Raw genomic sequence first — 70825 nt, forward strand, 5'->3', positions numbered from 1 at the left:
CCTCCAAGTTGATTCCAAAGGGAAAGAATCCCTATGCTGCTTTCCTTGCATACATCCATCACACACCACTGACATTTGCTCCAAATGGGGTAGTCCATGAACCATCCCTTGATTCTCAAGCAGCTTCATACTCCTTTCATTTAAGTGCCCAAGTCTCTTATGCCATATCTGCAAGCAATGTGTAACACTTGCTTTTAGAACCAACTCACTGGCAGGCATCATTGTCAATGGAAAGCATCTGTTGTTTGTCATTTGCACCTCCACAATCAGATTTTCCATTGACTGATCATCATAAATTCTCACCATATTCTCTCCAAACACAAGATGGTAGCCATGTGCCATCATTTGCCCAACACTGAGCAAATTTTCTTCAAGACCAGGTACAAGCATTACTTCATGAATGTGCTTCTTACCAACCTTGGTTTTTATCACCAAAGTTCCTTTTCCAGTAACTGAAACTACTTCTCCAGTCCCCATCTTCACCTTATAAGTCAAATCCCTTTGAACATTTACTAAAAGTCCCTCATCTCCTGTCATGTGATTACTACACCCACTGTCTATGTACCAAGAGTGATTAACCTTTACATATGTTGCAGCATTACAGACATAGAATAGTGTACCAATTTCTTCCATCTCATTTGCATAATTCACCCTATGTGCATTCCTATTTCCATTGCAATCTCGGACCATATGTCCAAATTTTCCACATCCATGACATTTAGGCTTGCCTTCATACCAGCACTTGCCATAATGTAACTTGTCACAATGCTTACAAGCTGCTATGTTACCATCATTAGGCTTCCAATGTTTTTGAAAGCTTTGATTTCCAGGAGCACTTTTCTGAAAACTCTGATTTTCAGAAAGACTCTCATTCTTAGGCTTCTTTTCTTCTACATTCAGACTAGCAAAGGCTCTTTCTGAAGAATTCTCAGTGTGCCTATCCAATCTGAGCTCAAAGCTCTTCAAGGAAGCAACCACTTCTTGAACTTCCAGAGTTTCAAGATCCTTTGAGTGCTCTATCACAGAGCATATAGAATCATAGGACTTAGGCAGACTAAACAATAGCTTCTGCACAATTCTCTCCCTAGATAACTCCTCACCATAACTCTTCATTTGATTCATCATATTAAACAATCTAACCAGATAGACAGATAGAGATTCACTATCCTTCATGCGAGCATATTCAAATTCCCTACGCAACCCTTGCAATTTAACATTTCGTACCTGTTTATCTCCTCTGAATTCCAGTTTCAATATATCCCAAGCTCCCTTCGAGGTCTCCTCATTCACAATCCTTGGGAATAGCTGATCTGAAACTGCGCTTTGGATTAATCCAAGTGCACGAGCATCCTTCATCAGAATCTGAGCCACCATGGACTTCTCAGTTTCTGCAGCCTCTTCTTTTTCTTTCTTCATGCCTGAGTCATCTAGCCCATTCTCGACCAGATCCCACAAACCGTGCGATTTCAAAATAGTTTTCATTCGAATACTCCAGAATTCGTAGTTTTCTCCATTAAAAACTGGTGTTCGAAGCTCAGCTGCTCCAGATCCTGCCATATGAGACATCTTGATGCAAGAATTCGCTACTTCGATCTCCAAATCAGCTCAACGATAGCTCAGATCGAGCTCGATTTACTGTTCACAGATCACGCCCAGCTCAATCAATCGAACCTGGCTCTGAGGCCATGATAGAATTCATAGATTTTGGATGTGTTTGGGAGAGAAATGAGAGAACGTTGCTCTCTGTGTAAGAACAGAAAAGAAATTGAAGTAAAAATGAAGTCAGCTGTTTTTCATTGTATACCAAAAAAAGGAGATATATCCGTTGAGGAGAGAGAAGTGAGATTCTTCTCTAACTGCCTCAATACAAAACTCAATCCTAGCCATTGAACTATCATCCTATAAGATGATTACACTTGTCTCAATCTAAACCCTCACTTAAAGAGCCACTTGGATTCTAATCCAAGGGTCCTTATTACTAGCAGCAGAAACTAAAGTTTTTTTAAAAGAAAATCTAAACAACAGAAACATTTAAGTGAACTGGAAATAGGCGGCAAAGAGGATTTTTGGCTCAGCTCAAAGGGTTACACATCAACAATTTTGGCCCTGCAGATTTTTGTGTGGGGTGCTGCTGGGTGGGAAAAACAGAGAAGCAAATTGAAAGGGATGAAATAATGATCAAAACCAATATTCTTGATGCAGTTAACTGAAGAGCTGGAGTCAAACTTATGAGCAATGAAAAGGAACCATTTTGCAGTCTAGGTACACTAAGTTTAATTCTTCAAAAAAAGGACCCTCACATTTTTCCTCTCAACCTGATTTGATGTCTCCAATATGTCAATATGAAATAGAAATAACAATCACTATGCAACGAAGATCTATTTCCAGATCAGAAAGCAAAATTTCGTTGAGGCCACTGACAAGTGAGAACATATTTTTGAAGCTTCTTATAATCTATACATAAACAATATTAAAAAATACCATGTTCTGCATGTTTTTGCTTCATTATTGACAGCAATTGTTGGTACTAAGCAATGAATCCCATCCTTTATTTACAATTAAGAATCATACAAGACATCAACTATACATTCAAAACCATATAGAAAAGATGAAATTTTTGACGATCATTCGTGTTCAGCTCAACACATGACCTCTATCAAATACAAGGGCATTATCAATTCTCACAAAAACAAGGACATTCTTCATGCTGTTCTCTGAGTTGTAAGTGACATGTTGCAGGATATTCATTGGAGAAGTGCAGCAGAGAAGGATTCGATCAACTGATATGTTGTATGGCACATTCGAATCATGATCCACTGGGGAAACAACAGGCGACTGCTGGAAATGATTACTGTTTAGATGATCATTTCCTTCATTCTCATTGCCTGGAAAGGGCTGTGGTTGTATTTCAGTGCTCATGTCATTTATGTTGACAGGGAAGCTTGTATTGCAGCCAGCACCAAGCAGGGTGTCTTGCTCTAGTGAAATGTTGCATTGTGCTGTGATATAATCAATCAATTGTTGGTCTTCTAACCCACAAGGGGCCTAAGCCTCTCAGTCAGATTTTGCATAATGATGGCATATCTACAGAGAATTTATTTAATAATGGATATTTCTTTAAAGAACAATCTTTCTAATCTCATAATATGCAGAGATAATAATCTTCCAAAAGCCACAAGAGACCTCAATTTCTGAAATTCTTGTTACAATAATTCCTCAAAAGCTCCTTCACCCAGCCAAGTTTCGACCCCGCATTCATAACATTGTAGCAAATTCACAATCAGACCATTCAAACCAACAGGAAGTGAAACTAAAAATAAAATCATTCCAATTATGGTAGCAAAACTCACAAGACAGAAAATAATCCCCAAGTTACTGATCCTCTACAAATGAATGGTGTTATCAAACTCCGACAGATACTGATTGAATGCATCTGGATTTCCAGTTTCTATTAAATCCATTCCCATCCTGTCCAAAGCCTCAATAGATTTGTGTACAGAAAAGAGAGTGAATTGTTAGGAAGAGCTAACCTTTACGTTGTTGATAAACGTGAGTCGCTAAAACCCCAGCTTCATGTATTTGCAGACACGCCAGACCAGCCAGGAAACAAGAAATCAAAATTTTAAAAACGCCATTCAAGTTTTCCAAAAATGGGCTGCCTAGGTGGGCTAGGCGGGTCCCTTTTTGTTTTCCTTTTTTTTTTTTAAGTACGGCCGGGCGGCTATACCTGTTCGGCGAAACAGCCGCAAGTCGCCAGCGGTGGCCTTTTTTAAAATTATAAGTAGTATAGCCGCGCGGCTATACTCACTTGAGTTTTAAAATAAAAATAGTATAGCCGTTCGGCTACTTTGATTTTTTTTGACACGTGGTCTTCTTTAGATTATAAATAGTATAGCCGCTCGGCTATACTCAGCGTTGTTTTAAAAAAAAATTAGTATAGCCGCTCGGCTATACGTTTATTTTTTGGCACGTCGCGAAACAGGCACTAGAAGCCAGCGGTGGTCTTTTTAAAATTATAAATAGTATAGCCGTGCGGCTATACTCGAATTTCCCGAATTTTTTATTATAAAAATAGTATAGCCGCGGCGGCCACTATTCAATTGAATAGTGACAAACCTTGCCTTTGCCTTGCCCTTACCCTTTGGGTTGGAGGTTCTCTAAGCCCAAAAACTTTTATATAAGCTGGCCATTACAAATTCATCCCAAAGAAATGAAGAAATCCTAGAAATGTCCCACTAGCCTTAACCAGAAGAAATAGATAAACAAAAAGGCAAAGGCCAGTATACACTTGGGCTGGACTTTAGACAAGTCCAATTTCAAGTACTATAGCTTTTCTTCTTTTCCTTTTTTCTTTTTGTTAAGTGATTTTGAAGAGTAATTCTGGCTACCTTCCTCTTCTTCCATTTCCATTCATTTTGTGCCATGTGTAATCCACTAACAAAAAAGTTTATGTATTTAATATGTTAAAAAAAAATTATTCACTTTACAAGGAAAAATACATACATTTATTTGTGAGTGGAATACATGTGGCACAAAATTAATGAAAAAGGTAAGAGGGAAGGTATCTAGCATTCCACTTAATTGAATGAAAAAAACTAAAAAAGAAACAAATAATGAATTATACAAAATCATTATCGCTATAAGAAATTAGTTTATTTTTTGATTTTGTTTAGCTAATGTTTTTAGCTTTCTTTGACAAACATGTAATCTTATATGTAATCAATCAAGTTCAAAAATTTTAGGCTAGTCCATGTCAGTACCAAAATAACTACTATGACTGAGATCAAGATTCTAATGGCTCGATGAGATCAACATTCTAATGGCTCGATGCAATCAAAGCTCACTTAAGGTAAATCTTTCATTACTACATTGCATGCATTATAGGCATAGGGAAGAGATGGGGGTGCTTGGAGTGGAGAGCGCGGTGCGAGGACTTGGGAATTTGTTTAATTAACTTTTATTTTGGAATAAGTTTTCTTATTTATTTTAATTATCTATAAACAAATAAACTCATTTTTCCTCTTTTCCACGTTGCACAAATTTGGCATCCACGTCAGTGAAAGCATTAGATAGTTCGGGTCTAGCATTGAAACTTTTAAAGTATGAATTTTTTTTTAAAAAAAATTTTGAGAAGGAGAATTCATTCATAAAATCATTGACATACAAAGAGCGACATGATACAATGGCCTTGTTAAAACTTTCATAGGATAACCTCATGGAACAAACCCCATGAAAGGAAAGAGTACCACACATGTCATGGACTAACAAGAGAGTCCAATTCAAGTATGTCATGAACTAACAAGAGAGTCCAATTCAAGTCACTTTGGACCATTACAACAAAAGAACAAGTAAAATATGAAAACTTACACAAGGACCTCCGACAAGATCCGCAACTAGAGACCAACACAATAAACCCACATGAAAAGACCGCAGAAACCCCAAATAGTAAACCCACAAGAGAATACCGCAGAATATACCAACTGTCAAAAGAAGCCTTCTATGAGCAAAATCATAGTCCTTTGACACCCACACAAATTGTAAGACATACCATAGCAAAAACTAGGAGAGAACACGGAGAAGGAACACAGAAAAAATAATAAAAAGACCTCTTAGAAGCACTCCACTTCAACTCAGAACCTGACAAAGAAAACCTCCTATGACCAAGCATAGTTCTTCGGTCAGCGCAGAGTAGAGAAGAGCACCACATCTTAACAACTACCACAAGCCTCGTTGTTTCCGCCGCCGTTAAAACAGAGACAAAACATCAGCCACCAAGTATCACAATTCTTCCAATGAGACACACAATCCAGCGTCACTACTGTCGCCGCCGCTGAGACAAAGACAACACCAATCACCTAGAACACTGCAAAAACAACAAAACAAAACAAATAGACAAACAGACCTAGATCCAAACAGATCTAGACTATCTGGGGAGGGGAAGGGGATGAGAAGAGTGGATAAGAGGAAGGGAAAAGATGGGAGAAAAAGAATGGGAGATGAGGAGAGGAAAGGGAAGATAGGTGGAGGGGAGAAGGGGCAGTGGTCACCTCCCCCCTTAACTTCCTTGCGGTTGGTTGACAGCAAGAAGAAAGAGACCAGGGTGCGGCTAGGGTCTTTGAAGTATGAACTGTTAAACTGACACAAAATGCCTACTGGGTGGGGAAAAACTATAATCAACCTATTTTTACAAACATCGACAGCAGTCATTAGGGAATACATAATTTACTCAAATTTCTTTTTTTAAAGAAACAGAATTTTATTGAAAATGAAATTAACGACCATTACAATTCTCGGATCAAAAGATCCTAAATTAAAGTCGGCAGAATTTCCAACCACACAAGGCATCATGAGTAAGACCTAAAGTAAAACGTGCAAATGGATGAGTTATGCCATTACAAGTACGGGGCACATTATTAACATTTGACCAAATTTCATAAGGTACAAATTGTAATTCACCCTTCAATTTTTAAAAATCTGTAATAATAATGAGTCCTCTCATGATACTCCCAAGACCCTAATTTTTGTTCCACTGATGGCAGACACCCTGAACGCCATACAAGCAAGGTCCGTTTTCAACAATAGTCCAAAAGCATTTGCTACAATCGTCCCTACCGTTCTTGTAAACATCGAAATGATGAAACTCATTCCCCCACTGAAAGCTGCAGAAGAACAATGAGGTTCCCATAACATTTGTTTTGAAACGGAACTCATAGCTCTCCGTTGGACGAACTATCTGCTCCCCTAGGTCATGCGCACCGGATTTACAGTGGACCTTCATGTCCACTTTACTTGCCAACGAGTTGGTGATTCTGAGTCTTTTGGTCCTAGGAATTTGAACGTCGGCCTCAGTACTTGTAATTAAAAGCACAACTAGCAGTGCCATAACAACATTTCTGATAGGAGGGCTCATTTTTGTTTCCTGCAGGAAAACGGTTCTTTTTTTCTTTTGGAATTCTTTTGATTGAAGCAGGACAAAGTTCAAGAGGACCTTGTCGTTCATTTTATAGTACAAAATGATGGGTTTCCCTCGTTAGTAGAGGAGAGAAAAAGAAGGAAAATAAATATTAAAATAAAATGAAAGAAAGGACTAGAAAATTTGAAGAAAACGAATGGAAGAGAAAATGAGAAAAACTCTCCCTCATGCCAGGCCACCAATTAGTTAGGAATGTTGGCTATAAAAGCAGTTGTTTTTCTTTCAGTTCAATGCATCCCGTAGAAAACCAAAACTTAGACAGTTTGAGAGATAAGAAAGCCTCACTTGTGTGAGAGAGAAAATCCTCTTGAGAGAAAAACCAACAGATAGTTTAGCCACCGGTGTTTGGTGACATTATTATTGTATTCCCATTATTTTTCTTAGTGGAAGATAGAGTGTTAATTTTTGCCCATTTTATTTACACAAGGCTGGAAGAAGTCAGATCCTTAAAGTGTCATATTTATTTAGTGGCTCTTTGTTTTTTTGTCATCTTTCCCAACACAAAATTTACTCTGTGTGTGTATATTAGATAAGGCTTATCCATGCAGGAATCAATAAGCCATTTCCTAATTCTCCTGGAAATCTAAAGGCTATCCGTTTTCTTATATAAAATTAAAGGTGTAATTAGATTCCAATCATTGAGAACCTAATATTTGGATTAATAAGAGTTTGTGTCTATTCCTATTATAGTTTTAGTCTTTAATTTTTGGCCGCCAGCAATTTATTCCCAAAAAAAATTTATGGATGCACAAATGAGAAATGATATCGTGTAAGCCTTTCCAAACTTGGAGACAAATTCTTTAGTACTCAAACTCTCCTTGTTATATAGGGAGGAAACCTGCGTTCAAGATTGAAGATGACCACTTTTTATGGGACAAAATCGAAATGTTATTAGCCATTTTTGTGCTCTTCATATTTGGTGACTAGGATTGGATTGTGTTAGATTTATATTGGATTCGCAATGATGACATTGTTTGGTGAGTATGATAAGTAGTAGGATTGGATTTGCTAAATCCAATGCCATGTTTGGTGCTAAAAAATGAATGTGGATAGAACACAAGATAATCCCACCATATTCCCATAACTGAACAACAATTATGTTTTCTCAATGAGTAATGCTATTTAGACACACAACATTGACCACCTTAATTGATCATCTTATGTAGTAACTGATGTGTCTTGTCATGTCAATTAATGAATGTTGTCATGAGGCCACTCACTAGGAATGCTAAGGTTTTTTAATTTGTTTTTTAATTGACATGGCATGACACATCAGTTGCCACATAAAGTGGTCAATTAAAGTGGTCAATGTTGTGTGTCCAAATAACATTACTCTTACATAAAACTTGATTTTGGGCTGAAATTTATTATACATTTCATTTTGACGATAGTAAATGAATTCCTTGTGATCTCTCAACGACGTCGTGTCGACGACGATCTCCCTCTCTCCCACTCCCAGTCGTGCCTGCGGAAACGCTATCAGTCCTTCTAGGGTTTTTTCTTTTGACAGAAAGAGCTCGGAACCTGAGAGCTGTAATGGTGCGGTGGGTTCCGTAAAGAGCACCATAACAACGATAAATGGAAAACTCTGACTCTGACTAGCCAAAGAAGAAGAGGCCTCATTTAAACTCACTTTCGCCCACCATGGCTCGTAGCTCCACCACTTCTCCACCCAATAACCATAGCGTAATACCTCTCTCTCTCTCTCTCTCTCTCTCTCTCTCTCTCTCTCTCTCTCTCTATTTACAGTCTGCTTGGTTACTGACGGAAAAATGCTTTTGATCAAATTTTTTGGTTTAAGAAAAAAAGGTGTTTTATTTTTTAAAAAAAATTACTGTGATTGATGGGTGATTGGAGTTTGGGCAATTTCTGCTTTGGATGTGCTTTTGAGAATGTGAAAAATTGTGCTCTGCTCTGTTTGGTTGTTGAGGAAGTGTAAGAAAAGGGATATAAGTTACAGAATTGGAATTTTTGGAGTATAGGGTGTAGGTTAGAGGGTTTCTGTTTATTAATTGTGTAATTGGGGCAGTGAAGCATCATTACTCTCTAAGTTGATGAAGTCACTTCTGAAGTTAGTATGCTTTTTCATAAAAAAGCATGCATTTAGATGAGTGCACATTGATAGTTCAATGCATTTCAAGTACACTTCAATTTTGATTTGAGATAGGAAGTAGATTGAAATGTATTAGTATTTTGTGTACGTACTATACGTGCCCAGGTCGATCTCCAGTACCAGAACCAGAGACTTCTTCAGCAAATAGCAGTTCTCCAGCGGCAGTTCTCCAGCGGAGGAGATGTTTCTTTGTAGACTCCTACAAAGAGATTCTATAGAAGCTAATGGCAATGATGAAATTGCTAAATATGTTGAAGAAGCTCTCACTTTGCGTCATACGTCTACTAGGGAGTTGTTAAAACTCTAGGAACATACCATTTATTCTCATAGGGCAAAAACAGAGAGCATAGTCCACACTTTGGATGGAAAGATATCTTCTGAAGGTCTGAGGTTCAATTGTAAATTCATTGTTGTACAACTAATTTCGTACAATAACTTTTTCATTTTTTAACACTTACTTTTTAAGGTGTAAGTGCGTGAGGAATTATGTACTGATTATAGGTTCTTTGTTTTTCTTGTGATTCTTAGATGATATCATCCAGTTAGCTAAGATTGATGACTGAGAGGGAGGTTAAAAATCTGCGGGAAGCGATTCATATTCTTCACGTGAAGCAGAAAGAGTATGCTGATGTAATTCGGACTTGCCTTAGCAGCCAGTCAACAGATCAGTCTGAAATTAGCCGCATTACGGGTTTCTGAGATGGTTATAGTCACAAGCCTTGGTTTTTTATTTGCATATTTAGTAGGAATGTTTAATCCTACACTTGATTACTGACGGCGCATATGTAATTTTGGTTTTTGTTTTTCATATTTTCGCATTACAAGAAAATCTGAACCTAGGATCTATACTTCAGCCCATCCAACCCATGTCACTTGAGCTAAGGCTCGTGGCAGTACATGTAAAGATTCAGCATCATATTTAAGACCTATAGAACTTTGCTCAATTTCTGACAGAGAGTAAGTCTCAAAGTTTACCACTGTTTGGTGATGCTACCTTTTGATTTTTTGTTGAATATGTAAATTTTCTGTTATGGGTGACAGGTGAGCTGGATGACAGCATGACTCAACTAGAAGACAGTAGGAGGAAAAAAAAAAAAAAGGGATTTGCCAACATTTTGTGGATCAAAGAATGTCTGTATAGTAATTACTTTCTAAATTGTATCCATCGTAATTATGAAACTAAACCTAATTATAGCCTTTTTTCCTATTGCACTTGACAACCTTGCTCTTTTACTACGAGATATATCAGTCCGCGCGGCTATACTTTTAAGAAATTCAAATGTGTTTAAAGGGTATAGTCGTGCGGCTATACTGTTAAAATATTGGATAATTTTGCTTTTAGCAATTCTGAATGTACCTTGGAAACATCATTCACAGTATGAGAGCATACAATTGCCATGTTTGCCATTCGGATACTCTGTCAGAGCATTTTCAGAGAGTGTCCGAATTTTACTCAAATTCTAGTTAAAATAACTAACCACTTAAAAGGTGGTTCCTCCAGCAACGCTCTCTATTTTATCTAACCTCAAATATTTATTATTTTAAATTCACTAAAAAATTTAAAAGAAAGAACTCAAAATGAAAAGTAGCCCACCACCGAACCTTTCTTTTTCTTTTCTCTCTCTCTCTTCCCTCCCCCCTCCCCCCCGCGTAGCTTCCAGCTTTCTCTTCTCTCTCTCTCTCTCTTTCCCTCTCCCTCTCTTGTGTAGCTTTCAAATTTGGTGAGCCTTGAATTTCTCTCTCCTTCTTGCTAGATATAGTGAGCCAACATGGCGAGATCGGTAGCGAAGCTGCTGGAGTCATAAGGCACTCTCTATATGCGGAGATATAATGTCTATGATGAAGGAAAATGCTAGATCATTATTCATTATCATATAAAAAAGGTACAACAAGCACCATATATGTATCTCTTCAATATGATTGATATATTTGCCAATGATCCTCGTACAACTTCTTGTATAAGAATTGAAGAAATATTATTACATAACATTCTATACTACTATTAGCTACTATATTTTCACATCAGAAAAATACTAAGATGCAAATTCAAAAAATCATTGGTCTTATCATCGACCTCGAGGGTCTTGCCATCTGTTGGTACTAAGCAATGAATCCCATCCTTTATCTACAATTAAGAATCATACAAGACATCAACTATACATGCAAAACCATATAGAAAAGATGAAATTTTTTACGGTCATTCATGTTCAGCTCAACACATGACCTCTATCAAATACAAGGGCATTATCAATTCTCACAAGAACAAGGACATTCTTCATGCTGTTCTCTGAGTTGTAAGTGACATGTTGCAGGATATGCATCGGAGAAGTGCAGCAGAGAAGGATTCGATCAACTGATATGTCGTATGGCACATTCGAATCATGATCCACTGGGGAAACAACAGGCGACTGCTGGAAATGATTACTGTTTAGATGATCATTTCCTTCATTCTCATTGCCTGGAAAGGGCTGTGGTTGTATTTCAGTGCTCATGTCATTTATGTTGACAGGGAAGCTTGTATTGCAGCCAGCACCAAGCAGGGTGTCTTGCTCCAGTGAAATGTTGCATTGTGCTGTGATATAATCAATCAATTGTTGGTCTTCAAACCCACAAGGGGCCTAAGCCTCTCAGTTAGATTTTGCATAATGATGGCATATCTACAGAGAATTTATTCAATAATGGATATTTCTTTAAAGAACAATCTATCGAATCTCATAATATGAAGAGATAATAATATTCCAAAAGCCACAAGAGACCTCAATTTCTGAAATTCTTGTTACAGTAATTCCTCAAAAGCTCCTTCACCCAGCCAGTCATGGCCAAAACCAAAAGTTCCAGCCATCTGTAGAAACAGAAACCAAAAGGCATAAAAGTAAGACAATTTGTAACAGTTATAAGTGAAAACAATAACCGATTACAGCTAGCCAACGTGCTAATCTAATGATTCCAGAGTAAAAAGTAGAATCCAACCACTTAATTAAACTACCCACATGCAAAACAAGAAGAAAAACATATTCGGATCAAACACTTTCCTCAAATTACACCAACCAGTAGTGACACAAAAAAATAACAGATTATAATGCAACTGCAAGCCCATTCCCAGATCTTTAATATGGACTGATATGAAATCCACAATAACTGAGTCAAAATGGTACTCCTTAACGATATGGCATGAAAATTAGAAAATACTATCAAGTAAATGAGCCAAGTTTCGACCCCGCATTCATAACATTGTAGCAAATTCACAATCAGACCATTCAAACCAACAGGAAGAGAAACTAAACAGAAAATAATTCCAATTATGGTAGCAAAACTCACAAGACAGAAAATAATCCCCAAGTCAGCAAATTCTGTATTTAGGGTTCCCCTGACTTGTGCTTGCTTTGGCTTCCAAATCTCAATCTCAAGCTCAAATTTGCAGGTAAACTTTTTCAATTTCGGGTTTCAGACTTTCACTCAATCGCAGTGTTAAAAAAATGGGGCTAGGCGGGCGCTAGGCGGCTAGGAGGGCGCTAGGCGGCTAGGCGGGCGCTAGGCGGCTGGGCGGGCCTCCTAGGTGGGTTGGGTCATTTTTTGGTGCCGAACAAGGAGGACGAAGCAGCCGAAACTTGACTGCGTCTGCAAGCTCCGTCGGCTATACCCTTACAATAATTCCTCAAAAACTCCTTCACCCAGCCAAGTTTCGACCCCGCATTCATAACATTGCAGCAAATTCACAATCAGACCATTCAAACCTGTTAACAGTATAAGGAAGAAGAATTGAGGCTGAAGGAAGAAGATGAATATTGAAGAAGAACTCAAGAAATAAGCAAGCACAGAGCCATCAAGATATCCAAAGAGGTCGTAGCCCTGTAACACCGACTCAACCCTCCGAAGTGTTATAAGTGGAACGAAAAGCTTGGTGCATGAGAGAGGCTGTATTACTACACATTGTTATGTTTATGTAGCCCTTGTTCACACTGAATAAAATTAATCCGTTCATCTAATGTTCTGATTCTTGCTTTACTCATATGTGTGATCCATTCACTCTGATCCAGCTTTGAAGCATCTCCATTTTTCTCCTAACAAGCATTTAGAAATTTGACGTCGGCAGATTGTTCATATGAAGCATTGATTTGCAAAGTACTCTTATTTTGTGTCTACTTTTTCCTTTATCTACATGGTTCACTGAAATCTTTGATTTTATCTTGAAATCAAATCTTCACGTAAAACGAAAAAAAAAAAATAGCATTTATAGTTTAAAATGTAAATATAAAAAAATGTTCCATAGTGGGTATTAAATTTAAAAGCCCATGTGGTAGGTTTTAAGTAAGCCCATGTGGCCCATATTTTATTGGTGGATTAAGGTTTCCAAGTTAGCTAACCATATAGATACACCATCTTCTCACTAACTTTCTATAGTATGCTTCCATATTTGGAAAGAGAGAACTCTTTCTTTTGTTTGGGTAGAGGTCACTATCTGGAACCATTTGAGAGAGCCAGAAATATGTAAGGTGAAGGAATTGTGACTCACATCATTTTGTATGTGAATAAATCTTCTCTTTTTGTTATGGATGTGAGTTTGTTTGTTGTAGCATTTGGGAGATAATATATCCTCAACATTTAACTACTTCAAATTTGGTATTCTTCTCTCTTCTATGTCATGTTTGGTTTGTGGAAAAGATTTGATGAGAAATAATTTCTCATGTACCCAAGGGAGGGAGGAGGGTTACATTTCCCTCCCTATTTTCCCATGTACCATGCAACAATTTCCCATGCATGTGGAATTCCGGTCTATGATGTTAAATTTCATAGAGATGGGACAGTGTCCCACTATGAGTAACACCGATATTGTCCCAAACTTAACCACCTACAAAGCTTAGTTGGTGTGGGGTTTTATCACAAAATGACTCGATGCTATTACGAGTGGAACCACTTGTTATAAGTTGTAATTTATTTAGTCAAGTTTCCAGTATGGAACTTTATATTCTTCAACATATGAGATTCAGACACTCTTCTATGATCTCTTTTTGTTATTAGTGAAATTTCCTCACTATCCTTGACCTGAACGCAGAAGCTTATGTAGTTTTCCTGAAAATTTGGAGTCATGACAAGTATACTGAACATAGAAGTTTATGTAGCTTTCCTGAAAATTTGGAGTCATGCCTAAGTTGTTGATCATGTGACTTGGATGAGACCAACCACTCATGATGGATCCAAACTCTTTATTTTTATTTGTAATTACTTTCCATTTCTTTTGTTAGCATGTATTTGACAACTTTATTTTTTGTGTATTTACATAAGCATACATTATTTTTTGTGTACGTACCCCTATAAAATTCCTCCAGGTATATAGAAAACAACCATATATGAAAACAAAATTAGCGTTCGTTTGCTATAAAAGCATAAAGCTAGAAGCCTAGAATGTCCATACTGGGAGCATGAAACAAATGGAGGGAAAAGCAATGCGGCAGTGGTACTATTTTCTTGTGCTCTTCTTGGCTTTGGCATTTGGCCCAAATATCTGCTCTGGTCTTCCCGTCATGACAAAGCGCTTTGTGCGCATTGTTAACTTGCTCGACAACAAGCAACTTGTCTACCATTGCCATTCAAAAGATGATGATCTTGGTCAACGTACTCTTGCTCCCCAGCAGGAGTGGGAATTTAAATTTCATCTCGACTTCGAGACCATTTTTACCTGTAATTTTTGGCACTCAAATAACCACCATGCTCATTTCGATGTGTTTCATCCCAGTAACAAGTTTGTTCACAGGTGTGGCGGGGCCCATTGCATATGGAGAGCAGAAGAGATTGGACTCTCCTTGTATCACATCAAGACTGGTCTCTGGGAAAAATCTTATGATTGGGAAATATGTGGAAAAACATTATGAGTAAAATCTAAGTACTGTATAAACTGGGATCCTAGGTTGTACGACCACAGTAAATTATAATAAAAGGGATATATATGTTCTTGTTTTTTTTGTGTCATCTTCATTTTGCATTCTCATAGGTCGAAATTTCAAGTTTAACACTTTTTTTTTTTTTAGAAAGAGAATTTATTTATAGAATCAAAGAGGTATGAAGAGCGACATGATACAGTAACCTCGTTATAACCTTCCTAGGACAATCTCATAGGATAAATCTCAGGGAAAGAAAGAGTATCACGCATGTCATTGACTAACATAAAAGTCTAACACTTGAACAGCACATATTAGGTGATGTGGAGTACGTGTAACTCTGATACTATGAAAGAAGTTGAAGCTCCACCTCAAAAACCAATTGACAATCGGAGTTGTAGCTTAACTCTTCCTTGCAAGGTTTCTCAATTTTTCAATGTGGGACATCTTCACATCCTTACAATTATTCCCATTTAGTGAATAGATTAATCATATAATTAATATTTTGTTAAGTGACCCCTAAGTACTAAGGTACAAAGAAAAAGAAAAGAAAATGGGCTATTTTAGGAATGAAAGGGGTAGAAAAGATGATAGAGAGAGAGATCCAAATCCGGGAGGTTTACCTAAGAATGTCTAACTATACCGATTTATTCTTTCTTTGACATATCTATTGTATTTGCCACAAATCTGAGTTGGCTTTGATTGTGACTCATCTTGGGGTTTGTAGTTGAGGGGAGCAAATCCACTGTACCCAAACTCATGTCCCCTCTGTGTCCCTTGCTTAATTGAATGACATATGTTCGTTTACTTAACCAACCATACATTAACATTGTTAACTCTGTGAAAACATAATTAAAAGTAAAAGGAAAAATAACATTCCAAGCCCATTTGCACCACCTCCTTGCACCATCGCTCCTTCAGCGCACACAAATTATATCCTCCAGGTTAACATTGTTACCTCCATCACCATCATCACTTAAATCGCTCTCAACTCACCTAGACTATTAAGAAAGTATTTCCCATAAAGAACTAACACAAACATTCCTAATTCATTTGGGGCTTTTTCGGTATGAGATTCTCACCACGAGTAGTGTAGAGGCCATGATTGGATTGATCAGAAAAAAAACAAAACAAAACAAAAAAGCCAAAAAAACAAAACCCCACAATGTAAAGCTAGTGAATTTGACATGAGTTCAACGATATTGAAGACTATAATGAAATTCTCTAAACAAATTTTGGGTAATTATATGTCTCATGTGGTGTTACTTGAATCAGGGCAATCGAAAAAGTTTGCAGCACATATTACCAATGGAGCAAGCTTGAGTCGCGCTATATTCCAAGGGCATATCAAATCATCTCCTTTCAATTCCAAAATCAATTGATTTTCAAAATTTAAGAAGGTGGTATTTTCTTTAAAATAATGATATAAAATGTTTCAAAATAGGTTTTTTTTTTCAATGTTTCAACATAGTTAACGTTGTTAATACTTTGCTAAGTGGAAGTATAGATTTCAACAACAAAAAATGTGGAAGTACAAATGTCACTCAATTAAGCAAGGGACACGGGGAAAGACATTTGGGTTTGGGCCAAAAAAGCGATTCCAACAATAGAGGCTTGCCCGGGTAACAGGTGGATCCTAACAGATTGGGCTAGCCTTCGGGGGAGGCTGGCCTGACTTGGAGCCCGAGTTTTGGATGATGTCAGCGCGCTACAGTGCCACCCATAGCCAGCAGCCACGTGGCGTCGTTTGGGATCTCCGATTGGATTTTTTTTCCTCCAATCCAACGGCAGCGAATTTTTGTGCAATAAAATAATAAAATATTTTTTTTTTTTATAAAAAACCCAAAAATTAATGAACTTTTTTCTATAAATACGAACCCAATACTCTTCACTTTTAACACCAAATCCTCATACATTTTCGTCTCTTTCAACTATTATTCACTTTCTATTTAATATTTTTTTCACTTTCAAGTTTTATTTTTCCAAAATCTTATCCGAAATTTTTTTTCCAAACATGAGATATAAATTTAATAATAAAGATTGACATGTAGGAATCAGAAAATATTATCTGAATTAATTGTTTAGGTAAAAAAATATGTGAAAAAAACAAAAAAATGAATAGTATTTGCCATTGCAAAGGCAACTGTTGAAACACACATTGTTTTTTGCAAGGGCAGCTACTATTCATGTGAATAGTAGTTGCCCTAGCCCTCCCCCCCCCCCCCCCCTCCCCCCCCGGGTGCCATGGCAAGGGGCAAACTGCTGGAAGTGCTCTTAGGTGCTGCGGATGTGTCTCATACTAATGATGACGAGAATGGTAAGAGAGAATTATTATTATTTTCTTATATATATTTGGTGGCCGATGGGAAAATAAATATGAGGTGGAAATAGTAGCACTCTTTTTTAGTATTTTAAAATGGGGGAATGCTAGTAACATTTTCTCTAACCTTCTTTTTTAGACCTTCTCCCCTTAACTCATGACATGTGTCACTTTCTTTATACTCAAAACAAAGTCATTAATGTATCACAAAAACTTTTTTTTTTTCCCAAATTTTTCCTTATTAAATATATTGAATTTTTTTCCAAGAAATTAGTCTTTTTAAAACATTATTTCTTATCACCTTTTTTACCTTAAACGTCAGTTTTTGTTTAATGTCCTTTTTTTTTTCTTCTAGAAAATCGATGTTGCTAATAAACTAGTTTCTTTTACTGATATGTTTATTGATATTACTATTTATGTTTTATTGTTATGTTTCTTTTTCTTCTTATAACTACCTAAAAATAATATCTTTAAAACATCTTTTTCGTCAAATGACTATTCAGGGAAGTGATATCATTTTTGTTGTGGAAAAAAAAAAGTTATCTTCAAAAAAAAAATTAAGAAGAAACTTTTAAAAATAAATAAATAAATTTGTTTTTTTTCTTATTATTTATATATATTTTAATAAGGTGGTAATAAAGTTGTGAAAAAACCAATACATTAAATAAGGATAAATTTGGGAAACAAAAATTAGCTTGTGTGATGCATTAATTACATTGTTTAAGTGTAAGGATAATGACACATGTCATGAGGAAATGCGAGAAGGTCTAAAGGAGAAGGTTAGAGAGAAGGTTGTTAACATTCCCCGAGGAATGACAAAATATCCATTCAAATTAAGAAATAATTAGCACTAATATTGTTTCTAAACGTGCCAAATTGTTAATCGGAAGCATGAATTTCACGATGGTCGACTTTTTTGTGTCGTCAGATTGCCATTAGTTGTCATTCTGAATCAATCCTTTATGCAGTTTTCCATAAAAACATGCATGTATATATGACAATTTTCATTTATGTCCGGTGTATGCATTACTCAAAATATGACAAGATTATAACCAAATATGAAAACCAAATAATATAATTTTGCTATAAAAGCATATGCAGGCAGCAGATTGCAAATGCAAGAAGCAAATGAAGGGAAAAGCAATGAGGCAGTTGTTCTATTTTGTGCTCTTCCTTTCTTTGGCATTTGGCCCAAGAAGCTGCTTTGGCTTCTGGCCTGGGAAAAAGCACTTTGTGAGAATTAAGAACGAGCTGAGCACCCAACAACTAAACTACCATTGTGAATCCGATATGGACGATCTTGGCGATCGCATTCTTGCTCCCCATCAGGAGTGGGAATTTAAATTTCGAGCTAGCTTTGACACATATTTTCAATGCTCAATGTGGTACGCGAATTTCATCGTTACGTTTGATGTATTTTATCCAAGTGATGCGTTTATGGACAGGTGTGGGGGAGTTCATTGCATATGGAGAACGCAAGAGAGTGGAATCTACTTATTTCACATCAAGACTGGAGAGTGGGAGAAAATGTATGACTGGGGAACAAGAACATGAAGATGAAGAAGAAGACGATGATGATGATGATGGGAAAATATTATTTACTCAGTAGGGTTGTTGTCTGCTGAAACCCCTAGACAACATGCTTTCATTCTGTTGTACCTCAAAAAATTATAATAAAGGGGAAATGTGTTTTCCTTTTTCTCATCATGTTTACTTTTTTTTCTTGATCTTCTTTTCCAATTAGGTTTTTCTTGAACGCAAATCCTCATGGAAGCAAAACAATAAATTTGATATAGAAACATAAAAACGGATGCATTCATTAGGAATAATCCAGGCGTTTTTTAGGGTCAATTTAGGCCAATTAACGGGATCGTTTTACTTTTTTTAATGCCCATTTACCCTGCCAAGAGAAACGGGAAGCAACAAAAAGTAAGAGGTAATATCAAAAAAAAAACCTTAATTCCTTTTTTTTATTTACCTTATCTATAGGAGTGATTTATGTTTCTTCTTTTTTTGACTTCCAATGTTGTAGATTTTTTTTATTTTTTATTTTTAATATTAGATATGGATTCGGTTTTTGAAGATTTTTAACCTATATGTTGGGATTAGACATATTAAATTGGACAACAATACGACATATTGTGTCATATACGTCCAATCTAGAGGGGTGAGACTCGACTCATAAGGACTCACTTGAACTCACCTCCAATCCAATTCAAATCGAGCCACCAAATGAGGCCTTAAGGAATAAAGAATATGTAATATAGAACCGTTTGGCCAAAAGTATTGCTAAATCTCAAGACACCCAAATCATCAATATCATGTAACAAAATGGGTAAAACAGCGCGAGCGCCACATACTGCTTTAAGCAGGCATACATATTGGAAGAAAACTAGCTAACTACTTCATTATTTCTAGGAAAAACTTTATTTGCATGCATGTGGTCCTAAACAAAACCAAACAAGTCCACAGTGCAATTTGCCGTGCTGATTTTCAGTGAGGCCATGTAAACTGCAACTCCAACCTCTTATGCGCCTCGATGAAGAGATACAAGCCATCCTGCTTCACACGCCAAGCGCAGAAATTTCTGGAACACCTAGTTGAATCTCTTTTAGCATCAAAGATGTCGAAATGCCCATTTACATTTCCCCAACCCCAACTCATGTCACAAGACAACACAGTGCTAGGGTTGACGTTCCAGGTAAAGTCATGTAAAAATAGAATCGAATGCTGGCTTGGATCCACGCCGGCGGCTTGGCACTGAACATTCAGATTGGTGTTTTTGGCCAAGTCGTTAAAAAGGGTCACTCGAAAATCAGCCATTGAGCTGCATATGGACAGGGGCAGTAGAAGGAGAAGCAGAAAACTTAGTGTGTTCATTTTTGTCCTGTTTCAGAACCTTGGAGAAGATGCTTGATCAAATGGTTATTGAAGGGCCCACATGATAACCATTTCAATTTTAGTTTTTAGTTTTTAGTTTTCATCATGTTATAGAGGAGAATGAGAGTGATAATGGGAGTGAGGATGAGATTGAGAGAGAGGATGAGAGGGAAGGATGGGAGGGAGGAGTAACAAAAGTAAAAACAATTTCAAATAGATTTCATGTTTTAATGTTTGTTTTCACTTTTGTTACTCCTTCCTCCCATCCTTCTTATCTTCTCTATAAATCTCATCTTCACTCTCATTCTCACTTCTCCCTCTTTTAACTCTATACTCTAGCACACAAAAATAAAAACTAAAAACTAAATTTGAAATGGTTATCAAACGGAAATGTTCTGCTTCTTTAGCTTCCTTTAAATAGAAAAGCAGTTGTGAAATTTGAAACCAGCAACTTAAGTTTATTGACCAAAAAATACACTAATATGGTAACTGATAATTTAATGGCTACCCCTATACCTTTACTATTTCATTGGTGTGACAATCGCCTGAATTAAATTCATTTTATATATGGTTTTCATGTACTTCAGGGGGTAAATCGATAGTTAACCCTTTTCTAAAAGATAAGCTTCGTGAAATTTGAAACCAAAATGATAAAGAAGAAAAAAGGCAACCAATATGGTAGAGGTTGCAATGGAAACCTAATTTGAAGGCCATGGATCAAATTGATATTTATATTTCTAATAACAATATATACAAAAAGCATTTTTCAGAACATGTAAACCAGCTCAGTAACTCACCTGTTAAGCATTGGAACACAACTTTCCAGGACTGAACAGAAATTTGCAGCCTAATCAGTACCAGCCAGGCCAATTAGTTGAGCAACTTCATCTTCAAGGCGAGAAAAGTTAGACAAGAACTTTTTATGAAGTTCATCCGAGCCGGATTGAATTTGCTGCCACTGAGAAATACCATCAACAATGACCTTCATACCACTCTCTACCAATTCCATTCCCTTCCTAATTCCATCCGGAAGTTTCCTTTTCTTATTGGTTTGCTTTCCACCATTAATCTCCCCCGTTTGCTTTTTGCAGTCGATTTCCATGTTTTCACATTCCGTAGTCTCTGGAATGACATTTGATTTCTTTTGAAACATTTTTTTCAGAGTTAGGCCCTCCCTCACAAGCAGACCAAGCTGGTCAGAGCTAGGCGTCATTGCAAGAAGCGCTGTTTCCTTCTCAAGAAATATCTTAAACTGAGACATGAATCTCTCCACGCTTGCCTCATTTGCAGATACTAAATCGTATGAAAGCGCTGCATCTTGCGGAACAAATCTCCAAAGTTCATTGCAACATGTCCGAGCAGAAAAATATCCAAATGCTGCAATGGCCAAATGAATAAATGCCCAATGCCGTTCTCTCAACAACATGTGATACAACTCCCACAGAGCAGAGGTCTTGGCACTTTGATTAGTTTCATTGATTTCCATATGAGCAAGGCCTGCCATGAAAAGAGCCAGATTTGGTTTGCATTCATACAATTGGGTATCAGAAGCTGCAGGTCCTGAGATAAACAGGTTTTCGAGCTCAAAGATTACTTTCTCCATTTCGTCAGAAGCATATAAATGGTTCATTTTTGAGATGATCCCCAATGTTTCACTCAAAAGTTTGGAGTAGTGCTCCTTCATTAATTTATCTGAGGAAACTCTGTAGTTATGAATGATAGCAACTAAAAACTTCAGGGTCTTCACATCGATATCAGATATGCTGATCGGGCTTCAAGAGAGAAAAACACACTTCATTAAATATAGTGGTTAATAGATTCCATGATGAAAGGTGGAGAAGAAAGTGCAAGAAAAAGATTTAACAGTGGTTTTGGAAATGGATGAAGAGGAATTTATGGCATCATGAAAAGAATACAGAAGAAAGTAATTATGAATAGAGTACTGTTAAACTGAAATTCCTCAAGAAACAATGGATAGGCTAAAGAATATTATATCACAATGAAATAATACTGGTTGTGCAGCATATTGTTTGTGAAGTTTGTTTAACCCTAGTAAGTCACAGTTCTCAAAAAAATATTAAATAAATAAACTTGTATGGTTGAATGATCATTTAGACTATAACAGTTTACTACCAAGTAACATGCATAAAGGTTTCTAGTTACTTACAGAGACTGCAAAGAAGCAGACAAAGCAAAGACTGGGACCCCAAAAGCACCGGAATGGAAAGATCTCATCGACTTGTCATCAAAATTTTCTACGAAGACATAGTAATCAGTAATGATTCTATGAGTTGCTATACTTTTCATCTTGTCTGAGAGTAAATTTAATGGAAAGCCTTCCATGAACAAGGCCAAACGCATAACTGACGATAATTGAGCTCCATCATCACTAACAATGGACTTGTAAACCTGGTCTACCATAGCTTGTGCACCAAAAGTAAGAAGCATGCTGATTGATCTTGCCAATTTTCTCAGAGCAGAACCAGGTACAAGAACTGATTCAGCAGATGCCACAAACTTTAATAATGAGCAGAGTTTACCAATAATGCCACTCGCCATCCCTGGCTCAGCATAACGCAGCATAAAGCACCAAAGTTCCATCACAATTTCCCAGCAAAGAAAGTGAGGATGAAATATATTCTCAAGAAGGAAAGACTCCAACTCACTCCAAGCAGGACTAGGAGAGACCACAAGCATGAAGATTTCCAATGCATTCAAAAGAAAAGAAAACATAGGCTGCCAGACAACTTCCACAGTTTCTCCAGACCCGTATAACCCAGGAACTTGCAAAAGCAAAATGGAAGCATATACATCTTCATCAATTAATATATCCAAGAACCAACCAAGTTTTCTGGTAATACCAAGTTTTACATCTTCTTCAAGATCAACAGAAAATTTCAAAAAACCAAGAAACAATGAAACACGACCAAGCAACAAGGCTTTTTCTCCAGGAAATGCTTCCCCACATAAAGAAAAGATTTCATCCAATGAACTTATCTTGTTAAATTTACTCAGATCTTCAGAAACAGTATCTCTGTAGCTTCCTTTACTGAACAGAGAGTCTAGAATCTCACCCTTGAACTCCTGCTTCATTTGAGATGAATTCAGTAAAGAAATGAGTAAATCCAAGGATGCTTTCTCCAAGAGTTCGGTGAAGACATCAGCGGCAGTTTTTAAGAGCTTTTCATTGCTCAATAAAATTTTAAAGGTTGAGATCATTAGGATGCAATTTGTTATCTCCCCTTGTACCAGATATGCTTGACATGGATACAGGGAAGATATTTTTATTGCATTAATCAGATAAAACTTGACTGGAAGAAATGTCTTTCTAGCTTCTGTCACAGAAATGGTTTCCTTCAGAGACGATGACCAAGCCTCAGCTGCACATCTTAACGATTCATTGACCAATGAGATCAGATTTGAAATTATATCTGCTACATTCACCTTTGTTGCAAGTACCCCCTCACCAAGCTGAAGCAAAGTAACTACACCTTTCCACGAAAAATTAAGAACCTTTACCAGACTGCCCCCATTCTTAGCAGCAACAATGCCTATCTCACACAATTTTTCTATTGTATACTTCGTTACATTAATAACATGATTCATATTACTGAAACCTTCAACACCCATTCCAGTTTTGTCCCCTGCAAGTTTTTCATCCCAGGACTCCCAATTTACAGCTCGTGCGTATGCTCCACATAGTCTTATTACAGCATCAATGACCCCCAGTGTGACCTTTACTACTGATTCAAAGCACTGAATTCTCTGCATTTAGGTTGTGCCGTCTCATGTGAGATGTGATCGGTATTCTAAATATATAATAATTAGTGTTCACAAATGGCAAATTGACCAATTGATCAACAAGTGTTCATTTAAATAAAACGGAATATTTTAAAGTTCAATAAAAACATAAATATATACTGGACCATCATGTAACACATATCTCAAAAGTGGCCTATGTATATTTATTTATGCAATCCATCACAGGTATATTTTAGCCTAACTCGTAAGAAATAAGATTTAAATCAACACTCAAGCTTGGCTCATTCAAATAAACAAGAGTCTCAATACCCAATCAAAATCCCCTGGCATTTCATTGGAACCTTAATGTTAATGTAAGTTTTTTCCTTTGTTAAACATCAGAAATTCATAAGCCCTGACTCACCAAGTATTTAGCAGTACTAGATTTAGCAAAGCATTTCTTAAACTATTACTAAAATGCATTTCGAAAAGAAAATATTTGATAAGTAATATCTATTTCAAAAATATAGAAAAGAAAAAAGTGAAGACATTCTTTTCATTAACAGTTCAGTGGCGTCCCAAAGTTTGTGACCTCTTTCAATATGAATTACTACATAACATATAAGATCCAGAAGATAACCAAAGTACTTTTATTAGAATAAATGATCCATAAATAATATCACAGGAAACACAATGCAATAAGTACCTTAATCCCTGATATTGAATCTTTGATCAAGTTTAACTGTTCCACGAAGAATTTCTCAACAATATCCAATGACAGCTTGTCAACAGAAACAGGGAATCTTTCCAAAAATGAAAAACTAGCACCAGAAAAGCTCAGCAGATTCAGAAGCAGCTGCAAAATGAAGTACATAGTGTCAATGAAAACTGTATTCTACAAGACAGCTAGTTCACGATGCAGCAGACAGATGATGGAAGCAGCTCATGCATATGCTACTTTTTTTATTGAGTATGTATTAACATCTGGCATGGAATGTTATCCAAAATACCAGCAACTAAAGGACTGAAACGTTACAAATGTCCTACATGTCAAAGGACTTCAGAAGAAAATCCCTCAAAGAAATAAACAGCAAGCAGACCCTCCAATAGAAGGTATAACTTGGTTCAAGAACAAAATACAAGCTGACGGGAACAACATTTAATAGATCTACTTGCACACTTTCCAAAAAAAAACAATTCAATCATTTTAAACTGGAGAATCTCCAAGTTAAGAAATCTGTCGTGTTAGCATTCAGGTTAAGACAAAGGATGCTTTATATAAAAGCAACATTTCTTTCTGTAAGCAAATAAGAAGACTGACAGTGTGCACTAACATCTACCTCAAAGAACACGTTGGCATGCTCTTCTTCTTGAGACTCCTCAGTCGACATAAGAGTCATTTTTAGGTGTTTACCACACCATATGCTGGCCTGACGGGTAAATCATGCTCAAGATATTAGACACCACAGGTTCCAATGAAGACTAAAAACTTAGTATACTTGCTCTTAATCCAAGCACCCTGCCAGAAAAGACATATTACCTTGGTCCCAAGGGCAAGGAAATGTGCTAGACAGTTGGATATATCAGATTCTAGGTATTTTGCAGCCACCTGTAATATAGCCCCATTTAACATGCACTGGCTTATATCCAAGCAAGTATAGTCCTCCCAAAATGTCTAGTTTGTTGTTAAGAACAAAACCATTAACAGATGATTGCTTAGCAAACAGTTCATGAGAGGATTGCATACCGAATTATGACCATTTGCAAAAGAATATAATGGTGGGCTGGTTGGCCATGAAAGCTTTCCTATGCATGTAAATTTGAAAACACATATTTCTAAGAAACTTTATGGCCTACAACATTGCATCAAAAGAAACACAAAGGTCATCATAAGAGCACTGAGAAAACAAAAAGTAATTGATCCAGTGGCAAACCTTTTCACATCAACACTTGACAAGAAGCCAAAAAATGGGGTTATCTTCCATTTTATTACTGCGCACAACTTTTATGAACGAGAGATTGAACAAATATTATAATAGAACGTTGAAACGACATTATTGAAATAATCCTTAATTTCTCACTGAAATTGGGGAAACACGTGACTATGCAGTGTTCCTGAAAGCTGAAAGGCAAGGGATGTATAAAACAAAAATAAGTGCATTTCAAATTTTCATAATTTGCTAAACACTGAACAGATTAGAAATCATAAGTTTAATGGAATAAATTATTAAGAAAAAACTCAATAGCATTGAATTGGATACTGTGAGAGATTCCGCAAGGGAAGCCAATTCAGATTTCTCTGTTATTTTAAAATCCCCAAGCTTCGTAAGTAGTTCAATACGATTCTCCACGACCTGCATAACACAGAAGTCCAGGCCGTGGTTAAATAAAAATCAATAAACGTGAATTAAAATGAAAAATGAAATATCGAAGAAAATGCCACTTCCATCAAATTTGCGATGAAGTTCAAGTTTTGATTAAAATGAAATTCAAATTTTGTACAAGCTAACGAAGCCTAGCTGAGAAATGCAGAGCTAAAAGCTGAGAGTGAGAGAAACTAGAGCGAAATAGAAAGATAAGAATGAATGGACTGAAAACCCTAAGATTCAAATTGAAATTTTTGCAAAATTGGAAATGGAAAACTGAAATTACATACATCTGAGCATCTAATGGCGTCTTTTATACTCTGCAATTCGCTGCTTGAGCTCCCTCCCTCCATTTCTTTCTCTTTCTCTCAACACAGCTTCACTCTCTCTCTTTCTCTCTCTCTCTCTCTCTCTCTCTTCTGGTCGATTTGGTTTCCCGCCTTTTCAAAAAGAAGAGGCAAATTTATAATTAAACTTCATTGAACAGAAAACCATATTTATAGTTTCGCCCCTATAAGAGGTTTAAATTCTCAACTTGGCCCTTTTTGTTTTTACCATTTGTGAACTTGGACGTTTTGGTGAATGGACCAAAGCTAAAGAATTGGGCTTGGCTATGGACTTTATTCAAAAAATATATATAAATAATAATAATAAGTCAAAATTGGGAAGTTTGGACAGAATACAGGAGCTGAGTGTGAAGATAATATTGTTGGGTGTGGATAGTAAAGTCTTAACCTCGAGTGTGACGATAATGATTGTTGGGTGTTCATGTTGTTGTGACCAGTATTATGGTATATGTCAATGCCCAATACATGGATTATATAGCATTGTAATATAGTCACGTGATATATATGAATGACATAGTCGATTTTCCACTCTTAAAGAATAGTAGCAATAAATATCCACTTATATTATAACACGTTGACAAGTTATATCACATGACCGTATTACAATGCTACACTATAATTACTCATACATAAAACATGGTGTGAGTCAGAATAATTTTAATCATCAATTGATAGTTGTGGGGATTTGTTAACAATTTTCAACATTACCAATTAAGTTGGTACCAATTTCAATAAAGTGAAAACTGAGTGTCATTAGATCAAATGATGGTTAACATACAAACCCTTTAATTAGCAAATAAAACTTCAATACATGAAGTACTACTTCACTTAGAAAAGTGACAGAGTGATTACTAGTTTATTCACTCTGTTGTAGGAGAAGCGCTCCTTCTAGCTGGCTAGAAAGAGCAACACAACACAAGACTTTCAAGTAGAATTGTAGGAGGAAACACACGCAGCTTATGTATATTAATTGCTCTAAATTAATGGTAGCCTGGGGAACTCTTCCTATCTAATTTCCCAGGCATGCCTACACCTCCAGAGCCATCAAATCCTCCAGTGCCAACACCACCACCTCCAAAGCCAGTTCCACCTCCGAAGCCAGAACCACTACCACCACCGCTGCCACCTCCACCACCTCCCCCTCCGCCTCCTCCACCGCCACCACTTCCACGGCCATACCCACTCCCTGAACCAAACCCTGACCCTGCACTACCCGGACCGGAACTGCTGCCACCGCCACCACCCTCGCCTCCTCCTCCGCCCCCAATTCTACTGCTGATGGACGGAGATAGTGTGGGAGCCAGTCTCTTAGAAAACGGTGGAGGGCTTACAGAGTGGACTAAGCTTATGAAAAGGAAAAAGGCTGCGTAAATCAGTAGTGTCCGAGCCATGTTTAATTAAACACTTTATGATACTTTCACATTTGTGCATGGTTTGCATAGTATGATCTGTTTATATAGGGCAAGGAGAGGAGCCAACTCACGAGATAGGTAAAGTACTATCGCACCCAAGTCTACCAAGATGACGCATATTTCAATATGGGAACTCCAAGTTTTGTTTCCTTCCAACTTTTAGATTTAACAAATGAAACCGGGCATGTAGCAACGTGACACCTATGTTTTGAATTTCGGAGGTGGCATGCGTTACAATCAAAGGCTGCCAATAGCCATGATTTGCTTTCATGGCTAATGCCATGCCATATTGCAGGAAATCTGCGCATAGGACGTTACAACTTACAAGAGCATTGTCTTCTTTCCTGCAAAAAGAACATTCAAGGGGAGTATAGGTACTTGGATATTGATCAAAGAAGAAACAGGGGGTTTTGATTTTCTTAACCGAAAGATTTTAAAAAGATACCATCTTTCTTCGATTTCTCCATATTTTCTGCAATCAGTAAGCAAGTTTGGGGTTAAAGCTAGATAACTGATACTTACTTGGGTAAGAAAAATGCTCCCTAATAACAAGCCAATCGTCACTGTAGCATATGGCATGGCATCACCAAACTCGTAAAGTACGCCATGCTACATATGTATGTGGTGTTGAGAGTGCCGCACATTGGAAGATGGAAGGATCTTGAGTTTCTCTACCTATTGCCAATATTATTTTGGATTGGATGCTCACATGTTAATGTATGGTCTGAGAGCAAGCTCATCTGCAATAAGTTATACATGAGTAGCTTTGATCTTTAACTTTTGAATATAGATGTGTTTCATTTTCTCGTCCCCAACTTTACAATTCTAGTTTCTTCCTGGATAATTCCAATATTTGGCACTTTCCGTGGGTACAACATCAACAAAATTCTCAATGCTAGCAGTTTAAGTTTACTGTTTCAAGGACAAAGAGACAAGTCTTTCTTTGTATGTTTGCTAAGAAAAAGGAAAATTGGGGTATATTCAATTAGGATTCTAGAGCATTTTTAAAAGATTTTTTTGAAGTGCCAGATTTCATGGAACTTTTAGATTTCGAATAAACTGTTAGAGTTTTGTGAAGAATAGTGGAGAGATAAAAGACAATACACAAAGAATCGAATCAACAGAAGCTCTGCATCCCAATGCTCTAATCAAAATGAGAAGACTCTGTGTGTGCTATATTTTCGTTAGAAAGACCAGCTGGATACAATTACATGCTTTGTATCACAGCCCTTCATCTAAAATTGCTTTCTAAAAACATTACATGTGGCTTGTACAGCCTTTCACTACTCAAGCCTAACACCTATCATTTTAGTGACTAAGTGAATACACCATTAGCTAAATAGGCTTAGTTACATTTTCTATCAGCTCACTACTTATATTTCAACACTTCAGAAGAGTTCTATATAATTTTATTATAAACTTCTTTAAAATTTGTATTATTTTTATTCCAGACTTCCATAATTTCTTTAACATATTTCTTTAAAGAAGAATGCTAACTTTGGCATCCTTACCCAGACAATCAAAAAACCACTCAGGCCCAACGCAATCCCATACATGATCTCCTCTTATTCTTCAGACATATATGATGCATGGGCTGCATGGTTGCATTTATCAAAAGGTCTCAATGCACTTTCAAAATTCTCTATTATTCCTAAGCATGAATTATTGGTTACCCGAACACATCTTTTCCTTGAACAACATAAAACAACATTAAAAAAAAAAGTTATTTCGACGAAAAGCAAAATTCAAAAGATTGAAAGAAAAGTTTAAGGAAAATATTCAACATTCATTCATTATCTTTGATTCTCAATGTTGTCATTGTGCCAGATATCTCTCCACATATTCAAAGCTATACCAACTCTCCTATCATTAACATTATACTATTATTGTTCTTGTGTCTGAAAAACTAGTGCAGGATCCCCTTCAGTAACCCATAACGATGAATATGAAGAAGATTCGTTCTCCAATTCATCAGGAAATTCGTCGGATCTACACTCTTTTCGAAGAAAGTTGTGTAGTCCTACACAAGCTAACATTAGTTCTGTTTGTGTCGTATATGCAAATGGAGGTGCGAACTTGAAAATTGTGAATCGTGATTTAAATATACCAAATATCCTCTCAATGACATTCCTTAAGGACACATGACGAAGATTGAAAAACTCAACTTCATTTGTAGGTTCACGACCTTGATCACCAAACTCTTGGAGATGATATCAAACACCTCGAAATGGAGCCAAAAATTGGCGTCAGTTTGGAAATCCACAATCCACTAAGAAAAATTTACCTGATAATAGATTACACATATTTTGGTATCCAATGTACGCCCAAATGTAAACTATAAATTAAAAAATTAAAAATTAAAAAAATACCTTGTGGCACCTACATTTTTCATTAATCTTGGGGAGTATTTCGGATTCTACAGTTGCCTTGCTTAGCATACCATTAACATCACGCCATCTGCGAGATGCAGTATCAAACCATGAGGTGCAACAACATATTATGCTCTTTTCCACACTCCAAGCATTTCTCCTCCCCTTGCCGTAATATGGAATGGTGGTTGGGACGGGGTCGACCTCACTAAGAAAGACCAAAAGATACCTAAGACAGACGAGAAGATACCTAAGAAAGAAGAAAAGAAACTGCCTTGAAAGTAGGACAAATGGCCGATACTACTGGAAGGATTCCTCTTTGGATAATAGGTACTGTAGCGGGTATTCTTGTGATCGGTTTAATCGGTATTTTCTTTTACCAGTTATTTCTTGTGCATTTCCACACTCCATTTGAGTGATGCAATTATGAATTTTATCATATCAATTACAAATAAAGCATAAAAAATATTTTAAAACCCACAAAATACTACAGACGTTGAAAGATAATTATCAAAATAATGCTACAAGGTTGGATGTTCTTATCAAGATAATTATCCAAACAATGTTCCCTATAGAATTAAAAGGGTAGCTACAGCTTCCAACTAAACATGGATGCTGCCATTCATAAGAATTATTCTCTCTGCTCATTTGATTCAAAGTTAATTTCAAACTAGTTTGTCTAAGTGGTCATATTAAGCATACGATATAACTTTAATTATTTATTATTTGTACAAATTCATTTTTCAAGTTGTTCATCGAGTGTTTGGTCATTCAACAAATCAGAGTTTGAACTAAACTGCATAATAAAGTTGAAACATGCAATCAAGAGAAGTGGAATTTGAAACATGCATCGATTCAGCAACACTTCTTTCATATATTTTTATTGTTATTATATAAAGTTGTATATAGATAATTGAGAAGAAAAATAAGGATAAACCTTAACTCCAAGCTAAACCCTAATAATAAGTAAAACCTGTAACCTCAAAATATACCCTAATAAGAAGAAAAACACAATGAAGAAAAATTATGGGAAAAAAAAAAATCCAATAAGGTATTGATCAAAGAAAAAATAGGGAGCGTAAGTTCACAGATGGAGGAAGGTTGTTTGTCTTCTACAAAGAGAAAAGGTAGGATGTATGCAGAGAGAAAAACTAGCATATGATGAAATCTTTTGGAGGGATGTTGGATTTATTATGGTCTTTGTTATTTATACCTTAAAACCTACCAAAATTTATCACTCAATGAAATCATTCCAAATATATGACTATTTTTTTAATACACCTAGATTTTATTCTACTTTTTTATAATCCTAATTGAATACACCCATATTTGTATGAACTTTTTAAAATTTCATACAAGTTTGAATTGAATACACCCAAACTTGTATAAACTCTTTTAAAATTCGTATAAATCCAAATTAAATCCACCTAAATTTTTAAATCTTTTTAAATACTCAAGAATCCTAATTGAATACAGTCATCAAAGTTTACTAGCTATGTGCTTGGTTGTTATTATCTGTTAACATATTTTGTTTAAAAACCTGAATATATTGAAATTCGAGGAGAGTAAGCATAGTAAAGAGTTTGTATGAAAGGTCCAAATTAATAATAATCAATGCATAGTAAAGAGTCTGTTTCCTCTCCATGTAGTTCAATAGAAATCCAAAACTTTTTTCGTCTTGATAAAATTCAAAAGTACATTATAAGGTACCAATAGAATTCTAATGGACCAACATGTAGGGCTATTCCACATTGGAACAGTAAATTTTCTGGTCTGATTTCCATCAGATTCACGGACGGGAGGACCCTGTCCATGCATAAATTAATGTCTGTCTACAATTATGATGAAGTCAGTGCTGAGACTGCTCACGACAGAGTTACAGGTTCACATGGGGCTATGCATGCAACACATTTGCTTGCATTTCATTGAAATACAACTGCTCCAAGTCTGTCTTCTAGCAAAAGTGCTCTATAAAAATGGATTAGGTTTCCAAAGTAAAACAAATATATGTAAGTTTAGCTTTCTAAGAGCATCAAACATGAAGGAATTATTTTTCATGTTTCATGTGCTCCTTGTGTCGTCTATATTATCGTATAAAAGTAGTGGCCTCATGCCCAAGATTAGAGATAATATGTTGAATGAGAGTAAAATTAATTGTAGGCCGGGAGAGAGCAATGGCGCTGGAGTTGGGAGTGGAAATAGACTTCAATATGACAGTAAGTGTAACGCTGATGGTACTGAAAATGATTGCTGTGGCTGTGGAGATGGGAATGGTGGGGGAGGCTTGGGAGGTGGTGGTAGTAGTAATTTTGGCGGTGGACGTGGTGGTGGAGGTGGTGTAGGGGGCGGAGGAGGTGGTGGCGGCGGTGGAGGGGATGCAGGGGGATCTGGCGGAGGTTTTGGCTTTGGGAACAATAATGAAAATAATGGAGGTGGTGGCGGAGGCGGTGGGGGTGGCGGTGGTGGTGGTGGAGGAGGTGGAGGGGGTGGGGTTGGCTAAAGGAAGAGCGTCATGGATTTCCACAAAAGCTTGTAATTCAGTTCAGAATTGTGGCATGTTTCTAGGATGCATTAGCCCAAAATAAAGATTTTGAATTTTCAGATGTATTTTGTGAATTGATTTGCTGGACATGGTGACTCTTATGTTTATTATTTCATATCTGACATTGTAATATTTTTTATTTTTTTATTTTTTATCATTCATAATAAGATCAGCCAATTTACTATATGTCAGATATGAACTGGCCTGACATTAATTTAAGAACAAACATACACTGTCGCGGGCAAGAACAAGCCGTACAGATGTTCACCATGCAAAACGGAAGTTTAGTATCGATCACATAACTATGGACTTTTATATATTTCAAATTTCATTCTTTCTATTACGATAATTAATTGGCTTTTTTTCTTCCAAATTAGAAAGGAAAGGATGAAAATTCACGCACACAAGTACTATGAAAAGAATCTTGAACCTATGAATTATGGAAGGAAGCTTGAACCTTAAACCACTTGGTAGCACACTAAAAACCTAAATTATAATCCGACTAACACCCCATTAGTGATAGTCAAATGCCATTTAACTCGTAGTAGGAAAATCATAAAGTTTATCGTTTTTGAAGTTTAACGAAACATTGTTTTTGTGTTGATAATATTATGCTTGGTAACAATCAAAATTATATTGTTTCAAGAGATATATAGAACGCTGCATGTAAGGGATTAACGTAATAAATCAATTCATCATGACTAGTAATTTCAAAGACAATGAAGGCTAACTCCATTCAATTCAAACATAATTAGAAAACAATGGAAAATGATACAAACCATTGGATGCATGCCTCAAAGAGACAACCCAACAATTACAACTAGAGACCGAATATAATAAAGTCGAAAAAAACAAGGACAAACCCCTAATAGGCCTAATTAACAAAAGACCATTCTACTAATCAGATAGCTAGCCATGCATGCAAAGCAATGAAATATTTAGAAAAAAAGTGATCAAGGACATGGAAGAATGCCACCAGCTCCACCACCAACTCCACCGCCAGCAGCACCACCCACACCACCTAAACCGCCAGCTCCACCAGCTCCACCTAACCCGCCAATACCGCCAACTCCACCGGTACCGCCACCTAACCCCCCAAGACCGCCGTGACCAGCACCACCACCTAACCCCCCAAGACCGCCGAGACCGCCAGCACCACCACCAACACCTCCAATACCTCCTACTCCCCCAACACCTCCAATTCCACCAGCTTTGCCAATCCCGCCACCAATTCCACCAAGAATAGGCATCACACCGCCAACTCCAGCCCATCCTCCCATCCCAGCAAACCCACCAACGCCGCCATATATGAAGTTCTTCATGTCACCAAGGCCAGTAGGTGACTCTGCCGTTGGTGCACTTGCATGCACAACCACGGTTTGCTCATTATGGCTAACATGGTCATCTCCAGGAACCTTACGTGCACTGCTTGCATGCAATAGTGCTGATGACAAAGCAAGCACCAAAACGACACGCCACATCTCCATCTTTGATCACTCTCGCTCTCTCTCTCTCTCTCTAAACTCTCTAACTCACACTTGGTGTTGCTCTCTTTGAACGACACCTGAGGGGTTTGTGCATGGTTTATATAGGGGAGGGATGAAGAGGTGCGAAGGTCGGGGACAGTTGAGGGTAATTAATAAAGAGTTGTAGTAATTAATGGAGAGGAGCATGCGACTTGGTGCTGTTTCAATGGTCTCGAGAAGGGAAATGAAAATGAATGAGAGCTTTGAATTTGGGATCAGATCGATTGAGAAGTTAGGTGGAATCAAAAGAAGAGAAAAATTGAAGGAAGTGAATTAATGTCATGTCATTCTTGCGCATTGCCAAATTTGGTGGTGTTGTGACTTGTGTGCGTCTCTTGCAATGTCACTAGGTTTACTACATCGGAAGATAAAAATGGTAGTTTGTTATGACTTATTTAAATGGTTGGGAATTTTTATTTAAAGAAAATTTATTTAATTCAATATACTTTAGTTTTTTTTTATTTGAAATTCTTAATTCAGAAAATGATTAAAAAGTCCATTATAAAAAACAAAATGTTAAAATGGTCCAGTGCCTTCAACATTGGATAAACCGATCCAGTTACTGTTCAACAATAACATGAAATAACTCCTACGTCACTGTCGGACAGTGACACGAGAGTTGTTCAGTGTCAGTCTCAGTGAGTGACATAAGAGTTATTTCATGCTACTGTCGAATAGTGACTGGACCAATTTGTCCAATTTTGGAGGCGCTAGACCATTTTGTCTTTGTGCCCTCCTATTTGTCGTTATATGGTAAAACCCCTTCTTAATTCAAACCCTTGTGTGCAAATATAATTGCCAAACAAATAGATTTAGTTATAAAATTAAGGAAGAAAATGTTGAGAGAAGTGATATTCTAAAGATAAAGTTTCACAATGTATATTCACATTTCATCTTTGGTAGAGCCACCTATTTATAGGCTTAAACACATTACAAGTTAGGAGATTTTTATTTTATTTTATTTTATTTTTTGGAGAAATTCTATGGTTGCATTCATAATTCAGCCAAAAAAGTCAGTAGCCACAAAAGGCCAATACAAACTAGCCACAAAAGGGTCATTACAATAACGGAGCAGTCTAATATCAAAATTAAGAAAATCAGGTATGTTTCCACTAACGATTAGGCAAGATCGAAGAAACTCTAGCATAGGCATCCCAACTAAGATTGCAAACTTAGAATAATAAAAAAAGGATAAAGCTTGAAAAAAACCAAGTCATAACAATACAAATAAAACTCTCACAAATGAGAGATGAAAAACTCTCACAAAATGAGAGGTGAAAACTACACAGAGAATCCAAAGAGTCTTTGCAACTTATTCCAAACATAAAGAAATTGCAAAAAAGATGGTGGTGGAGATCTGACGCCGAAATGCAGGTGAAGATCTGACGCTGAGCAGCAACCGCCTATAATGGTTGGATAAAAATTATAACAAAACTAAGACAAATAGGGAAAACCCTTTGTCTCTGAAAATGGGGGAAGAGGTGAAAGGAGGAAGAGAGGAAGAGAAGAGGGGAGAGGGGAGAGGGGGGAAGAACAATGGCTTCCTCCCCCCTCAAAGTGGAAAAGGCTCTAAGAGTGTTTTTTGGGAGAAATGAGGCTAGGGTTTCCCAAGAAATGCGTGTTTAGGAGATTAAACACCATCATTTATAATATACATACAGGTTACAAGCACTAATTACAAATACTTATTGCATAAGTTACATAGAATTCAAGAGTGGAATACTAAGAGGTATGGTGGTCATCCATCAACTCATGGATTTACAACACTCCTCTTTGGATGTCCACCATCAATGACATAGTTGCCTCCTTAAAACATTGCTTGAAAAACCCAATGGGACAAAACCAAAGTGAAGGGAAAAAAAGTGCAAATTCTTTTGAATCATTGATACATGGTGTTGGATGCGATTATTATGCATCGTTAAAACCTTGTTAGGAAAAACCACATGGTATTAAAATGTGGTCTAATAGCACATTGCGCATATGTCCGATGTAGTAGAACTTCGATGCTCCCCATGATTGATATCTCCCTCTGGTCTTTAATAACTTCTTGCATATAGACTTCAAAAGAGTAGCTTTAGTAAAAAGGTTCTCCAGATTATCTTGTGAAGGAATTTGTTTGACTCCAATCTCTTGGCTTTTTGAAGCTATGGCACCCTTGATGAACACTTCTTTGATTTAAGCAATACAAGCAACATTATCTTCATACATTATTCAAGTAGCAAATAAGGCTATTCAAATTGCCACATAGGTCAACAAATTTCAATTTTAGGAGTTTTATTTGCTACAATTGGAGATGCTCTTACAAGTTAGGAAATTGAACATCATCATTTACAATATACTTATAGGTTATAATCACTAATTAGTGCATAGATTACATAAATACAAGGGTGTAATATTAAGAGGTATGGTGGTCATCCACCATCTCATGCATTTACTACAAATTTCAAATTTAGGAGATTTGAAATGAAGAGATTTAAAATATATAGATTTGGAAATTCAATTCCAAATTCAATCTTGCATCCAAGTATGGCTAATTTAATCTAATTTATGGAACTGAGAATTTGAATTTTGGTGTAAGAGCATCTCCAACAGTAGTAGTAAATAAAACTCTTTAAATTGAAGTTTGTTAACCTACGTGACAATTTGAAAAGCCTTATTTTCTACTTGAATCATTTTTGCTCCAATAGACTCTTCAATTCAATTAATGCAATATCATGAAAAAGAATGAAAAATATGAAAACATGTGAAAAATGTCTATGTATTTATTTTATTTATTTTTTTGAGAGAAAAATGTCTATATATTTATTATATAAAAAGAAAAAATGCATGTTTTTAACATTTTCAAGGTAGGTTTTGTTTTCTCGAAGTAAAATCAAGTTAGGTTTCATAGGCCCTGTTTGGTTCATGGGAAATGAAGCTTGGGGATGGGAAATCAATTGCTTTCCCATGTTTGGACATGGGAAATCATTGCTTGGCACATAGGAAAGTAGGGAGGAAAGTGAAGTCATCCTCCCTCCTTGGGTTTTACTTTCCCTTCTCATGGGAAAGTAAGGCCAGCATTAAATGCACTTTTTTTCTGACTAATTTGTCCTTACTAATAATTTATAATTACAGTTTTATCCAACAGCTATTAGTATTCCTTTTTGTTTTTTGTTTTTTTTTTAATTCATAACTTATTTTTCATATTTTTAATAGGGTACAATTGGGAAACTAAACAAAATTTGCTTTCCATTCCTACTGAAGACAAACATGGGAAATTAAATAAAGTGATATTTTCGGGTTACTTTTCAGGCATTACCAAACATGGGAAATGAATCACTATTTCCCATCTTTTGAGAAATGACATGGGAAATGATTTCCCATCAAATCCATTCCGTGAATCAAACGGGGCCTAAGGGGCATGGATATCCACTTATTAGGGCAACTCTATTACTATACCTTTAGAATAATGGAATTAAAAAAAAATCTAGACAACAATAACCCAATAATAATGTACATAGAAGATATAGCAAGTGGTTGACAGTGAGATATGATTCCTTAAAAGCTTAGGAGAATTGAAGGATGAAAAAATATTGGGCATAATTGCATGAGTCAGCCTAGGATTATGTTTCCTTAATTAGATCTTCTCCTAATCATATAAATAACATCACCATTCACTGTTGGCTCGTCATTGCAAGGAGTTGAAGTCAAAAGCAAAGAGAAATGGCCGGTGGGTATTTTTGCATCATTGCCAAGAAGTTAATCATTTTGCTGGTTGTCATCGCCATGGTCTTCTCTTCACTTGGTATGTTGAAATTTGGAAATCATATACAATGTTCGAACATTACTTCTTGCTACAAATTAAATTCGTTTTAAATTGCTAATTAACGATATGTTTTAATTTTTGGATTGTTTCAGGAATGGCCGACTTGCAATGTCGAGCAAAATGTGAAGACCAGCCTGATTGCAATGCGTTTTGCCAGAGAATTGGTTTCAAGGGAGGGGACTGCCAGCCACCACTTTATCAGTTTTGTTGTTGTGAAACATAATGTCTCACTTCAGAATTGCCAGTCTATATGAGGACTGGCTTACAGGGATACAGAGAGGGCATCCCATACAGAATCTCATCCTAGCATCACTCTTTTGAATAAATTATTATGACAATTATGCTTAATCGGTCTACAAATTAATGAATAAGATTCTTTACTCAATCATTTGCTTCTTCTTTTTTTTGTGATGCAAGTGATATTCTAAATTACTCTAATCTATTGATTCTTCTTTTCTTGTGATAGAAGCGATATTCTAAATTACTATAATCTACAAGGAACGGTTAAATTTGAGTGCAAGGGGACGAGCTCAATACCTTGGCCAACTGACTTAACTCACATATATGCATTTACTCTTTTTCTCTTAAAACAATAATTAAAAGATTGATGCAAATGACCCACTAGTGTAGTGGTTTGGAGTATTTATTCTCTCAGGCAAAGTCCTAGGTTCGAGTCTTAGCATTCGTGTTATGTGTGAGTTTAGTATATTATCGCCCCTCTAAAGAAAGATACTCAAAAAAAAAAAAAAGATTGATGTTCCACTGTGATTTGCTTCTTAATTTGTTTGAGCCCAATAAATAGTCATTTCGTTGCCATCTCCAATGCAACACCAAAATTCTCACACTCAAGTTCTTCTCTGTGGGTCTAAAAGTGATTGGACCTAAGATTACAATTTGTTTTTGCCCACATCTCAACTCAAACTCTTGAAATTTTAGAGATATAATGGTTCAAAAGTTGTATCATAACTTCTAAAAAAATATATATAATGCCACCAATCCGCTCCATATATATATATATGAATTCAAAGATTGACACCATGAAACAGAAGCACCTAACATTACTCCTGGAAAGTCTACCAGAGTGCCCAGAATAGAAGACTCCATTTTGACATTAACAGCCATTCGACCACAAAATAGAGAAATATGCTCAATTTGTGACACAACATGTTAAGGAATTGAAATGTGGCAACATAGTTAATTCCTCTTCCCCCAAGTGTTATATAAGTAATCCGAGATCAAGACCAACCAAAGATTTAACTACTTTCTGCAAGTGAACCCCTAACCATAAAAACAAACAATATGCAAAAGATGTCATCCTTGAAGCTCATGGCAAAGCTCTCTGCAGCCCTCCCAACCAAAACAATAACTGACAGAGGCGCTCTTACCAGCCTAAGCACTAGAGTTTTTGTCACTGCTGCCACAAGACCTTTGCAAGTGAGTTCTAATTCATGTTTCGAATTCGTAGCCAAATTTTGGGATGCGATATCAATCAACAATACCCAGTACATTGTCGATAACTGATTAAATATTTATGACATTGTCGGTAGCAGACTAGCAGTTATTGTAGATTGGTCAATAACCTTGTAAAAATTATGGTAAGAACATCAAAATAATGCCCCTCTTTGTGTCACTGGCTGGACACTTGCTATTTGTTACAATAAGATTGGCCTTTTAAATGATGCTACCAGATAAATTTTTGTATGTGGCGATAATCTTGCCACGTGGTGATTTCAACCTACCCAAAATTATAACACGCAATACTAACATGTTTAAACTTTAAATTATAGTATTAATAAATATACACTTGTTATAATATGAGTAACATTGAAAATTTAATGGCTTTTATTGTATAAAGGTGTGGATCATGTTAGAGCATCTCCAACCGATGTGTCAAAAGTGCCATGTAAACATTTAACGGCTAGAAATAACATCTCACATCACTCCAACCGATATGTCAAAGCTGATGTGGAATGAAGGCTAGAGGTTGAGATGTTATTTTTGACATCCCAACAGCAAGATGTCAAATGAATATTTTATTATTATTTCTTTAGCTATCAAATTTAAATTTAATGTTTGGTATTTGACATCTCCTTTGAAGATGCTCTTATATATATGTTATGCTGCTTAACAAAGTTTTGGTGAACCACAGTCCAAGAAGGAGGACGACGAGGCAGATGCATGTGAAAAGACGAAAGAAGCAGCAGATGCAGTCAAAGATGGAGCCAAAGAAGTAAGACATACCTGTGAATTCATGAGAGACACTGTCGAAAAGACTACCAAAACAGTAAGGCTCAATACCCACTCACACAAACTAATCATGCTTGAATGAGTAGGAGCACTACGATTCCAGAGACAAATGAATGGATCGGTTTTAAATCTAAAATTTGCTTCTGAGACTTGAATTTCTCTCTAACCTAAGGAAAAAACTGAGTTTTTACGCTAACTAATTGACTATTTAGTTCACATCTTATAAGGATCACGAATGTGATTTCACATCCAAATTGTTTATTTTTCAAATACCTCAATGATCATAGTTTCTTGGAAAAAAAATTAGTCCAATTAGAAATTATTTAGCTATTTAATTATCATAATGGTAACTCATGTTTACAATAATCTCTCAAATAAATAAAGCCTTCATTTAACACAAGGGCATTAATCCAGTGAAAAGAGGAGGGGGGGTTGAGTTTATTTTTTTTTTTTTGGCCAAGGAATAGGGTGTTTATTTAACCCAAGATGTAAGCTTGTGCGTTTTACCTTTGAGCAGACCTTATTAAAAAAAAACACGTTGTTATTTATTTATTTTGTGAGAAGTTAAAACAATGCATGCATTCAGCACTTATCAATATGAATTGAACTATGAAACCATTTGTTCTTAAAGTTGTGAACGTTTTGGAGATCAGATTACCAAAATGGCCAAAGATACGACAGAGAAGATATCTGAAACAGCAGATAACATCACAGACAAAACAAAGGGCACAGTCTCAGGCGCATGGGGAGTGGCCAAGAACACTACTGAGATTATCAAGGACAAAGTAGTGGGCAAGTGAAAAACAGAGCATGAAGACCATCAACAACTAATAAGTTAATTTAATCCACATTTTCTTCATGTATGTATGTATGTATGTATGTATGTTCCATCATTTGATGTGAGTTTCTTTATATACTAGCATTCTGAAATTACAAACCTGACTTATTTCGAAGAAATGAATTTTATTTTTATTGTTTTATTTTTTATCTTCCACATCTTTCTTTTTTTTTTTTGGTTACAAGGAGGGCCTAAGCCCGACAAAAACACAAAGGAGACCTACACTGGGACAAGCCTCGCAGTGGTTCCCCTAGAAGAGTCATTAGCCAAGAGGCTAACAATAGAAGGAGGAGGAAGATCAATAACATGAAAACCCAAACTGGAATTTTGACCCAAGTGAGCCATATGGTCCGCAGCAGAGTTTTGCTCTCTATAGATGTGATAGATGGTGCACTCCCAGTCACGCAAGAGCAAGTCTTTGCAGCAATGGATGATGCTAGAAAGGGGGTGGTTAGTTCCAGTTTCTCCATTAATAAGAGAGACAGCAGTGAGAGAGTCACATTCCATCTGAATTCTTCGGATACCTTCGTTCCACGTGAGGAGCAAGCCTCTGAAGACTCCCCAAAGCTCCGCTTCTAGGATACTGCCACATCCCAGCTTCGTAACAAACCCCTTAACCCAAACCCCATCTTCCACATCTTTCCTTCTTGTTACAAAGCACCATGGCTCTCAACTCTGTAACAAAAGGCAAAAGCTAGTACTTATATCTCATGTCACTTAATTTCCTTCTACAGTGTGCATAGATTCAATAGGAAACTTATGTGTTTATATGTGTAAGTCAAGCGGCCAATATTAAAGCTTTGGGGAGCTTTTCTTGATCCTTGGTCCTTGCTTCACCCTGAAGAAGAGTATCAAACACCCACTGGATTTCAGTATATCTCATCACTTTCTAATAATATATATAAAAAAATTGGTCATTCTGTTAGAGGTGCTGTTTTGCTGGAATTGTACAATGTGTTGGTTTTCAGTCTTCATTCTCTATGGGGTGTTTTATTTTCAGCTATTAAATTTGAAAGATCATTTCTCATCAGCTGAACTGCAATTGAGAGTTCATAAAGCTGTTCATGGGCTACATTGATTCTGTATATTTTCCCACAGTTTTTGCATCTTAAGCAGGACAGATTTTTCGTTCCAGTAAAATGTTCACCCTCCAGACCATCTGGCCCTAAACACTGTTCCTGCTAGTAATTGCTTGATTCAGTGCATTATGGTGTCCCTGTTGTCAATCTCTTTATGCTTTAAAAGACCCCTCACATAGGAATGGTGCTCCAACTGTCAATCTTTGTTTGTCTTTTAAAAGCCCTTCACATGTACTAATAAGCTTTCTCTCTCTCTCTCTCTCTCTCTGAGAGTCAGATTGGCAAGAATGATACAAAAAAAGAATTGTCCTAGCAGTCAGTACAGTAAAGGCATGAAAATATTTAAATCTTTCACTGGCTCTGGGGAACTAAACAATAAAAGATTGCTTAGCACTTAGAAATCATTTGAATTTAGATGCCCATAAGAATGAAAAATCAATTAATAGTGCAAAGTCTTTTACAAGACACACAGTGTCCTTCAGTGAAATTGCAGAGGTCCTTTTGTGCAGAAAGCCCTGGCTGTATAAAAGCAGCACATCAGTCTAACATCTTTGGAAAGGTACACTGAGTGCATAATTGGGAATCAATTCTTTCATACTTGTTACTAACTAGGGAATGAGGAAAAGTGAAACATAAAGTCCAGGGCCCATTATTCTACCACACATGCAAGGAATCAGAGAGCCAGCTCATTTTGGGACCTACCCAACAGAATTTTAATTGGTCAAATCATGAATGATCTTTCAGTCTCCTCTCCTTGAATGTTAACTAAGATTCTATCCTTCCTAGAGAAATCTCTTATTTGAATTGATTTGATTATCTATGTCCAAAATATGAATGATTTGAGTACTAACAACTAATGGCTTTATTTTGCTTCTCTGCATTTGATTATAACAAATATCAACCTTTTCTTCTTTACATCAATAACACAAAGAGTTTTGAAACTGAAGAAACTAAAAACATCACAATCTTCTGCTCTGTATAACTTATTACTTGAAACCCATTTTTGCACTAGAGGAAGATGAGTAAAGTAGTGTGGATGCTGAAAAACTTGTGTTGTTGCTTTTGCCAAACAAGCTTTTCATTGCTGCTGCTGATGATGATGCTAAAACTCCAGTAGAGTTCTTATTTTCTCGAGCATCATTTGCCGGAGATCCTTTGAGAAGCACATCAACCTTGGCATATTCCTCCCTTTCATGTTTAATTTCCTTTAGCATTGCTGCCACATCTTTCATAGTTGGTCTTTCATCAGGGGTTGAGTTTACACATAACAAGGCTATGCCTAATGCTTGCATCATTTCCTCTATCTCTGATTCTGGTCTAGATAGTAGGCTTGGGTCAAGGACTTCAATGCTTCCCCTCTTCTGTCTTACCCAATCCACTACATGTAGCCCATCTGGTATTGTTGGATCTATTGGTTGCTTCCCTGTCAAGACTTCCAGCACCACAACACCATAGCTATAAACATCACTCTTCTCTGTGATCTTCATCATGTATCCATATTCTGAAAAGGAGCTGTGAAGTTAGCTCGAGTACCTAATTGGCTTAAATCATGCATTTATAAGTGATCATTAACATGAAAATCATATGATTGTTTGTGAATTTTAAACAAAATGGCATAACAAAGTAATCAAGTTAAGAGAAACATGAAACTATGGAGTTTAACATGAAACTAACTGTATGTGATTAGAGAAGAACACTTACCAGGAGCAATGTACCCATAAGAACCAGCAACTGTGTTGGAGGACCGAGCAAAATCCCCATCGTCAACGAGTTTGGCTAGGCCAAAATCAGCAATATAAGGCTCAAACTCAAGGCCAATGAGGATGTTATTGGCCTTGATATCCCTGTGAACAATCGGAGGAACACAATCATGGTGCAAATAGGCAATGCCTTGGGCAGCACCCAACAATATTTGGTACCTAACTTCCCATTCAAAGGCATGTCCTGTCCTCTCATGGAGAATACTTCCCAAGCTTCCATTTGGCATGTAATCATACATGAGCAATCTTGTGTGCTTGTTCCAGCAACAACCAAGGAATCTAACAATGTTCTTGTGACGGATTGAGCCAAGTGTTTTGACTTCCGCTGAGAATGAATCGCGAACTCCACATTTTTCATCATTACAACATCCATTGTCTGCAGCAACTGTTGTTGGCCAGAGCTTCTTCACTGCAATGACTTCACCATTGTCCATATCAGCGCGATAAACAACCCCAGAACACCCTTTTCCTATTACATTGGCATCCACTAAGCATCTAAGCACTTGCTCAACTGAGAAATTGAGCTTCTGGAATGGAGTAAATTGCCAAGCCCATGAGTTCCCCAATTCTGAATCATCGTCGTCTCTAATATCTCTTCGAGCTCTAATCACTGCAATGATCCCCATAACCACCATTGCAACTGTCAGGGTGATCAGCAATGCAATTGCTAGCTTAAGCCTCCGTGACCGCCTTATGTCATTTTGATTTCTTGTTAGTCCTGTGCTGCCAACATCACTCAAGAAACACGAGTCCCGGTTGGAAGAACAAAGGCCTTCATTTCCAGCCAAGTCCATTGGTGATAACTGTCTGAAAAGTTTGTTGTCTGGAAGATAGCCGGTGAGCTTATTGTAAGACACATTAAGAGAGACAAGATTTTCAAGCCCAGCAAGTGGACTCAAATCTCCATCAAGCTGGTTATGTGAAAGGTCTAGTATGGAAAGCTTGTTGAGTGCTGATATTTGAGGTGGGATGGGCCCAGAGAGTCCATTGCAGCTCAAATTCAAAGCAATTTCAAGGGCTTCAATCCTACCAAGTTCCACTGGAATGGTGCCAGTGAGCTTGTTGCTGCTAAGGTCAAGCAATTGCAGACTCGAACACAGGCCAAGTGATGAAGGTATTGATCCAGAGAACGAATTCCTGCTTAGAATGAGCTTGTTCAATGAAGCAAGACGAGCCAAGCTTGCTGGTATCTGGCCAGAAAATTGATTAACTGATACATCCAAGACTTGAAGTCCTGATAGTGAGGACAATGTATTAGGCAATGGACCGTCTAAAGTATTGTTGCTGATGTCTATCATTTGTAGCTCTGTGCAACTCCCAATCTCATCAGGCACTGACCCGGAAAGGCGATTCCCAGACAGATCAAGAAAGTTCAAGCTCCTAAGGTCTCCAATAGCTATAGGAATCCCTCCAGCGATCCTGTTGTCTCCAAGCCTTAGCCGAACAAGAGAGCTGCAGTTACCAATACTTGGTGGTATCAAACCCGAAATGTCATTGGAAATCAAGAGAACCTTAGTGAGGTTTTTCAGCTGAAACAAGCCAGCAGGTATGCTACCAGTGAGTGAATTGTGGGACAAATCTAGTGCTTGGAGATTACTACAACTAGCCAAACTTGCAGGAATGCTTCCTTCAAGCTGGTTTGCCCAAGCAAAGAACACAGTCATCTTTGACAACATCCCAATCTCTGATGGAATCAAACCGGAGATCTGATTAGTATCAAGCTGCAACTGCATCAAGTTTGTAAGATTGGAAAGATTCGAAGGAATCGAACCGGTGACATTGTTGTCACTAATCATAAACTCCTCAAGCTTTGAAAGCCCTCCTAAAGATAATGGTATGGTACCAGATAGAGAATTTAGAGAAAGATCAATCATCCTCAAGCTACTACAATTCCCAATCTCTTCTGGGATTACCCCAACAAGACTATTCTGCCACAACATTAATTGATCCAGCTTCTGCAGCTTACCAAGCTCTGGCGGAATTGAACCAGACAAACTATTTTCATAAAGAAACAAGTTGACAAGCTCAGAACAGTTACCTATTTCAGGAGGAATTTCACCAGAGATCATAGTGGTATATATGGACAGTGTCTGAAGCTTGCTAAGCCTACCGAATGAGGCAGGCAAAGAGCCTGAAACTTGGGTATCAGCCAACCCCAAAACAGTCAAATTGCTGCAGCCTCCAAGCTCCTCTGGGATTCTCCCACTAATGTATTTGTTCCCTCCTGCTCTGAGCACTTCAAGACTTGTAAGCTTCCCAAGTTCTGATGGAATAGACCCAGTTAGTCGATTATCGAAAAGCACAAGGTTTTTCAGGCCAACACAGGTGCTTAGCTCAACTGGGATTTTCCCAGTGAGCTGATTGGAGTTCAAAATCAAGTCTTGGAGATTTTGAAGCTTCCCAATGCTTGCAGGGATGGAACCCACTAGAGAATTTGAGCTGAGGTCAATGACTTGTAGCTCAGTGTAGTAACCAATGTCAGTGGGGATGGTTCCAGTGAGATTGGCACCAGAAATGACAACTTTTTGAAGGGAGACAAAGGAAGAGAGATTGGATGGAAATGGAAGCTCCAGAGGGACAGATTGGATTGTGATTTCTGTGACAAGGCCTTTTGGAGAGCATGTTATGGAGGACCAGTTGCACGGATTAGAATCAAGGATATTCCAGTTAGAAAAGAAAGAAGGTGGTGGTGAAGTAGAAGAGTGGAGCCAAGAGAAGAGAAGAGAAGCTTCATTGTTTGTGGCAAAGACAAAGGGAGGTGTGTAGATAAAAAATAGTGTGAGACAGAGAAAAACAGAGAATGAAGAAGAAGAAGAAGAGTAGGAGTTGTAGAAGAAGGAGAAGGATTGCCTCGAGCTGGGCAGCATTGTAGACATTTGCCTCAATTTCCAAACCTTTCTTCTCGGGTTTGCATCATTTGGGTTTTGCAGCCTCTCTCTCTCCTCTCTCTCTCCTCTCTCTCTCTGTGTTTTTGCTTTCTTGCTTTGAACTCAAACTCAAGGACCAGTACACTAGTTTTCTACAACTATACTATACAAAGCAAAGCACAGAACACAAACAAAAGCACCTTAACCAAATAAACAAATCAAGGAAATGTAAACCATTGCCTTGAGATCAACAAACACTCTGCACCACCACCACCCTCCACCACCACCCCACACCTTATGCCTCTCTCTCTCTCTCTCTCTCTCTCTCTCTCTCTCTCTCTCTCTCTCAATAGAAAATTGAAGGGGTTGCTAAGCTTGGTGGGTTCACGCGAAGGTTAAGGGAGACACTAGATGGCAGAGACCCATGAATTTATATATTGTATGTATTTCTTCTCTGTATGCATGATGAGAGATGAGCTGCTTATTTTAATGTAGTTTTTGACTCCATTAGGGTAAAAGTGAGGAAAGCAGTTAGCTCCAACTCCAAGCCAATGTCGTTTTTTCTCTCAATCTGAGGCCAACCATTATTTAAATGCACAAACAGACACTCTGCTTACTCTCACACTCACACATTTGGTGATTGAAAGCTTTTCTGGGCTTCAGTTACATTTCAATCTTCAACTGGCTTTTTCTCTGAGTCTCTGATCTCTACCATCCATTTATGGGATCCCATTTTCTCTTTTACCATGTTTCCAAAATGAACGTTTTGTTTACCATGTTTTTGCAATATAAATTGTCGTAAAAAATGAAGATAAAGTTGCACTTGCTATTTTATTTCAGGCAGTGATCCATGTACATGATAATCTTATAGGGTACTTTTTTCTTTGCTTTATTTTATTAGGGAACACAATTATGGTTCAATTTTAAAAAATGAACACTATTTGCAAAGAGGTCGAACATCTATAAAAGGGAATAGATTACAAGGGACCTTACCATTTATTTTAGAGCAATGCTATGCATTGGATTAGGACTAGATGAAATGCATGTTCTTAAACTTTTTTCAAATAACAAAAAAAATTCATTTTCAGTCTTTCCTTTTCTGGTCGAGTTCGATTCGCAAGAGTGAGGAGTGCATAATGGTTTAAATTATTTTAGGAAAAATGTACATGCCTGGAAAAGCATTGGACATGGATTAAATTAACCTATATCTTAATTTGAATCCAATTCAAATTCAGATCATATACATATTATTAGTTTTAAAATATAATCGATGAACCGATAATATAAAATTCGAAAACAAGGCTTAAGTAAAAAATATAGAAACCCTAAATTCCATAATATTCTTAAAATTTAATTGACAAGAGAACTTGAGACATCTTCCAACATTTAGAAATGCTAATTATCTTCTCATTTCTACTCTCTTTTTTTCTCCGCTCCTTCAACTTCCCATCCATCAAATTAACAATGTTTTGTTTAGGATTATCTATGTGATAAGTGGGAAAATTGTTGAGTCATCTATACATTATCAAATAAATAGAGATGAACATAATATTTCGATTAAACACTAAAATGATAATGATAATCAAATGATTAAACTATTTTCACTAAAATATGATGGCATGAGAACAAAGTACAAGATTAGAATGAGAAGAGAAAATAAAAGGAGAAGATAGTAAACATTCCTCAAATAGAAACATTTTTGTTTATATTTTACATCTCATTTTTGGTTTTTATTTTTATTTTTTAACTTGGGAAACTAGGGCCTTTGTTTTCTTTCCTTATGCTATTTAACCAACTTAATTTGGTAATTCTATTTAAAGTTTGATGGGAATGTCCATGAAATAACTAATTTGAAAACCAATGCCATTTAAAGTTTGTTCTACTCAATTCTAAAGAAAGAAAGAAAGAAAGAAAGTTGGTTCTACTCATAAATGGGTCAACTGAAATCCAAATGAATCTGCAGGCAGCTTCATAAGTGGGTCAAACCAAATTCACTATAATTTTATGGGCAGGCATGTAGTCAATCCATGAGTCCTTCAGTAAAAACTGTTTTAATATGTTTAGAATTTAATGCAGGGGAAGTCAATCATATGGTTCTTAGACAATACAAGAGAAACAAGATCCCTTGCATAACAATTCTCCATTGGTTTTATACCATAAAAAGGTTAAAATTAGACAAATAGCAGAGGTATGATAAATAAAAAAAAACCTCATAAATCCCATGCAGTCCTCTAATTAGAGAAACGCTTGTGTGCAACGGGAATAGCACTATTTTGTTATTTCCGGCCACGACATGCCACATGTGATCATTTTTTTCACGTGACAATCTTTGATTGGTTGGAAATAGGAAAATAATAATATCCCATTATACAAGTTTTTCTGCTCTAATCATGCCTATGTTGGGCACATAACAAAGATTGGTCTTCAAGATCTTAGACCAGTCCTGACTAATCACAGCCCTCAGTTTCAATTTCACCACCATACCAACATCAACATGTAATTCTTCATAAAAGCATAAGAAAAACAGAATAGTTTAAATCTAATCAAACAACAAGATAATGCAATTTAAGAGGAGTTATTGAGTTTGTGCCAATATTAATACAAGTTTGATGGAAAATTCTGTGACAATATCTGAACACGTATATTTATGCATGTGAATTGTAAGAGTAGAGAGTGGAAACGATGATGGTAGATTGCTAATTCAGCAAGCTTGTGCTACACAAAGCCATGCGCCTTAAGCGTGACTTAACAATAATAGTATTTGTTGATTTGCTTGAGTAATATACTTTAAACTAAACATTTTGCATAGATTATTAGATCTTAATACGTGTTAATTCACGCGCTAATCAAATCAGAATGGACCGTATGTAGTATTTTTTTTCTTTTAAAAAAAAATTTTAATCTGACAAATGTAAGGGTATCATCCTTTGAAAAATGGGATTAGAACAGGTTGCCGTTAGATCCAATGGCATTTTTGGGCTGTGCATCTTCAGCATTTTGTATTTTACACAATGAGCACAGAGTTTTTAGTTGTGATTTGTGAATGCTCTCAAGAATTCAAGACTTTCTGAAGCATGCCTATTTTAATATATATATATATATATATATATATAGCTTAGAATAGTATTGCTTAGTTTATACCTTCAATATTATATTTTGGAGATATATTTTATGCGGAGAACAACTTGTGAGTAGCACTTTACAACATCACGTGAGTAGCACACAACTATATATGAGATACGAGGTATACAACGGATGCATATGCACGTTTTACCTATCTTATAGGAGTCACCAACAACATTCAATCACCGCGGCCTAACAAAAGTAAACTAAAACAGGCTTTAATATAATGACCATGTAAGCCCTCATCCAAAAGTGCTAGATGAAGTTAACTTATAAATTCGTAAATCTTGAACTTATAGATTCATAAGCCTTGCTTAAGTACCCTAAATTATCCCGATGGGGTTATCGATGCACCAGAACTCATTTTTTCTCTCAACTTTTTTTCCAACCTATATGACACTTGATATGAACACGACATTATATTGTCGATACAACTACGCACAACTGTGAAATGCCATAATGTGGAGTTAATTTTACTTTCTACTAGACTTTTGTTAATGGGTAAGTTTTGTATATCTTAAATCTTTTTTTGCCCTTACTTTCTTTGAATAAAAAGATCCTAAACCATTATATAAATTTATCTAAGTACAATATTAGTTTTTAGTTTAGCGATATTTTTTTTTATGTTGAATATATCTTAAGTTTAGTTCACATCCTGTTATAATAAAAGAAGAGCACGTTATGCATAATGCTTAATAATATTTTCTAAATACGATGAATAAAACAATGTAAAGGAATTGAAATATAAGTCACGAGACTTGTTTCCTTCTTAAAATATATTGGATTAAGAAATTAAAAAAAACCCAATGGATGAGAGAGATCTTAGTATTGTTGTGATGATAAGCAAAAATGGGAGAGATCATGTGGCCTAAAGATCATCTCCCTCCCATGGCCCCTTACATGAGAAGTGAATCAAATCTAACATTCCACAATCATGAAAAGAAGGAAAAGAAAAAGAAAAGATAGGATGGGAAGTGGGTTTGAAAACAAAACCATATGTGATAAAATAATTAGGGTTTTTGGAAGGAAATGGGTTTTGAGTGGATTAGTTTTGGTAGCTTTAACTCAACCCTTTAGCACAAGACAACAAGACCAAAGACACATCCCTCATTTTGAGGCCAATCCACGTGAGAATGGGAAATCCAAATATTTCTTCCCCTAATTTCTTTCTGTTTTTCTGACCAAACCAAACCCCCTTTTGAACAAAACATTGTGTTTAATAATAAACTAGTACGGTCACAAATTTTATAGTAATTTATGAAATGTTATATTATACTACAACTATATAGTAATTTATTTTATATGACCATAAAGTGACAGAAAATATAATAAAGGTAAACGGCGCTGCTGCTTGAAGGCCCCTATTTTAAGGGTCGTGACTTCGGGAACTTCCCTAGTGGAATCTATACACGTTGGGTTTCTGTCACCACCTCACAAATCTTTTCAAAGCAAATATGTAAATGAGAAATAATTGTACAGAAGAACACAAAAGGGCACCTCACCAGCCATGACGTGTAGCTTCAAGCCTTCTTCAAGTACTTTGCTTGATGGGGTGGTAATTGTTGATACGATACTAGAACACAAGCTCACAACTTCAAACTGAAATGAATTGTTATTGATTTTCAGCTTTAGATATGAGGATCAATTCTTTCGAGTAATCTTAAGTTTATAATTTATCAGATATGTAAGTCAACTCGAATATGATTACATGCATTAGTCATCGCTGAATACGTCTTTAGACATGACTAAATGAACATATTGGATTAGATTGATTAGTACTTGACATGAACACAAAAATAACATGACACAACATAATTCAATTATAACTCTTACATTTTCTGATATCTTCATCTTGATCTGCAAAACTAACCAGACCATGAAAATATATCACCATTTTTATTTTTTCCACAAGCACCAAACTGAAGAAAAAGAAGATGAACACAATTTCACTTGAAGCAAAACTCTAATAACTTTTTTAGCTGCCTAGCTAGTAGCACTAGCCATAAATGGCTATCATGTCAACTAACAAGCTAAAGCCCAGTTGTGTGGAAGGATTGGAAAAACACTAGTCACATGAGAAACTCTCATGTAACGGAAATAGCAAAACATTGCTAAGTTGGCCAAAAATAGCAAAACAGTGTCATCTCCGTTACATGTAAGTTTTTTTTTCAATCACAGAGGATGAGTTGTGTGAGTAATTTGTGACATGACCTTCCACATGAATTTGTATCGTTGTTGAGTTTCAATAGCATACTTACAAACAAGATCAAAGCACAAGCCACAAAAGCTTTTCCGCTCCTTTCCATGTTGCTTTTCTAAAAGCTTTCCAAAATGGTAACACCAAAACCATGAGAATGCGTCTTCTTGGGCTTGATTTATGTTGGACTTGGAAGCCTGTGATGTTTGGGCTCACCAAAGAAAAAAAATAGTTTCTAGCTTCAGCTAATAACTTTAATCAATATACCGGCCCAATGCTCTAAGGGGTCGTTTGGTACGTGGAACTGTTATAGACTGGATTAAATATTAGTACTGTCTTGGATTGGCTTGGCCTGGCATAAGCTGGATAATATTTGTACCGCGTTTAGTGTATGTTTGATTGGACTATGACTTTTTTTTTGGTTGAAAAATAAGATTTTTTTATATTTTTTTGACTTTTCTTCTCTCTCCATCTCTTTCTTCCTCTCTGCATCTCGTTTTTTCATTTTGGACAAACCTCTCTGCTCCTCCTTCTTCTTCTCCTCTACATCTCTTTATCTTCTTCTTCTCCATTTTATCTCCTCTTCTTTTGTCTACTTTTCTTTTCTTTTCTTTTCTTTTCAAAAAATTTCTCCCATCTTTTCTATCTTTTTCTAAAATTTTCTCTCCTCCTCTTCTCCATTTTCTTTCCTCTTCTCCTCCATTTTCTTTCTTCTTCTCTATTTTTTTCGAAAAATTTCTCTCATCTCTTCTTCTCCATTTTCTCTCATCTCCTCTGTTTTGTTTTTAGAAAATTTTCTGTTCTCTCCTCTTCCTCTTCTATTCTGTCATCTCCTTCTTGGGTGGTTGTGGCTGGTGGCTGTGGCTTGTGGTCGTGGCTGGTGGTCATGGCGGGTGGTTGTATCTGGTGGTTGGGGATGGTGGTTGTGGCTGCTGCTTGGTTGGTCGTTGGTTGTGGGGCGATTGGGTGTGGTTGCTAGTTGCTTGGGTCTCGGGACTGTTAGTCCCTCCTCTCCAGACGGGTTTAGCTAAGAACACCTAAGGAGGTGTTTTTGATGGGCCCAGTATTAGCTAATCCCATTTAAAATTAGAACTGGATGAAACAAACATGAGATAAAACTTGAGCCAAGCCAGTCCAAGCTTGCACGGTGTAACAAACACTCCCTAAGGGATCTGGATATGTCTGGAATTTCCATCGAATCCCTTGATTCTTCAACAACAGAACCAGAATTGGTACTCAGGGATGCCTGGTTGCTGGTTTCCTCTAGGCTCATGTTGTTGAGAACTGACATTCAAGGTTTGTCTAACATCGTGGTTTTGGCTTGAGTATGTGTCATTTTGGAAGAAATCATTTATGCGTTATTAGTTAAGAATTTTTAAGAACTTTGAAAAGGAAAGAAGATAAAATGTTGTAACTGCAAGTATATAATAAGCTGTCAATGAGAGCACCGATTTGTGGGATATAAATTCCCCAAATTATATGAAATGCCTTTAATAAATTGAAGTCACATAGAGATAACCGAGTGCTCTGAACAATGATGTGATGTAAGCAAAAAAGCATCTAATGCTTCTCTTTAAAAACAAAAACAAAAAACAAAAATGCGCCTTCGATGCTTAAATTAGGCTTAGAAAATTTCAAGAACCAAGCTTCTTGGAGTCAGATCACCTTGCCATACTTGGTTGAAAAAGGTCTTAGCTATTTATATTGTTTCAAGTGAGCTTGACTATTTCTAACTATAAGTTGACACATGCCATGTGTCAATTGGTTGGCTTAATGCCAGTTATGCCACATATCGAGTCGATTAGTTGTTTGACCTAAGTAGTGAGCGAAGCAATTATGTGTGCAAGAATTCTATAATGAGGGTCTTGTTTAAGAGCCTTAGATAATGTCCTATCTCTTAATCGCTATATCAAATTGTTTAGTTTGATCGAACGATTAAGAGATAGAACTTCATCTAAGGATCTTAGATAAGGCCAACATTATAGAATGACTCGTTATTTGTGACTTAATTTCCGATTTCCGTGCATGCATTTGAATTGAGATGTTGGGCTGGGCCCATCTTTTACTTATCTAATTTGGGCCTTCATGGACATGCCCAACGTGCAGTTGACACCCAAGAAAAAAGCCAGATCCCCAAATTCATGTTTTGGTCACACTTTTTATTCAATTAAAAGAAGGAAAATTGTATGCTCACAATTCACATGTTAAAATGTTATTTGTCAAAACTATGATGTTAATGGTTCCAGGAGTCTTGTCGCATGCAAATTGCAATAGGTCGTCTCCCTCGGTTGATTCCACGAGACATCCTTTTTATATTGCACACAAAAGAGAATTCGCCTCCCTCCCTTGCACCCTTGACTTGAGTCAAAACCCAAAATAGCCAAAGGGCCTCTCAGACCGAAGTGATCAGCTGACGATAAAGAAACAAGGCGGGAAAATGGCGCTGCTGGGAGCAAGAGGAAGTGGGCTGGTGCTGCCAAAGCCGGTGACTTTTGTGACTGGCAACGCTAAGAAACTCGAAGAAGTTCGTGCCATCTTGGGCTCCTCCATCCCCTTTCAATCCCTCAGGCTTGACCGTACGCACAAATTGCAAACCCTCTCCTCCTCCTCCTTCCCCTTTTTCTCTAATTTTGTAATTTAATAACTTGGGTTTTTGTTTTGGGTTTTGGCAGTTCCAGAATTGCAAGGTGAACCGGAGGAAATCTCCAAAGAAAAGGCTAAGTTGGCTGCTCTTCAGGTTCATCTTCTATTTCAATCTTTATATATATATATATATATATATGTACCCATATATGCATATACGTATATATTTTTTATAATGTGAATGATGCTATTGTATGGATTGGTAGGTAAATGGTCCTGTTCTTGTGGAAGACACTTGCCTCTGCTTCAATGCCCTCAAAGGTCTACCTGGTTAGTGCTCCCTTCTTAATTTCTCTCTCTCTCTCTCTATCTGTATTTTGCTTGATTTTTCCCCCTTCTCTTTTTCTTTCTGTATATTGGGATTATTTATTTCTGATGGGTGCTTTTAAATTCAATGCAGGACCTTACATGTAAGTTTTTCATCTTGCTTGCCCTCTCCACGTGTTGTTCTATTTACCTGCTCTCTATTTTACTTTACTTTTTAGTAAAGGACAGATTTAAATTAAGTTAATTACTAACCGGTTCATGTTATTAGTAGGTTTTATGAGTGAATACTAGTGATTGGTTACTGTTTAACTTATTTTCTAATTTCAAAGAATGAATGACATTCAATGGATGACACGATTAGAGACATTCATAACCTATCCCCTAATGATCTTGCGTGATATTGATAGCTGTAAAAATTTGGGCACAAACCACCTCTTTCAAGTATAACTTTTATTAACGGAGAAATTTGATACATCATATCTTTGGTTCGGTCTATTAGCAGAGGGTAAGAGGTTTTATGGTTGGTTGGTTAGTTTGTCATGACTCATACCCAAAGGCGGGGATGGAATCGATAAAGAGGGTTTAAAGATTGAATCTCTGGAAGCTAAATAGTGGATTTCCCTTGACATATACTCTATATTTCATATTGTTATAGTATGTTCATTTGGTTGTGTGTATTGTTATTTGCTTTGGTCATTTGGTTGTGGTGATTAATTTTTTTTCCCCTTGTTTTCCCTATTCATTTTGTATATTATTAACTGTGTAGGTCTCTCTCTTTCATGATATGGTGTTTGGAACTTGGAGAATTCTGTTCCTTTTTTTATATATAAACTTTTCCTTCACTCTCTCCCCAGTCTTATTTTCTCACTTCTTGTGGTATTTGATGCTTCATGTTGTTTTCTGGTGCAAGATGTTGTTCATTTCTTGCATCTTGAATTTGATGACAGTGCTTATACTACAAAACATTTTATGCTTATCTTTTCTACTGATGTAAAATAACCATTTGGTGGCATTTAAGGACAATTTCTTTCTTACCCCTCTGTTAGTCTGGCTTTATTTTTTTTAATATTGAAAGGCTACAAAGTATTCTACTTAAGTGCTTGATCTATTAAAGGTAGGTTCTTATCTTCTTTTTTCTTCAGGCTTCAACTTCTTGCTAACTTCCCCATTACACATCCCTTTCTTTTCTTCTTCTGTTGCCTAGTTCCATTTACCCTCTAATAGATTGATCAACATGTGTTGAACACTTCTGCAATAGCATACATTGATAACTTTAGAATAATACTCTTTCTCTCTCTCTTTGTTTCAGGGCCACAATTTGTTTACATGTGTTTGTAGAAATTGTAAAGCATGACTTAGACTCTCCATGCTTTCCCTCAAAGTTTATTATTAATTGTTATATCATCATTTAGAACTTTACCTTTTCAATGTGGGATATACTTGGAGAAAAGGTGTTGTTTGTCTAAAGCACTTAGCCATTTCAAAGAATTGTAGCTAAATATCAGTAACTCTTGATCATGAAGATATATTGGATTGCTGAAGTATTACTGTATTAGTGCAAGCTGAAAATTCCATGGGGGAGAGAAAGGTGAAAAATGTCTTATGGATGGAATGTTGAGAGAAAATAAAATAGTATTTTTATCTTTACATTTGGCTTCAAAAGTTTTCAGAATGTGAGAATGTGGTATTGTTGTTGCTGCTCCTATTATAGTTGCGAAAATAATTGGAGTCTGAGGGAACAAATCCTTGATGAGTACATTATGATTATGTTCCAATTTTTATGCCTTTCAATCCTTTATCACATTTAGGAATGCATACCTACTTTTCTCTGGCTTTTGCAGCCTGATGGCTATTTGTTATTGCTGCTTCTCTCTGTTGTTTCATTATATTTGGCAGTTTATTGTAACTTTGCTTGTTGCTGCTCCTTTTCCTTCTGGTTGACCCATGAGACCCAATATATTTGTTCATTTTTTGTTTACTTCTGAGTATTGATAACACTGTTAGGTAGGATGAAAAGCTGAAGGATAAAGAGGATAAATCAGGAGTGAAGGATGACGAGAAGGAAAGATGTGATTTTCCTTTCCCTTGTTTGGTGGAAGAGGAGGAAGGAAAATATAAGACTCTATTTACAAATGTACCCTTGATATAGCGGGTTGACTTGGGCATGATAATTTTATTCCATGTATTGTGTTTAAGATGTTGAACTTTCCCTTCACCAACTCATCCATGTTTTGAGGGATATGTTGTGGTGGGGCAAAAGGGGGATCCATGTTTTATTCCCGCCCGCCGCCCCCCCCCCCCCGGTCCTACCAAACTTAGCCTAAAGTTAGAGAGAACCTCCTCACGTATTGATACTTCTCTTGATTCTATTTTGCTCCAATGTTTAAACTTGTTTGTGATCCTTCAGTCTATTTTTCATTTCTATCTAGTCTAATACTTATTGTTTTCACAAAGAGCTAGACTTCCGGTTATGTGGTGTTTCTTTAACAGTCTTAATATTCTTTACAACTCTGGTTTGAAAAACATAAAGACATTATTAACAAGTAACAAATCTGTGATCCTAATATTCTTTACAACAACACAGCAAGTGGTTCCTGCAGAAGCTTGGACATGAAGGTACTTATCGTGCACTTTCCCGTTTATTTTTGTTCCCACTGCTTCTTTATTACTTTTTATTAAAATGTTTGTGGTTCTATTTTTCTCAAATGTGTCTTTCATTTTCTTTAGGTCTCTACAATTTGTTGATGGCATACGAGGATAAGTCAGCTTATGCATTGTGTTCCTTCTCTTTTTCCACTGGACCTAGCGTTGAGCCTATTACATTCCTGGGTAAAACTCCGGTATGTAGAGAGTTAGTTTCTAATCCGAATTGTGTCTGCTTTTTTCTTTTCTTTTATTCTTTTGCTATATTCCCCTGTAGAAGGTTTGTATACTGCCTATGTTTAACATTCCGAACATGGTTTTGAGGCCATCATATGCCGCTTGATTGTAACTTCCGCCCAAGAAAAATGTTAATGTTGTTAGGTTATATGACAACATTTGTCTATTCAGTTAGAATGATATCCAAATAAAACATGTAAACTGTTGACTCATCAGACAAATATTGGAATTTGAAATTTGAAATTTGTGGCCTTTTTAAATGAAAAAGAATATATAGTTGTTGGAAATGGTTATACAGGATGGCTAACACTTGCTAATGTGGCACTAACATGCAATTTGTGGATGAATTCTAGGGGAAAATAGTTCCGGCAAGGGGACCGACTGATTTCGGATGGGATGCAATGTTCCAACCTGATGGTTACGACCAAACGTAAGCTCATCTTTATTACTTCTCAACTTTTACTGTCTTACTCTGTGGTTCATAGTAATACTTGCAGCTGAATTTTGTTATTTGCCTTGCTGTAGTTATGCCGAGATGCCAAAGGAAGAAAAGAACAAGATTTCTCATCGCTCCAGAGCTCTTGCACTGGTGAAGTCTCACTTTGCTGAAGCTGGGTACACTTTCCAGACTAACTCTCTGTAAGAGTGAATTTTCCTTATCTTGTTGCAACATAAGACGCTTCCAAAGTATTGCAAGTTTTTTTCTCTTACTAGCAGTGTTTCCAGTTCCCTATAGGAGAAGATAGTGTGGAGGAACACCTTTCTCACACATGCTGTAAACTTTTATAACATTGATTACACACATTTCAGACAAAAGTATTTATGAACTAGATATAGAAAAAGAATAACTCTATTTTGAACCATTGGATTTGTACTAGTTCTGTTCTGCCCCATATAGTGATGCAATCTTTAAGTAATGTGAATTACCTATTTTATACTTACTGCACAAGAAACACTTGAAATAACTAGCTCTAGCTTTATGCTGCCCCAAAACACTTGAAATGACTTCGCCGAGCTTTATTATCGATCAAAAGCATTGCCGATTGATCATCCGAATTACTGTTCATGGTGTTCTCTTACATTGTACATTGACCATTTTACACAGACAACGTTGCTTTCCATTCTTTATTTCCTTTCTCTGAAGTTCAGCTGCAGCAACCCCAGCACCAAGTCTACATATTGTTGTTGGTTGGTGATTTTAATAGGAAAATCAAGACCGGTTAAAGTAGTGAGAGGCTTACTGTTCAAAACAGAAGGCACGTTTCCCAAGTTTTACTTTGCAAAGCCTAAGACAAGTTTCCCAAGTTCTAGTAAAACAAGATCTTTAAGAAAGATTTGGAACCTGTTGTTGTCATTTGGTGTCTGCTAGGCAGCATTCAGTATATGTTCCAAATCTAGAGTAGGGTTTGGTGCTTGGAGAACCAGTCAACTGCAACTTACAAAGTACTTAACGAGTTAATTTGGACCACAAGTAAGATTGGGTTCACCGTTAACCATTTGGATACCTTATTTTTTCTGCCAAGCAATGCTCAAAAACAATCTTACACAACTCCTACCAAATAGGGCTGCCTCATTCGTCTTAAATTATGCTCACTAACAACCGTAGTATACGCAAGTAAAATACGTCAAATGTAGCGACTTGTTCTCAACGGTTGAAAAACCTCGTGGCAATCGAAGATGCAATACGTGGGTATTACAAATACTTGTGTTGTCAGATTGCACATTCGGACCACAAATTTAGAAAAATAAAATAAAAATGATCAACCGGTCCATCTTTATGATTGGCAATATAATATGCTTACGATTATGATTTGCGTATATGAACACTTTGTTCATCCCTCCTAGTCACTTCAACTATTTTGGCTATACCCTTCTCAGATGGACTTTCTTTTGAAGGTCAAGAAAATTGAAAAAAAAAACAAAAGCCTTTACCTGTCCTTTTTTTTCTGTCTTGGGAAAACGTGTCGTGATCAATGTGAAGTCTTAACACGATTTCACTGTTTTTTCAATTGTTTTTCTGTAATGAGATTGTCGGTACAAGACGCCAGAATTCTTGGTAGGCTACAGAAGTTTTTGCTTTTATTTTGGGTTAAGTGTTGGAGAAGAGGAAAGTGAAACTCGAGTCAGAATTCAGGGGGCATATCTATAATTAAGGTTTGTGACAGTTGTTGCCGTTAGAACCAATTCCCTCCCTATTTCTCCTATTCTTCCCGCCATTATAATCAGAATATTATATTACACCACATAACTTCTTTTAAAATTCTCACTCCTCACTGTTTGAAGATGCCAGACCACTGAACCAAGTTGTGTTACAGGTCAAGATAACACTACACAAACCCATCAAAAAGGAGAGCACTTTCATTTCAATTTTTCAAACCCAAATCAATAAGGCTAAGGTTGATATGTGTATAATAATAATAATGTATGTACATGCACAAGTTGGGCAGCAGAGAAAATGAGAATGAGAGATGGTCCCATCCCTTGTCTATTAATTAGCGCAAATCAAAACCCTCACATGCCATATGGGGCCCTGCCTCACATGCAAATTGCAAGGCTATCTATAATCTATCCCCCAATTTCTTCATTCCATCATTTTTTTACAAACGATTGGAAGATTAATACACTCATAACTAGGTGTCGAAGTAACACATCACAAATATACATCGTCTTTGATATCCATGTTTCGAACTAAGGCTTCCTCTAACCAACAAAAGACAGACAAAAAGGCTAATTGGTGTCTTCATTTCATCATCTTAACACATGACATAGGGCTCGTCACTGCCTTTTGTTTTTGTTTTGTTTCCAACTTTATCCGCTATCCATGTTTAGTGGTCATGCTCTGAGCCACTGCATGTTAGGGGGGAGGCCATAATCAAACATTTATTTCTTTTCTTGCCCCCACAAATTCCTAGTGGGGCGTGGGGCATTTGGGACACCGCATGGAAATTAATTTGGGTCACTGAAACTGATGCACATTCTTGCATAGTGTTCAGAATATATCCGTTAGGGATATTTTGTTGCACTTGACGTTGCTTTCTTTCTCAGCATTGGTTTGTTTGTATTTGGGATATAACAATTTCTCCTCCATCCACAAATAACCGTAAAGATATATGACTTGCATTTCCTGAATGAGATCGTAACCAAGCATTAGGATCTGATTCTATTTAGCCACCGGTTCTTATTCACAACCTGAAAGAAGGGATTCCGAATTGCCCTCTTTTGGTAATAACTCTCTTTTAGAAAACCATTTTAATTTCTCATTTGGAGATGTTATGTGGAGTAGATCGTCATGGATGATGGTGGGTTCAATTCTAAACATGCCCTTATTTCATGATTAACTTGATTATTGTTTTCTTCCATTAAACAATTGCGTCTAGTAATTCATCATTTGGTAAAGATGATAGTGGTAAGAAAAAGGTGATTTGATTATGGTGGTTTGGTTGGTAAATGACTTGTTGTCATGTGGTGTGTTTGGGAGAGCACATGGGATGGAAGAATAACGAGAAACAAACACTGATATAATGAGCATAATGATAGAAAAAGAGAAATCACAATTACACAACCAAAAGTAAAAGATTGCTTCCATTGCCATTTGCCAAAGGAAAAAAGAAAGAAAAAAAGCTTAAAAAGTGAAAAAGGAACAAATCATCACTGCAATTGCTGCTATGCTCTATTGACTAAAACAAAGTCGTCCTTTCATAAACTCAAATTTGACATTCATATCATACTATTGCTTGCTTGCTTGCTTGTAAGACTCTAGACAAAAGAAAAAAGAAGAAGGAAAAACCCACAAAATCATTCATATCCTATAAAACCCAAATGTATGCAGACAAAAACACTGACACTGGGAGGAAGAAGAAGATAGACACACAAACGGTGGTCAGAACTTGGAACATGATGGGATGAAACAGAATGAGACCAAAATGAAAACAAAAAGAGAAAGGGGCAAAAGGAAAAAAAAATATGAACAACGCTTCTGCACCTGCTCCTAAAAATGGCATTGTATTTTTCAGTTGAAGCAGACCGAGGTTGACCAATAACAGAAAGACAATGTGGAGGGAGGCAAATGGATTGGACGATATAATGACATGTGTAAATCAATGTACACTTGCCAAATTTTTTTAAAATAGGAAAAGATGAAGGGTAGAATTCAATTGATGGAATATGTGGAAATTGGGTAGAAGCTATATAATTGGTAAAAATGGGAAATGAGATACTAGCAAGGATGGCCTCTGCGGCAGGGGAGTGCACCAGAACCTGAAGTTATGGCTCCAACCATGGCAGAGGACTTGGCTCCCAAGCTTGAGGCCCTGGCATAGCTTGCTGAAGCTCCAGCTCCGGATGGAGTGAAGTAGGCACCATTCAGAAGCAGGTCTCCTTCTGATCTCCAGTTCCAGCTCTTCCATTGGGTTGTCGGTGTCTCGACCCTCTTGGTAACCTTTAAAATGCAAATTTATCATCAACAATCAGTTAGTATGTGAACCTCATCATGATTCATAGCAAACAACCATTAGTTGACAAGGAAATATGATTAGGACTAAATTACCTCCTTTGCAAAGGGGTTGGTTGGAGCAGCATATCTGTTGCCCTGGCTGTTGATGGTGGGCTCTGCACTTCCACCAATGGCATACATTTCCCAGTGAGTGTAGTCGTTGTTCACCACATGGAAATACCCGTGCCTACACCTGCATTGTCCATAGTCCATGTCTTAATCTTATGAGAACCAAAAATGAGTCGCGGTGCAACAAATTGGTATTGCATTTCTGCTGTCAATAAGCCAATCCGATTTCATTATTGAACTGAAGACTTACCTTGGCATTCTTTGGATAAGTCCCTCCCCAAAGTGGTTGTAAGCAATTGTCACTTGCATTGCCTTGTCTCTGGTATAAGAGTCACTGTGGCCCAGCAGCATCACCTGGTTTTCAATAGCATAGATATCAATGTCAAGATTAAAACAGAAAAGTAAACACATGGAAGTAAATAGTAATTAGAGATTCAGAAGAATTTACAGACCTCATTGTGGTGGGTAAAGTGGTTGTTGGAAATGGTAATTGCAGTTGAGCCCATGACAGCATCAACAAGACCATCAGCACAGTTGGAGAGAGAATTGTGGTCAACCCATATATGGCTGGACCCGAAGATGGAGACAGCATCACCATCAGCCATTGTCCGCCACCCGAAATGAGATGGAGAGCTCCTCACCAAAGCATTTCCTGTGGGCTTGCAGTCATGGATATGTAGACCATGAATTATGATATTTGTAACAAATTGGATTGTGATGCATGCTCCATTAGCAATGTGAACATTGACTCCGCGGCCATCAATGGTCTTGAAGCTGTTCATGATGAGCTCCTGCTTCAATTGTATCACCATGTCTCGCTTGAACACAATCCAGAGAGGCTCGTTCTGGATGACAGCGTGGCGAAGAGTACCGGGTCTGGGGTTAACAGGATCATCATCACCAGGGTCAGTGACAACATAGAAGCGACCATCACGACCACCAATGGCATTTCTGCCAAAACCAATGCCGCAGTCTGCAAGACGCTTGCGGTTTTTCTGCCAGTTTGAATCACAACGCCAGCAGTCATCAATTGGATTGCCAGTTCCACATGAGAAGAAGCCCAGCTTCCTTCTCTCAGTGCTGTTTCGGATACTCCTGCAATATCAACAGTGTTTCTTTCTACTGTCAACATTATTGTAAAAAACAAAAGCTCTTTCATCATAATTCAAACAAAAGCTCTTCCACAATTAAAAAGAACTATTGCCTAAACATACTCTAAAAAGTTAAAAAGTTAAAAGTAATTTCTACTGGGATGTTGGTGGTGGCAATTTCTCCCTAGTTTCTTCATTTGTCATGTAATGTATTTGGCAAAAACCTGAGTAGTGACCTGAGTCACTACATGACAGGGTAGCACATGAAGAGGGGAAAAAGCAAGTATTTTGTCCATTTGTGAGGAAAATTGCTCAGTGTAACGGATAGAAAATTGCTCTCTTGATTTTGGCCCAGAAACAGAAACAGAGTACATGTTATCCTTCTAATCATTGTTTTGGCAGCACACACGGGTGAAACCTATCACATTTGGTTAAAAGTTCCAAAATGCGACCTGAGTCTATAAGATCTGAATATATCAAAATCATTACAGCCAAAGATTTAAAAAATAGATTAATAATAGTAACACCAAGGATCATTAAAAGCAAGGAAAAGAGGGGTGTAAAAATCCCATAGCATCTTTATTGGCTGGCCTAATCTGTGACATAGACATGCATATACAAATCAAATTTCGACCAACACTCAGCAATTATAATAGGTGGTGTGTCCTAGACACTATCAAATTCATTACACAGACCTAAAGCTAAAAGCTTGGTACCCTTCAAATGTAGGACATAGTGTATGTTTAGACAAGGAAAGAGGCATGTGGAAAAGAGAAAGTATATGCCAAGTCTAACATGGACCAGGGAAAAATACGACCGACAGAAAAGGGAAAGTAGAAAATGCATAATGCAAACAACTTCAAGCATTTACAGTGCATATGACAGAAAAGGCAAAGTGAAAATGGCATAAATAGAAGGCAGGGCCAATTCATGAGAATGCAAACAACTTCAGGCTTTTGCAAAATTAGAAACTGAGTTAATTGAAATTGCCAATCGGGTCAGTTGGGTTAGGTCCAAATTCATAAGAGCTAGCTACACCACCCACCAAAACCTCTCATCAGTGAATGCAGTCAACTGTTCATCTGCTCAGTTCTCTTTCTTCTTTTGAGATAAAATTTGGTTTATTTTATTATACCCCATGTGCATTTCACAGTCACATGCTCATACCAGAAAATATACACAGTGGTGACACATAAAAGTTAAGAGAGAGAGAGAGAGAGAGAGAGAGAGAGAGAGAGAGAGAGAATCAGAGAGACCCACATGTCAACCATGGCAACAACCTCCTCTGGGTCATCAACTGCATGCTTATTGAAGCTCTCATCATCCTCAGCCACCCTGAAAAAACCAATTAAGCAACAACAAAAAATTGAGCAAAAACCAAACCCAGAAAAATTACCAAAACCCAATAAACCATAAACCTCCAAAACATTCACTGTCACCAAACAAAACCGTTGGGTTGGGTCAAACTGATAAAAAAATTGGCGAATCAGAGAGTGACACGTTTCACTCGCAGGAAGCGAGTAGGAAACGAAAAGTAAAAGACACACGGCTATGGAAAGCACGATTCAGAGTGTGTACGAGTGCAGTGCTCGAGGCCATAGCTGAGGGGCAGACAGTGTCGACTAAAAACCGTTAGGGGGCGTTTTTTGTGCAGAGGGAAGAAAAAACTAGTCGGCGAGAGGGCAGATGTGGAATTAAGTGTATTGGCTGAGGGCAATTATGGAAATGTAGTAAAACGAGAAGCCACAGAGAGTGGGAATCCGAGGGGAACAAACATAACGGAATAAACGGCCCAGATCTTTAGATCCAAATCTTGACGGTTGAGATTGTTATATGCCGTTGGGATAAGAACAGAACAGAATCATCCAACGGCTTAAACGGGAGGAGGAGACAAGCGAAACGGTTTAGATCCATCCACGTGGACAAGAACAAATAATAAAAAATAAAAGAAAGAATTAACGTTGGGAGGGGTTTTTGGTTGGGTTACGGACCTGGCCGCCATTGATGAGTTGCTTGAGCTCTGCAACTCCTCTGTTCCTCCATTTCTGCAGAGAAAAAATTCCAAAATTAAAAAAAAACATAAATAAAAGGTAATGACATGAAATTCAAGCACAGAAAATAACCAAACACCCCCATTTGTACGGACAAGTTCAAGAACTCTCTCTCTCTCTCTCTCTCTCTCTCTCTCTCTCTCTCTCTCTTATTCTTATTCTTTAAGGTCCAAGTGAGCTCTTGTTGTTCTGCTACTTTGAGAAGAGAAATTAAGGAAGAAACGGAAAATGCCATGACAAATGGGGTCGGCAAAAATTCTAGAAACCTGTAATTTCTACTAAAGTACATCGAATGTAGCTCCATTTTTCCACTAAGAAACCCCATTTCTCTTCAAGTAGCAAAGCACTCCTTTGCCTCACTCACTCAAATTCCACTCAACCAAATAAGCCCATAGAAACAGAGAAGTGGAAAGAGAGAGAAAGAGAAGCAAAAGTAAACCTGTTTCCAGAGATCTCAGCAATTGCAGCAACGAAGCAAAGCACGAGAAGCACCGCCAAGAAAGCACCAGTAACCCATCTCTTACTCTCAAACACCGCCATTGCAATCTCTCTCTGTGTTGCTGTGAGGAGAGAATGTGAAGTGGAGCAGAGAAATTAAAGACACGCCAAGAAATGAATGTGAAATGCAGAGAGAGAGAGAGAGAGAGAGAGAGAGAGAGCAGAGAGCAGAGAGCAGAGAGCAGAGAGAAAAACAAGTGTGAGTCAGAGAATGAGGAAGCTCACACAATCACTCCCATTTATATAGACACCCACATTGTGCACCCACTCCTTTCTTTAACGCCGTTTAGTCGTTTACAGTTATCTAACTAACACCAATATCAGTGTTGATTTTTTTTGACTCCCCGGGATTAGGTTCACTCTAACGCAACAACCAAACAACCCCCACCACCAACATTAACTGCTCTCACCCAAACAAACACAGCCCCTCTATACGTAAACCTTTTTACTTTTTACTGCGAGACCCCCAACTAACATTTTACCGCAGGCCTATCCGACCGACGCCTTTTCTTGCCACGTCAGCAGCGGCCGTTATGGAGGAGAGAGAGAGTACGGACGTTCACGGGAACAGATGTCACGGTATTCTGCTGGTTTTGCGCCACGATTAAGAAGTTAACTAAAACGCAAATTCCTTTTTTAATTTATTTTTTTTATAATGGCGTGTTTGGGTCGAAATGCAATTCGAGGCGCTAATCACGGCCATAAGGCATTGTTTGACTACCCCCATTGTTTCAAGTGGGTAGAGGGGCAATGCTTGCTTACAGCCTGTGTACGCAATATTTCTCTATGGGTTTTATTTAATTTTGCTGTGGAATTGAAGGCATTGTTTGGTGGCAGTTTTAAAGGGCTTTCCCTGCTTTTCTGTCTTTGTTTTTATTTTATTTTAATTTAATTTTCTCTTTTTTGGTTGTGGCTTGAAATTTGAAGTCTCCTTATGGCTATATGGTGGTTACCAACTCACTCGATATGTCAATTTCCAGCAAATCCCCATGTGAGCTAAAATTTCTGTAATTTCAGTCAGATTGGAGTGTGGAAATTGCAAAGACAAACTGAATATTCAAATTTGGCAACAAAGACTTTGAACCCTGCATATCCTGGATATCCATAATTTAGCAACATGTGAGTGTGTGCATATGTTAGCTCATGTGAACTCTCAAATTTTGTGACACATTTTGCATAGATGATCATGCGTGCCGATATATACTCGCCAAAGATATAAATATACAAGAAATAAACCGGTGCTAAGGTCTTGATGATCGCTCTTTTCTTTCCTTTGCAAATCTTACGTCCTTTGCCAAAGATCTCCACCCAACCTACGTACCGAAGATAACAGAACTTCTCAACCTCCCACAAGTTGTATCCAGATTTGGACATCAACACAACATGTTAATTTGAAAGCTAAAATTGAATTATAAATTACTTGAGCTTTTCTATATGTGCAAGGCACTAGATTTCAAGAATGATTAAAGCTTTCACATGTTAAAACTCTCAGTTGGGGGTCGTATTTGGTTTGGTAGGAACAGAATTGAAGCCATCAATTTCAGCTATAAATGCTAAACTGCATAGGAATTTAATGCACGATAAATTTTGGCCAAAGCCTTCAGCCCTTTATTCTAGCCAAAAATACATGTCTCCTTTTCGTTATCAAAATTAGTTATCTATATCAGCTCAACACATATTTTTATCATTCATTTCACAACGTAACTTCAAGTTCTGAACTAATCGCTTTCGTTTCTTTAAAGCAATTTTTTTTTTATTGTTTAGGATTTGAACTTAAGATCTCTTTCAGAACATAACTAATGCTAAACAAAAATAAAACGTGAGACACAAGGATGATGCATGTATTGGTGATTATCATGTAAAAAAATGCATATATAGATCTGTTTCAAACACAAGGATGATGCAATAGAATTTCAGTACATCTTTTTATCTTCAATAGGAACCTCCCATGAAATAAATTATGAGCTACGATTCTTTTATAGTTTATGCTAAATTATTACAAACAGAAGCAGTAAATACGTTTAAGTACTGTCTATACATAAGTATATATATGGACATAGTGGTAGGTATGTGATGATCTAATTAGGGAATTTGTATTTTATTGGTTGACAAGAAATTCCGTATATGATCTTACGTTTGAAACCCTACTTATCCAAGTTCAATGTGGATGTCTTTAATTGTTCTGGTTGATCCAAATTAGCCTATAGTTCTACTTATTCACCACAAGGAGACATCAACAAGTTAAAAAAGAAAAGGGCAAGTAATATCTAATTAGGGTTTTTGCTGGGTTCACAAGAAATGCCCTAATTATCTTTCCCTTTGACCCAAACTAACCCTAATTAATTACTTTAAAGTTTTACTTATTCACCGCAATGAAACACATTATAAAAAAAATAAAAAATAAAAAATAAAAAATAAAAAAAAAAAAGATGCAAAAAAGTAGAAGAAAAAAAGAAGAAACAGGAAGTTATGTTGGACTTGGAAGTGGGAACACAGACTTGAATGTTGCTAAACCCAAGAAAATGGGCCGAATAAAGGTTAAATGGTAATTAGGCAAATGGAGTTTGAATTTTGGAGGGTTTTCACTAACACCTTTTCGGGGGCAAGATTATGTTGCCATGCAACAACCAAGTGGTTTTTATGATGGCAAACTTGTCACGCCTTTCCATTTGCTTGGGGTCTTGCTCTTATTCTCATCATGCAGTACAAAAAGGTACACATGCACAGGAACACCATCATCATCATCTACTCGAACCAGCGCCATTGATTGTATGGACCAATCTTGCTGCATGGGTTTGGGTTCTGAGAGAGCTTTGACTTTTTGAGTTAACAAGCTTAATTGAATCATTAACTTGTAAAAAAGTAAAAGTAAAACAATGCTATTTCTACATGCTTTTAAGAAAGAAAGAAAAAAAGTGTTTTACTAATTAACTAATGTCACAAGCTGTCTTAATATTATGAAACAAATTAAGATTAGAGGAGTCTTTAGTAAATTAAGAATAATCCAATTAATATTGCCGGTCGGGGTATATATAGCTCAATTGATTGAGCTCTTCCATCTTTACCAATGTGGGCAGAGGTTCGAAATCCCTAGATACCCAATATATATTTGTGTAAAACCTCTGTTTATGTTAGTTTGTAAAACCGTTTATGATCTCTTCACTCTAAACATATTTGCAAAAATTAAGTATTGCATCTAATCAGATATGGTCCACAACATTGGTTGGAAATTATGTGGGAAAGCAAGTCTCTTGATATGTAGTTAACCATAATGAATCTCTGTCCCTTGAGATTAACAACTTCCAAGTTAATTAATTCTCTCTTTTGCTTTAATAATAATCACTGTTTTTGATTAGTCAATTTGGTACGTTGATGAGTGAGATTATTGATGGAGGCCCCACAAAACCATCAAGGATGAACAAACTTCACACTTGACATACACGCAAGAGAGAGAGAGAGAGAGAGAGAGAGAGAGAGAGAGAGAGAGAGAGAGAGTTGCTTTTGAGACTTCTAATTTTTACTCAATTGCATCTTTTTACATAATGAAAAGTAAAAGACAGATTTCGTAGGGCAATGTTTGCTTTGCTACCAGAAGTGGATTAGCTTTTGTGCTTTTTTCCCCTTTACCCAAAGCGAGTTGCAGCCAGGACTTGCACAGTCTTCACTTGAGACCGAGCCTTGATTTATGCAATGGAATGTTCTCTTTCTCTAATGGATGGACCATTTTGAGCCGCCGAGTATTTCGGCCATTAACCAATCAACCTATTTGTTTTTTTTTTTTCTTTCCTTTTCTTAGATTCTCTTTACATATTCTTATGCCATGGTGCTTATGGTTTATTTCTCTTATCAATTTTGTTAAATTCTTCAACTTCTATCGATTTTGTATAACTTTGGCTTTCACGTGCAATGGCAATTTTTGTTTTCAATATCACCTTGATCGATTAAAATAACATTAAGGGTTTGTTTGTGAGTGGTTCTGGATAGACCTATAATCACTTCTATAGAGAATCAATTCTCCATGCAATCACTTAAGTAGTTTTAAGTGATTTTATGAAAAACCGCATGCCCATAATCACTTGTAAAGTGATTACATTGAGAAGTACGTGGGAGGTGCTTCTCTCCATAAGTGATTATGGATCTTCTAGAATCACTCAAAACGAGCCCTAACTTCACTCCAAATAAACTCAATAATCTTGGGTTAGAAGATCCCCGAGTTTTCCCCAAAATCATGTTTTAAAGGCTTGAGCTATCACCCTTCCAACTTATCAAGTGACATTGAACACGAAACACTCTTACGCAAAAACTAGCAGACCGAACAGTTCGTGCATGTTGAGGCTTGGTGGGTTAGTAGGCTGTGTGGGGCTTAGATTATCAGTTAATATCATTATTAGCCACTTGGTAGTATAGATTAAGTTCCTTAAGCTTAAAACTACATTTGTTGTAGTAACGAACA

At 36.9% G+C, this 70825-nt stretch overlaps 8 protein-coding genes across 11 annotated transcripts; 3 read left to right on the forward strand and 5 right to left on the reverse strand.

The window, feature by feature from the left end:
• Positions 20010-26680, reverse strand: LOC18790513. Of its 4 annotated transcripts, none has more exons than XR_002270776.1 (8): positions 26560-26680; positions 26165-26257; positions 25444-25578; positions 25244-25333; positions 24610-24759; positions 22330-23927; positions 20960-21934; positions 20010-20042 (listed from the first exon to the last, which is right to left on the reverse strand). XR_002270776.1 is itself a non-coding variant. In XM_020560242.1 (7 exons), the coding sequence occupies exons 1-7, from the start codon at positions 26620-26622 to the stop codon at positions 21010-21012; spliced, it is 3054 nt and encodes a 1017-aa protein (XP_020415831.1). In that variant the 5' UTR covers positions 26623-26680; the 3' UTR covers positions 20876-21009. The 4 variants fall into 4 exon arrangements, 2 of the variants coding, with proteins under 2 accessions (XP_020415831.1, XP_020415839.1); XR_002270775.1 differs by having other exon boundaries at positions 20030-20109; XM_020560242.1 differs by lacking the exon at positions 20010-20042 and having other exon boundaries at positions 20876-21934.
• LOC109949088 (putative glycine-rich cell wall structural protein 1) lies at positions 27540-28107 on the reverse strand. The gene has a single exon (XM_020563397.1). It carries the CDS (start codon positions 28005-28007, stop codon positions 27597-27599), a length of 411 nt encoding a protein of 136 aa, XP_020418986.1. The 5' UTR covers positions 28008-28107; the 3' UTR covers positions 27540-27596.
• On the forward strand, positions 32408-33330 carry LOC109946819 (glycine-rich cell wall structural protein 1-like). The gene has a single exon (XM_020555689.1). The coding sequence runs from the start codon at positions 32436-32438 to the stop codon at positions 32895-32897; it is 462 nt and encodes a 153-aa protein (XP_020411278.1). The 5' UTR covers positions 32408-32435; the 3' UTR covers positions 32898-33330.
• LOC109946704 (glycine-rich protein 5) lies at positions 33619-34477 on the reverse strand. The gene has a single exon (XM_020555310.1). The coding sequence runs from the start codon at positions 34424-34426 to the stop codon at positions 33893-33895; it is 534 nt and encodes a 177-aa protein (XP_020410899.1). The 5' UTR covers positions 34427-34477; the 3' UTR covers positions 33619-33892.
• Positions 39579-41537, forward strand: LOC18790485. The gene is made up of 3 exons (XM_020555425.1): positions 39579-39704; positions 40429-40554; positions 41171-41537. Exons 1-3 carry the CDS (start codon positions 39579-39581, stop codon positions 41315-41317), a joined length of 399 nt encoding a protein of 132 aa, XP_020411014.1. The 3' UTR covers positions 41318-41537.
• LOC18790516 (receptor-like protein kinase 2) lies at positions 43230-47375 on the reverse strand. The gene is made up of 2 exons (XM_007225244.2): positions 44136-47375; positions 43230-43935 (listed from the first exon to the last, which is right to left on the reverse strand). The coding sequence occupies exons 1-2, from the start codon at positions 47068-47070 to the stop codon at positions 43421-43423; spliced, it is 3450 nt and encodes a 1149-aa protein (XP_007225306.2). The 5' UTR covers positions 47071-47375; the 3' UTR covers positions 43230-43420.
• On the forward strand, positions 54543-59108 carry LOC18791704 (inosine triphosphate pyrophosphatase). Its single transcript, XM_007223394.2, has 8 exons — positions 54543-54957; positions 55054-55118; positions 55231-55294; positions 55425-55434; positions 57876-57907; positions 58019-58131; positions 58525-58601; positions 58697-59108. Exons 1-8 carry the CDS (start codon positions 54819-54821, stop codon positions 58812-58814), a joined length of 618 nt encoding a protein of 205 aa, XP_007223456.1. The 5' UTR covers positions 54543-54818; the 3' UTR covers positions 58815-59108.
• On the reverse strand, positions 61675-66595 carry LOC18789892 (probable pectate lyase 8). Its single transcript, XM_007222098.2, has 7 exons — positions 66314-66595; positions 65815-65868; positions 65084-65158; positions 63185-63827; positions 62983-63086; positions 62718-62856; positions 61675-62609 (listed from the first exon to the last, which is right to left on the reverse strand). The coding sequence occupies exons 1-7, from the start codon at positions 66412-66414 to the stop codon at positions 62388-62390; spliced, it is 1338 nt and encodes a 445-aa protein (XP_007222160.1). The 5' UTR covers positions 66415-66595; the 3' UTR covers positions 61675-62387.

Source organism: Prunus persica, chromosome G1, assembly GCF_000346465.2.
Source record: "Prunus persica cultivar Lovell chromosome G1, Prunus_persica_NCBIv2, whole genome shotgun sequence".
NCBI classification, from domain to species: domain Eukaryota; kingdom Viridiplantae; phylum Streptophyta; class Magnoliopsida; order Rosales; family Rosaceae; genus Prunus; species Prunus persica.

What these genes read in the sequence shown, in the direction of transcription:
- LOC109949088 (XM_020563397.1), bottom strand. Translation starts at nt 28,007, where the DNA reads ATGGCTCGGACACTACTGATTTACGCAGCCTTTTTCCTTTTCATAAGC.
- LOC18790485 (XM_020555425.1), top strand. Translation starts at nt 39,579, where the DNA reads ATGTCATCCTTGAAGCTCATGGCAAAGCTCTCTGCAGCCCTCCCAACC. An exon ending in CTGCCACAAGACCTTTGCAA is followed by an intron (nt 39,705 to 40,428) that starts GTGAGTTCTAAT and finishes CAGTCCAAGAAG; the next exon opens with GAGGACGACGAGGCAGATGC. An exon ending in TCGAAAAGACTACCAAAACA is followed by an intron (nt 40,555 to 41,170) that starts GTAAGGCTCAAT and finishes TTTGGAGATCAG; the next exon opens with ATTACCAAAATGGCCAAAGA.
- LOC18790513 (XM_020560242.1), bottom strand. Translation starts at nt 26,622, where the DNA reads ATGGAGGGAGGGAGCTCAAGCAGCGAATTGCAGAGTATAAAAGACGCC. An exon ending in TCCTTGCCCTTGGGACCAAG is followed by an intron (nt 25,334 to 25,443) that starts GTAATATGTCTT and finishes TTTACCCGTCAG; the next exon opens with GCCAGCATATGGTGTGGTAA. An exon ending in ATTCAATATCAGGGATTAAG is followed by an intron (nt 23,928 to 24,609) that starts GTACTTATTGCA and finishes ACCTAAATGCAG; the next exon opens with AGAATTCAGTGCTTTGAATC.
- LOC109946819 (XM_020555689.1), top strand. Translation starts at nt 32,436, where the DNA reads ATGAAGGAATTATTTTTCATGTTTCATGTGCTCCTTGTGTCGTCTATA.
- LOC18789892 (XM_007222098.2), bottom strand. Translation starts at nt 66,414, where the DNA reads ATGGCGGTGTTTGAGAGTAAGAGATGGGTTACTGGTGCTTTCTTGGCG. An exon ending in AACTCATCAATGGCGGCCAG is followed by an intron (nt 65,159 to 65,814) that starts GTCCGTAACCCA and finishes TGGTTTTTTCAG; the next exon opens with GGTGGCTGAGGATGATGAGA. An exon ending in CCAACCCCTTTGCAAAGGAG is followed by an intron (nt 62,610 to 62,717) that starts GTAATTTAGTCC and finishes TGCATTTTAAAG; the next exon opens with GTTACCAAGAGGGTCGAGAC.
- LOC109946704 (XM_020555310.1), bottom strand. Translation starts at nt 34,426, where the DNA reads ATGGAGATGTGGCGTGTCGTTTTGGTGCTTGCTTTGTCATCAGCACTA.
- LOC18791704 (XM_007223394.2), top strand. Translation starts at nt 54,819, where the DNA reads ATGGCGCTGCTGGGAGCAAGAGGAAGTGGGCTGGTGCTGCCAAAGCCG. An exon ending in GCAGAAGCTTGGACATGAAG is followed by an intron (nt 57,908 to 58,018) that starts GTACTTATCGTG and finishes CATTTTCTTTAG; the next exon opens with GTCTCTACAATTTGTTGATG. An exon ending in CCTGATGGTTACGACCAAAC is followed by an intron (nt 58,602 to 58,696) that starts GTAAGCTCATCT and finishes GCCTTGCTGTAG; the next exon opens with TTATGCCGAGATGCCAAAGG.
- LOC18790516 (XM_007225244.2), bottom strand. Translation starts at nt 47,070, where the DNA reads ATGTCTACAATGCTGCCCAGCTCGAGGCAATCCTTCTCCTTCTTCTAC. An exon ending in TTATGGGTACATTGCTCCTG is followed by an intron (nt 43,936 to 44,135) that starts GTAAGTGTTCTT and finishes GCTCCTTTTCAG; the next exon opens with AATATGGATACATGATGAAG.